Source organism: Hyperolius riggenbachi, chromosome 6 (genome assembly GCF_040937935.1).
Source record: "Hyperolius riggenbachi isolate aHypRig1 chromosome 6, aHypRig1.pri, whole genome shotgun sequence".
NCBI lineage: Eukaryota > Metazoa > Chordata > Amphibia > Anura > Hyperoliidae > Hyperolius > Hyperolius riggenbachi.
Genome location: NC_090651.1, coordinates 130,314,430 through 130,386,518, shown reverse-complemented (window position 1 = coordinate 130,386,518; position 72,089 = coordinate 130,314,430). Strand labels below are relative to the sequence as shown.

Below are 72,089 nucleotides of genomic sequence, written 5' to 3'. Positions count from 1 at the left end.
CCCTCTCTTTCAGCTTTTCTCTCCTCATTATTTCTTTGCATAAGTGCTCAGACACACTATAAAGGTCCATTCACACTATAAGGTAGTGAAAACGGGGATTAGTAGAGATGGTGGTGAAGGGGAGGACATAGGTAGGTGTGTGTGTGTGGGGGGGGGGGATTGTCCTTGAGGGAATTAAAGTGGCCATACATCTGTTGACTTGACAGCCGATCGACCAACCGTTTTGATATTAGCGAATCGGATACAAAATTTGGGGTGGAAATTGGTTTAATGTATCAATCTGAGATGTTGGGAAATCTCGGGCCAATGTGGTTGTCAGGTGCGATAATCACGGCGTGCGATAACCACGAATTATAGACAAGAAGGAAACCCCGGCCGTTGTCCCTCAAAATGTATTGTGCCCCCCTGATGCCTGTACTTTACCTGTCACACTGTTCACAGAGTGTCCTTGCTGTATTTCCTCATTGGCGCTCCACGTGATTACTGGCATATACGACATGGGGTGAGTGTGTGACATAATTTGGGCTGAGGCTGCCATGATAAAGGGCCTCTAGTCTGTGTTTCCCCCAAGGTAGAGTGACCAGATTTTTGTGGGTCCAACCTGGGACGGGGAGGGGGGGCGGCGCGCGCAGTGCGCCACGGCGAAAAATGGGGAGGACTGAGGAGCGCGCAGCGACGAAGACTAGGGGGGGCGTGGCCATGACATTGTATGGGCGGAGCTAACGTAATGATGTAACAGCAAGGCATAAGAAAGCAGTGTTTACGCCATGATGTGGACAATCGAGACTTTGCATCATGGGTGTGCAGAAACTGTGTGATGCTAATAGTATACCGTAACCACAAAGCAGCAAACATAGCCATCTATGACCATTAAATAATAAATGCAGTAACAGTTACCCCGGACACCAGAAAATAAACGCAATGGGCAACATGTCAGCACAAAATAAACGCAATGCGGGCAACATGTCAGTATAAAATAAATGCAATGCGGGCAACATGTCAGTACAAAATAAACGCAATGCGGGCAAACATGTCAGTACAAAATAAACGCAATGCGGGCAAACATGTCAGTACAAAATAAACGCAATGCGGGCAACGTGTGTGTGTGTGTGTGTGTGTGTGTGTGTGTGTGTGTGTGTGTGTGTGTGTGTGCGCGTGCGTGCGTGCATGCGTGCGTGCGTGTGTTTTTTCTGGTGAACCCATGCCGCAATACAGTGGTGTGAAAAACTATTTGCCCCCTTCCTGATTTCTTATTCTTTTGCATGTTTGTCACACTTAAATGTTACTGCTCATCAAAAACCGTTAACCATTAGTTAACCACTTGCCGACCGCGCACTCATACCGCGCGTCGGCAAAGTGGCAGCTGCAGGACCAGCGACGCAGTATTGCGTCGCCAGCTGCAGGCTGATTAATCAGGAAGCAGCCGCTCGCGCGAGCGGCTGCTTCCTGTCAATTCACGGCGGGGGGCTCCGTGAATAGCCTGCGGGCCGCCGATGGCGGCTCGCAGGCTAAATGTAAACACAAGCGGAAATAATCCGCTTTGTTTACATTGTACGGCGCTGCTGCGCAGCAGCGCCGTAAGGCAGATCGGCGATCCCCGGCCAATCAGCGGCCGGGGATCGCCACCATGTGACAGGGGACGTCCTGTCACTGGCTGCACAGGACGGATAGCGTCCTGTGCAGCCCTGATCTCCGGGGGGGAGCAGGTAGGAGAGGGAGGGGGGAATTTCGCCACGGAGGGGGGCTTTGAGGTGCCCCCCCCGCCAGCAACATGCAGGCAGGAGAGATCGGACCCCCCCAGCACATCATCCCCCTAGTGGGGAAAAAAGGGGGGTGATCTGATCTCTCTGCCTGCTACATGATCTGTGCTGGGGGCTGCAGAGCCCACCCAGCACAGATCACTCAACACAGCGCTGGTCCTTAAGGGGGGGTAAAGGGTGGGTCCTCAAGTGGTTAAAGATAACATAATTGAACACAAAATGCAGTTTTAAATGATGGTTTTTATTATTTAGTGAGGAAAAAAACTCAAAACCTACATGGCCCTGTGTGAAAAAGAAATTGCCCCCTGAACCTAATAACTGGTTGGGCCACCCTTAGCAGCAACAACTGCAATCAAGCGTTTGCGATAACTTGCAACAAGTCTTTTACAGCGCTCTGGAGGAATTTTGGCCCACTCATCTTTTTTGTAATTCAGCTTTATTTGAGGGTTTTCTAGCATGAACTGCCTTTTAAGGTCATGCCACAACATCTCAATAGGATTCAGGTCAGGGCTTTGACTAGGCCACTCCAAAGTCTTCATTTTGTTTTTCTTCAGCCATTCAGAGGTGGATTTGCTGGTGTCTTTTGGGTCATTGTCCTGCTGCAGCACCCAAGATCGCTTCAGCTTAAGTTGACGAACAGATGGCCGGACATTCTCCTTCAGGATTTTTTGGTAGACAGTAGAATTCATGGTTCCATCTATCACAGCAAGCCTTCCAGGTCCTGAAGCAGCAAAACAACCCCAGACCATCACACTACCACCACCATATTTTATTGTTGGTATGATGTTCTTTTGCTGAAATGCTGTGTTACTTCTACGACAGATTTAACAGGACACGCACCTTCCAAAAAGTTCAACTTTTGTCTCGGCGGTCCACAAGGTATTTTCCCACAAGTCTTGGCAATCATTGAGATGTTTTTTTTAGCAAAATTGAGATGAGCCTTAATGTTCTTTTTGCTTAATAGTGGTTTGCGCCTTGGATATCTGCCATGCAGGCCGTTTTCGCCCAGTCTCTTTCTTATGGTGGAGTTGTGAACACTGACCTTAAATGAGGCAAGTGAGGCCTGCAGTTCTTTACATGTTGTCCTGGGGCCTTTTGTGGCCCCTCGGATGAGTTTTCTCTGCGCTCTTGGGGTAATTTTGGTCGGCCAGCCACTCCTGGGAAGGTTCATCACTGTTCCATGTTTTTGCCATTTGTGGATAATGGCTCTCACTGTGGTTCGCTGGAGTCCCAAAGCTTTAGAAATGGCTTTATAACCTTTACCAGACTGATAGATCTCAATTACAGTACTTTTGTTCTCATTTGTTCCTGAATTTCTTTGGACCCTGGCATGATGTCTAGCTTTTGAGGTGCTTTTGGTCTACTTCTCTGTGTCAGATAGCTCCTATTTAAGTGATTTCTTGATTGAAACAGTTGTGGCAGTAATCAGGCCTGGGGGTGACTACAGAAATTGAACTCAGGTGGGATAAACCACAGTTATTTTTTAACAAGGGGGGCAATCACTTTTTCACACAGGGCCATGTAGGTTTTGAGTTTTTTTTCCTCACTAAATAATAAAAACCATCATTTAAAACTGCATTATGTGTTCAATTATGTTATCTTTGACTAATAGTTAACGGTTTTTGATGAGCAGAAACATTTAAGTGTGGCAAACATGCAAAAGAATAAGAAATCAGGAAGGGGGCAAATAGTTTTTCACACCACTGTAAGTGTATTTTCTGGTGAAACGCTGCTGCATTATGATTATTTTCGGGGGTCTTGGGGGTGGGGTCCACCTCAGGGGTGGTGTTCACCACGGGGGTGGGGGGTATGGGGGGCACAGGATTTCTCACCTGGAGTGACTAAATGGCTAGAGGTACCCCTGCCTCTATCCCCCCCATAGCCCGCGATGTCCCCTGGCATCCTCTTCGGTTCTTCCTTGGTCCCGCTGGTGGCTCCGGTAATTCGGCGACTTCGGCTGAAGTCACGCATGTGTGCCCTGGGTGTGCACCTGACATGTCATCACACTGGTCACCGTAAGCATCCTGTGCATGCATGGTTCAGTCTTTTGAAAACCATGCATGCGCAGGACACTTACGATGACCTGCGTGATGACGCAACAGGTGCATCATCATCAACAGATTACCACCAGTGGGACCAAGGAAGAGGATCTCATAGGCTACGGTGGGGGGAGGGAGTTGGGGGGCTGGAGGAAGCCTCCAGGTAAGTCCAGAATTTGTTTATTTTTTCTGCTCAAGGTCCCATTAAACCTCAGATGCTTAGGTGTGCTTCTGACTATTGAGGTCAAAGTAAACAACACCATGGTGAGATCAAGGACATCAAGATCAATGGCGTCCTTCAGAAAGTAGTTTGTAGCAGCTTATAAATCTGGTTAGGAATGAAAAAATGAATAAGAATTTTAAATCAGTTGTTACACTTTCCATAAAATAGTGTACAAATACCAACATGCCCAGATCTGACCATGCAAGCAAGTTCAAAGCCGAGAGAAGACCACAAGATGCTAGAAGAAGTCTCCAAAAACCATAAAATGTCATCATGACATGACATTCTACAGAATACTCTTGCTACTGTTGATGTGAAAGTGCATGGCTCTACAAGCACAAAGACAATGCATAAATGTGGGTTGCATGGGAGGTGAACATGGAGGAATTCTTTGCTCTCTACGAGAAACTTCAAAGCCACACTGAAGTTTGCCAGAAAAAACATAGACAAAAAAACAGGACTTCTGGAATAATGTTCTTTGGACAGAGGAGTCTAAAATTGAATTATTTGGACACCAGAACAGAATGTTTGCCCGACTTCTGGTGCAGCCAGGGCCAGGTTGAAACTCATGCACCTTTGCAGGCTATTATGGGATTGACTTATGATGACAGCAGATGGCCTTTAATCAGCATTGGAGGAGTGTGATGGAGATAGAGGGATTATGCCGCCTACACTATGCTGCGTGCACTACTGGCCTCTGCTGTTGCCTTCCACTAACAGTTATGGTGAGCAAGTCTATAGGACGCTAGTAACTGGTTAAACACTCGAATCCCTGGAATCTTCACAAAGATTCTAGATTCAAAAATTAACATCCTACCCTCCATTTCCACAAATTGAATCTGAATCCTGCAGCACAAACAACGATCGATGATGTGCACCTTGTTTCCTTGTTGTGGAGGGGAGAGGTTAACTTACCTTTTCAGAATCCACACATACCCCATATTCCTCCTCCAACTTGTACCATCTCATTGATCACAGACATAGCTGGCACCATGGAGACGGTAGGCCTAGGAGGAAGAAGATGAGCCATGTGTGGATCCCAGAGAGGTGAGTTACTTCTGTCCTCTCGTGCCACATTTACTTGGGGTGCCCTCTGGCTGCCTACACTGGGTGGGCTCTCTGGCTACTTATACTAGGAGACTCTTTGGATGCCTCTACTGGGGGGGGGGGGGGGGGTGCTCCCTGGCTACCTATACTGAGGGCACCCTCTCTGGCTACCTAAAACTGAGGGCTCCTCTGGCTACTGATACTGGGGGACACATCTGGCTACATGTACTGGGGCTTCCTCTGGCTGACTACCAACTACTGGGAATTAGTGCTGCTCGGATTCCCCTTTTCAAAATCCGGATCCGATTCAGATCCGGATACTCAGATATTTGGGTCAGATATCCGATTTCAAAATGTTCCTATCCGAATCTGAATCGGATATCCAACCCTAGTATCTGGGATATCCGGGCAAATTCAGATATCCGGATATCCGGATAGAAAAACCGGAAGTGGCCTTTAAATTGCTTTAAAAACGTTTTTTTTTTTAGGATATATAAGGCATGTAGCATCATTATTTTGTAAAGGGGAACATTAATTGATGATGTGGAGACTTAAAATCCCCCCCCCCCCCCCAAAAAAAGGCTGTCAATTAACATTAGGCCTAGGTTCCAGACAGCGGTCGTGCAGCCCACATTGTGTCCAACCGCACAACTGGGACATCACAGTTTACAGCCAAGACACCTCCAAAAAATTACTCAGCAATTGTAATCCAGCAGGAGCAGGGTAATGCAGCAGCAGCAGGTGTAATGTGTGCCAGGAGCATGCCATGACATGGCACATTGAAATTGGCACTTAGCACGTGTCACTTGTCACGTGTCACTTGTCACGTGGCACTTGGCACGTGGCACTTGGCACGTGTCACGTGGCACTTGGCAAGTGTCACGTGGCACTTGGCAAGTGCCATGTGACACTTGGCAAGTGTCATGTGCCAAGTGGCAAGTGACACGTGCCAAGTGGCAAGTGACACGTGCCAAGTGACACATGACAAGTGCCAACCTGGAACGCGAACTTCCGCAAAAGTTCGGTTCACGCAAACTTTTGCGAACCGCAATAGACTTCAATGGGGAGGCGAACTTTGAAAACTAAAAACATTTATGATGGCCAGAAAAGTGATGGAAAAGATGTTTCAAGGGGTCTAACACCTGGAGGGGGGCATGGCGGAGTGGGATACACTCCATACACAATCAATCGATTCCGGACTCAACCCTTGCGCGAATAATCTTCAGAATTTATTGTAATAATGTATGCGGTTATACAGCAGACAAAAAAGCACAACGTTTCGGGCTACATGCCCTTTCTCAAGTGCGTTGTGCTTTTTTGTCTGCTGTATAACCGCATACATTATTACAATAAATTCTGAAGATTATTCGCGCAAGGGTTGAGTCCGGAATCGATTGATTGTGTATGGACTGGATTATGATTGGAGGCTTGATGGACCTCCTACGATGATCTGTGACTCCCCGAGATTAACAGAGTGATTCCTGAGGTCTGTGGACAACCCCCGGAGTGGGATACACGCCAAAAGTCACGGGGAAAAATTTGACGCACAGCAGCGTTTTAAGGGCTGAAATCACATTGCATGCTAAATTGGAGGCCTAAAGTGCATTAAAACATCTTGCATATGTATACATCAATCCGGTAGTGTAATTAGTGTACTGCTTCACACTGACAGACTTAACTCACTGTGTAACGCACCGCAAACAGCTGTTTGTGTAGTGACGACCGTGCTGGACTGGTGCGCACCATGGCGAGAGTGCAGGTGATAGTGGTTTTTATTTTTATTCTTTTTTATTCTTGTTTATTCTTATCATTGACCCCTGTGGCTAGGGTCCAATTCGGTGCACTCCCTCCTTCCCCTGTATGTTTGTCAGCATGCAGACAGCTTATGCTGGTGTATGCGCATGGTGCACATGGACAGATAACGTTAGCTCCCTTGTGCGATTGGTAAGATGCACTGTCTTTCCCAGGAGAGGAAGTTAGGATGTGTGCTCCTAATCCATTGATAGGTTTGATGCAATGAATGTGTTTGCATGTCTGCACTATGCATGTTACAGGGCCAGAGTTAGGACACCTATGTTTACCTGGGTACTTCTACGCAGTATAGGTGACTAAGCATAAGAATGCATTCTTCTGTGAACTAAAACCCTGGCTTTTAATTTAGCTGTAGGGATAACAGTTGTGCCTGGATGAGTAAATCTGTGAATGCATTTGTTTGAACATTTGCATGTGAGAGTGCGAAGGGTTAATTGATTTTTGCTGTTTCTAGCCACACCCCCTTCAGCACCTCCCTTTCCCTAATAATTTATTTAATGTCCTAACTAGAGGCGATGTGCCTGGATATATGTATGTTTATTCTTATCATTGACCCCTGTGGCTAGGGTCCAATTCGGTGCACTCCCTCCTTCCCCTGTATGTTTGTCAGCATGCAGACAGCTTATGCTGGTGTATGCGCATGGTGCACATGGACAGATAACGTTAGCTCCCTTGTGCGATTGGTAAGATGCACTGTCTTTCCCAGGAGAGGAAGTTAGGACGTGTGCTCCTAATCCATTGATAGGTTTGATGCAATGAATGTGTTTGCATGTCTGCACTATGCATGTTACAGGGCCAGAGTTAGGACACCTATGTTTACCTGGGTACTTCTACGCAGTATAGGTGACTAAGCATAAGAATGCATTCTTCTGTGAACTAAAACCCTGGCTTTTAATTTAACTGTAGGGATAACAGTTGTGCCTGGATGAGTAAATCTGTGAATGCATTTGTTTGAACATTTGCATGTGAGAGTGCGAAGGGTTAATTGATTTTAACTTATACAATGTGTGGTTACACAGGTGCAGTGAAAAGGTTGCAGTGACTGCTGATACAACAATGTGCGTTAACACAGGTGCAGTAAACAAGTTGTAGTGACTGCTGGTACAACAATTTGCGGTTACACAGGTGCAGTGAACAGGTTACAGTGACTGCTGGTACAACAATGTGCGGTTACACTGGTGCAGTTAACAGGTATGCACGGACTGGTATATAAAACAGCGTGCGGTCACACAGGTGCAGTGAAAAGGTTGCAGTGACTGCTGGTACAACAATGTGCGGTTACAAAGGTGCAGTTAACAGGTATGCACGGACTGGTATGTAAAACTGTGTGGTCACACAGGTGCAGTGAACAGGTATGCAGTGACTGGTATTACAAATGTGCAGCTGTCACACACACAGGTACCTTGAACAGGTGCAGTGACTGGTATATAACACTGCGTGTGGTCACGTATGTAGGTGCACTTCACAGTTATGCAGGGAGTTGTATTACAAATGTGCAGCTGTCACACACACACACCGGTACGGTGAACAGGTAATCACTGAGATATAACACTGCATGCGGTCATGTATGTAGGTGCACTGCACAGGTATGCAGGGATTGGTGTTACAAATGTGCAGCTGTCACACACACACACCCCCAGGTACCGTGAACAGGTAGTCACTGAATGTGCTGGGCCTGAAAGTGGCACAGTAGGAATTAGCAAGGGGCCAAGGGCCAGCTGCGACTGACTGACAGGGCTGTATATGCAACACAAGTGTCAGTGGGCCACCCAAAAAAAAAATAGATCACAAGAACATTAGCTCTCAAGAGAGCTGTTGAGGGGTGCTTTTTAGCAATAAGAATCAGCAAAGAGCAAGTTAACAAGCCTAACAAGAGCCTAACTAAGCTTTCCCTATGTCTCTCTGCAGCAGCTCTCCCTTCTCTAATTACTGCAGGCACACGAGTGAGTGAAATGGATGACGCTGCCTGCCTTTTATAAGGGGGGGGGCTCCAGGAGGGAGTGTAACCTGATTGGCTACCATGTGCCTACTGACTGTGATGTAGAGGGTCAAAGTTGACCCTAATGATGTAGTACAGGGGGCGGGCGAACGTGAACCAGCAAAGTTTGCGCAAATCGGTTCGCGGTCAAACCGTTCGGGCCATCTCTAGTGGGAAATTGCATGGTGTATAACGGGCATAACACAGATGAAAGAATGTCTTATATAAAAGGATTTAAAAGATTCAACATTTGAGAGGTTCAAGAAAATCAAGAACTTTCTAGGTTTTAAATCCAGATTTGAGAAAATTCAGGATTCCACCCATCTCTTGTTTTCTCATATCCCCATGTCCTTTAGACAAATATTCAAGCCCCGCTGGAGAGAGCATGCCCAGATCCAAATCCAATCGCATTCCCTGCAACACAATATATGGAATCTGTCATAAGTATTTTGATATTGCGTCTGTGCTATTAAATTAATTTCTAGCAGACAATTGTAACTGTGATATACCAAAAAGTACCTTTATACACTATAGCGGTATCCCTTTATCAAAATATTATGCCTACAGTTATCAAGACATTTTCTAAACATTTGTTTAGCTTGCCACATTTTCTTTTACTAAGTCTTTATTGCATAATAAGACAGCACAACAGATAAACGTAACATGCAATCTTAGAAAATACAGAATGCACGTGTTCCATTAGTTTATTAGCAATAACTAACCTATCTTGCTATTAGAATGTATTTGTATTAGAGTGTATCTGTATTCAGAATCAGCCATCAACAATGTTGTTACAACACTGACACCTGCTGGTTATACACCAGTAACATACCTTAGGTTTACTGATGTTCATTTCATTAGCCTCATTATTATTACTGTTACCAGATGTAATGTGTACAAGTCTACTGTGTGCTACATATTTCGTTAGGGATTTAACTTGCCTGGGATTAATTGGTATTAATATGAGATCATTTAACAAAAATGACTTATGTTTTATCAGTAGATCACAGTAACCAGCACAACTGTCATCTTGTGTTTACTATTTACCTGCATCAGTGTTTTACTTCAGCTAACATCTGGAAATATGCCGGAAAAAGGGGACTAGATCCCAGAAAGCATGTATAATTTAACTCTATCAGTTAGCCATTAAAAGGTATTATTTTTTACAAACCGTTGTTTTTTCTACCGATATAATCAGTAGATCTTTAAATTCCTGGCGTTGGCCGCAGAAATTGATACCAAACAAACGTGTTTTCTTTTCAGATTTCGTAATCTGCAAACAATTGTTTTGTGCACCAGCTGGTGTCCTATATTTGCTTCCTCTACTAAATTTGCTGTATAATGTTTCTGCTTAAACCTCTTTTAACCACTTGCCGACCGCCCATAGCCAATTGGCGGCGGAAAAGTGGCACCCCCAGGACCGCGTAACGCCACCTGGGGGACTGAATTATCGGGGATACGGCATTAGGCTCCGCCCACCCACGACGTCAACCCACCAGCCAATTAGCAGCGCCAGCAGGTTGTTAACCCCTGATTTGCCGCAAAGCAAGCATATAATACGCTTAGTAATGTATACAAAGTGTATTATACAGGCTGCCTCCTGCCCTGGTGGTCCCAGTGATTGAGGGACCACCTAGTACACACACACAAACACTGATCCTGCCCCCCCGCCCCTTGATCGCCCACAGCACCCCTCAGACCCCCCCTTCCCCCTGATCACCCCTTCAGACCGCTGTTTGCACCCAATCACCCCCTTAATCACCCATCAATCACTCCCTGTCACTATCTGTCAGCGCTATTTTTTAGATTAGGTCCTAAACTGCCCCCTGGGGGCTCCTGATCACCCCCCCCAAACCCTCAGATCCTCTCCAGACCCCCTCCCCCTGTGTACTATATACATCTAACCTCCCCTGTAATCACCCACTGATCACCTGTCAATCACCCATCAATCACCCCCTGTCACTGCCACCCATCAGATCAGACCCTAATCTGCGCCTTGCGGGCACCCAATTACCTGCCCACAACCTCAGATCGCCCGCAGACCCGTCCTCAGATCCCCTCCAAAGTGCATTGTTTACATCTGCTCTCCCCTCTAATCACCCACTAGTCACCCATGAATCATCCCCTGTAACCACCATCCCTCAGATCAAACCCTAATCTGCCCCTTGCGGGCACCCAATTACCCGTCCACACCCTCAGATCACCCTCAGACCCCCTGATCACCTCGCCAGTGCATTGCTTGCATCTATTCTCCCCTCTAATCACACCTGATCACCTATCAATCACCCCATCACCACCTGTCACTGCTACCCATCAGATCAGATTCTAATCTGCCCCTTGCGGGCACCCCAACACCCGCTCAAACCCTTAGATTGCCCTCAGGACCCCCCCCCCCCCCCCCCCATCACCTCCCCAGTGCATTATTTACATCTGTTCTCCCCTCTAATTATTATTATTTAGTATTTATATAGCGCCAACATCTTCCGCAGCGCTGTACAGAGTATCTATTGTCTTGTCACTAAGGGTCCTTTTACACTTAATCAGTTGGTATGCGTTAGTGTGCGTTAGTACGCGTTGGTGCGCGTTTTTTCCATAGCAGTGCATTGGGAAGAAGATTTCAGTTAAAACGCGTTAAGTGTAAAAGTTTGAAAATCAGTTTTCTGTCAGTTATAACTGAGAGCAACTGATTAAGTGTAAAAGGACCCTAACTGTCCCTCTGAGGAGCTCACAATCTAGTCCCTACCATAGTCATATGTCTATGCATGTATCGTGTAGTGCATGTATCATAGCCTAGGGACAATTTAGGGGGAAGCCAATTAACTTATCTGTATGTTTTTGGGATGTGGGAGGAAACCGGAGTACCTGGAGGAAACCGACGCAGACACAGGGAGAACATACAAACTCCTTGCAGATGTTGACCTGGTCGGGATATGAACCGGGAACACAATGCTGCAAGGCGAGAGCACTAACCACTAGGCCACCGTGCTGCTCTAAACACCCACTGATCACCCATTAATCACCCCCTGTCACTGCTACCCATTATACCCATCAAATCAGACTCATCTGCTGCCCTCAGACCCCCCCCCCCCCTCCCGATCACCTCCCCAGTGCATTGCTTGCATCTATTCCCCCCTCTAATCACACTTTGAGACACCCATCAATCACCTCCTGTCACCACCTGTCACCCCCTAGCACACCTACCCATCAGATCAGGCCCTAATTTGCCCCGTGTGGGCTCCTGATCACTCGGCCAAACCCTCAGATCCCCCTCAGACCCCCTTCCGATCACCTCCCAAGTGCGTTGATTGCATCTATTCTCCCCTCTAATCACCCCCTGAGACACCCATCAATCACCTCCTGTCACCCCCTAGCACTCCTATCCATCAGATCAGGCCCTAATCTGCCCCCTGTGGGCTTCTGATCACCCGGCCAAACCCTCACCCGCCCCACCGCAGTCACAGAATTTATTTTTTCTGATCACTGCTGGTCTCCCATGATGGATGGGAGAAATATCTCTGTAAATGGACAATTGTGTATAAAAAAAATCAAAAAATTGTCATTTACAGAGATATTTCTCCCACCCAGCATGGGTATGTGTAAAATACACCCCAAAACACATTATACTACTTCCCCTGAGTACGGCGATACCACATGTGTGACACTTTTTTGCAGCCTAGGTGCGCTTAGAGGCCCAACGTCCTATGAGTAATAATAATAATAATAATAATAATTCGAACATTTATATAGCGCTTTTCTCCTGTTGGACTCAAAGCACTCAAGAGCTGCAGCTACTGGTACACGCTCTGGAGGCCACCCTGCAGTGTTACTTACTGAATAGGTACTGACCGTAGCCAAGATTTGAACCCTGGTCTCCCATGTCAAAGGCAGTGCCCTTAAAGAAAACCTGAACTGAAAATTAAAAGTCAAAATAAGAATACACAAGTCATACTTACCTTCCATGTAGTCTATTCTTCAGTGTCTTTCTTCTGTCCCGCGTCCTGTTTGTTCACTGTGATCAAGGGAATTTTCCGTCCTCCATTTTGAAAATGGCCATTACCCATAACAGCTATCTGGTCAGCACACAGGTAAACTGTAACATCGCCCACTTGAGCCATAGGGAAACATGGACATTACCTGGTACATCAGTTTTCCTCTCAGCTATAACTGACAGCAACTGATATTTTACTGACAGCAACTGATATATTTCAGATCTGACAAAATATTGTCAGAACTGGAAGGGATTTTTGTCAGAAGAAAATGGTGAGCTTTTGAGAGGAACTGATGGCAAGGTAACTATATAATGTTCATTTGAAGTTACCTCGTGTTTATTTTAAATATTTTTACTAAGTACAGGTTCTCTTTAACCAGTACTCTATTCAGCCACTGCTTAGAATTTCACAGGTCATTTTGAGGCATTTGGTTTCTAGACTATTCCTCACGGTTTAGGGCCCCTAAAATGCCAGGGCAGTATAGGAAACCAACAAGTGACCCCATTTTAGAAAGAAGACTCCCCAAGGTATTCCGTTAGGAGTATGGTGAGTTCATAAAAGATTTTATTTTTTGTCACAAGTTAGTGGAAAATGTCACTTTGTGAAAAAAAACAATAAAAATCAATTTCCGCTAACTTGTGACAAAAAATAAAATCTTCTATGAACTCACCATACTCCTAAAGAAATACCTTGGGGTGTCTTAAATGTGTGTTAGTATAATTAAGTGTTCTAAAATGGGGTCACTTGTGGGGTTCCTATACTGCCCTGGCATTTTAGGGGCCCTAAACAGTGAGGCGTAGTCTAGAAACCAAATGCCTCAAAATTATCTGTGATCTGTGAAATCCTAAAGGTACTCATAGGACGTTGGGCCCCTTAGTGCACCTAGGCTGCAAAAAAGTGTCACACATGTGGTATCACCATACTCAGGAGAAGTAGTATAATGTGTTTTGGGGTGTATTTTTACACATACCCATGCTGGGTGGGAGAAATATCTCTGTAAATGGACAATTGTGTGTAAAAAAATCAAAAAAATTTCCTTTACAGAGATATTTCTCCCACCCAGCATGGGTATGTGTAAAAGTACAACCCAAAACACATTATACTATTTCTCCTGAGTACGGCGGTACCACATGTCTGACACTTTTTTGCAGCCTAGGGGCTTGATTCACAAAGCGGTGCAAACTGTTTAGCACGGGTGTGCTAAACAGTTAGCACGTGAAGTGCTTTTCACTGACTTTTGCGCGCGGGCAAAGTGCCGCTATTCGCGCAATCGTGGAATTTTGCGCACGTAATTTGCTGCACTTTGCGCGAATCGCGGTAAATTGCGCGCGCAAAAGTCCGCGATCGCGCAAATTGCAGCACTTTGTCCACGAAAAGCACTTCACGTGCTAACTGTTTAGCACACCCATGCTAAACAGTCTGCACCGCTTTGTGAATCAAACCCTAGGTGCGCTAAGGGGCCCAAAGTCCTATGAGTACCTTTAGGCTGTACAGGGGTGCTTACAATTTAGCACCCCCCAAAATGCCAGGACAGTAAACACACCCCACAAATGACCCCATTTTGGAAAGTAGACATCCCAAAGTATTCAGAGCTCGGCATGGTGAGTCCGAGGCATATTTCATTTTTTTTTTTGTCACAAGTTAGCAGAAATGGAAACTTTTTTTTTTATTTTTTATTTTTGTCACAAAGTGTCATTTTCTGCTAACTTGTGACAAAAAATAAAATCTTCTATGAACTCACCATGCCTCTTAGTGAATACTTTGGGATGTCTTCTTTCCAAAATGGGGTCATTTGGGGGTATTTATACTATCCTGGAATTCTAGCACCTCATGAAACCTGACAGGTGCTCAGAAAAGTCAAAGATGCTTCAAAATGTGAAAATTCACTTTTTGCACCATAGTTTGTAAACGCTATAACTTTTACCCAAACCAATAAATATACATTTATTGGATTTTTTAATATCAAAGACATGTAGCACAATAAATTTGGACAAAAATGTATATAGAAATGTTACTTTATTTGAAAAATGTCAGCGTAGAAAGTTAAAAAAATCATTTTTTTTTACAAAATTCATGTCATTTTTGATGAATATAATAAAAAAATCACAGCAGCAATCAAATAGCACCAAAAGAAAGCTGTATTAGTGACAAGAAAAGGAGGTAAAATTCTTTTAGATAGTAGGTTGTATGGCCGAGCAATAAACCGTTAAAGCTGCAGTGGTCTGAATGGAAAAAAAATGTCTGGTCCTTAAAGAGGAACTCCAGTGAATATTTTACTGTTGGAAGGTGATGTAGCTGCTGCATGGTTTTTGGCAGTTGGAAACAGCTGTAAACCGCTATTTTCCACAATGCAACAAGGTTCACAGACAGGAAATTGCCAAAAGTTCAAACTTTTCTTGTAGGAGGGGTTTTTTGTGGGAGGGGTTTCACCACAATATCAGTCATACAGCCCTACCTGATGGTCTGTTTGTGAAAATGAATAGATTTCTTATGTAAAAGGGGGTATCAGCTACTGATTAAGATAGAGTTCAATTTTTGGTCGGAGTTTCTCTTTAAGGGGTTTTATGACTGCAGTCCTTAAAGGATACCACAACTGACATGTGGCATAATGAGTAGACATGGGTATGTACAGTGCCTAGCACACAAATAACTATGCTGTGTTCCTTTTTTTCTTTCTCTGCCTGAAAGAGGTAAATATCAGGTATGTAAGTGGCTGACTCAGTCCTGACTCGGACAGGAAGTGACTACAGTGTGACCTTCACTGATAAGAAATTCCAACTATAAAACACTTTCCTAGAAGAAAATGGCTTCTGAGAGCAAGAAATAGATAAAAAAGGGGGAAATTCTTATCAGTGAGGGTCACACTGTAGTCACTTCCTGTCTGAGTCAGGACTGAGTCAGCCACTTACATACCTGATATTTACCTCTTTCAGGCAGAGAAAGAAAAAAAGGAACACAGCATAGTTATTTGTGTGCTAGGCACTGTACATACCCATGTCTATCTCATTATGCCACATGTCAGTTGTGGTATCCTTTAAAGAGAATCTGTATTCTAAAATTCTTACAATAAAAAGCATACCATTCTATTCATTATGTTCTCCGGGGCCCCTCTGTGCTGTTTCTGCCACTCCCTGCTGCAATCCTGGCTAGTAATTGCCATTTTTAGGCAGTGTTTACAAACAAAAGACATGGCTTCTAACCAGAGTATGATAGACTGAGAACAGCTCACTGTGTGACTCATGCAGAGCTTGGAGAGGGTGTGTAAGGCTTCTGCCAATGACAAGTAGTGCTGCACATTCCACACATTCCAGCCTCAGCCCGACAGAGCCGACAGAGGTAACAAGATAAGATTTATTACAGAGACAGTGCAACCAGAAAAGGCTTCCGTATGCCAGAGCACATTAGAACAGGTATAGGAACTTACAGGATAGAAGAAATAAGGCTCAACATTTTGTTACAGAGTCTCTTTAAGTGGTTAAATCCCCTCTCGTTGCTCCATATAATCTTTATCAAGAGCACAATTCCACCTAATGCATTTTAAATTGGCTGAACGGCACATTCTTTGTGGTACGAACTGCAAAAAAAACAAATATCGACTGAAGTCAGTATCTTTAAAATATCTTAGTTTGCATCTGACCATTCTCTGGTCTGATCCAACACTTTTTAGATCTAAAAAAAGAGTATATGAACATTAGTAGTGAATATGGGGCTTAATGTTTTAGCATGAAGATATTTAATATATTTTTGCAGTTCCGATTCCATCCCTATCTATATAGAGAGGATACCGTCAATAAATAGTCATTGGAGGAGTAGGCTTATGCCAATGGAGTTGTACGATGACCATACGTATTGGTCTGCCGATCAACCTATGTACAGATTGGCAAAACTTGGAGCAAATTTTGTCCCCATAGCTGTACGATGCTGGTACAGGTACACATCATTTAAAAAAAAATGTTAAATAATTGGTTGTAAGTACAAAATATATTGATTTTGTGTCAGCTTCCAAAAATATCTAATTTCTAGGATGCCTAGGTCATGGGGTAAAAAACTGTACAAAGTCTGCTGATCACATGACATCTAACTGCTAAACAGTAACCAGCACAGCTGTCATCCTCGTGATTACTGTTTATCTACATCAGTGTTTTACCTCATCTGGAAATCTGCCTGAGGAAACTTTTGAAGGTAAATAATATTTATTAAATGGAAATACTTGCTTGAAACTGGGGTCTTGGGGAATTTAACAGCAAAAATAATATTTTGATTGTTAAATTCCCCAAGGCCACCTTTTTCTATCATCTACCTGTAGTGCCTGTAGTGTTTGACCTCTAGTTTTTATCACATGACACAGGCCACCAGTAAAGAAGAGACAGGAAGCAGAGCCCAGCGGTGGAGAGAATACGGGCAGCAAACAGGGGAGAGCTAACTACTCTGCACATTCCCGGGGGTGGGGTGGGGGATTGGGAGACCTGGGGTCTAGCAGGCAGTGCGTACAGATTTTAAATAGATTTCATTCTGAAGACTTTTAATAAATTGTTTGTCTTGTGTGGGGGTGTAACAAACTTATCTGGTGTGGTCTCTGGAGGCTGTTCTGATAGTGTGGAGCAGCTGGAGGAAGCTTCCTCTTCCTCTTTGGTCATTTGTATTCCCGGCTCCCCTGTAGACGTGAATCAGAATGTTCGCATCCCCGGCTCCCCTGTAGATGTGGGTCGGCATGTTGTTTCTGGCAGGACGCGCGCAGCTCAGAGCTGCCTTTATAGGCTGAGGAGGCGTGTCTGATGGGGTGTCAGCTGTGATGTCATCAGCTGACACCTTATTGCAGGAGGTGCTGTCAAATCTGGGGGCTGGGCTTTTGCTCTGCCTTTTGGGTATTTAAGGCCAGAGTATTCACTTGCTCGTTGGCCTTGATACTAATCAGAACGCTGGTTCTTGGTCCTCATCCTAGTGAGATAGTTGTTTGAGAGCTACATTCATATATTGCACATCAGTCCAATATGTATGTACTCCAGTCAGTTTAGAACTGTGTAATATATGTATGTATATATATATATATATATATATATATATATATATATATATATATAATTTATATTGTAATTATTGTATTTCTGTGTATAATCCGGCAAGTCCACCACTCTGATTAAAGTCTCATCCCTTTGTACCTCAGTCATCTGATACCCGTTATAGACCTCGGCTAGCTTAATGACTTTGTCTCTATCTCATCCTTGTCTGCGCCTCGTATATCTGATCCTATGTGTATGACGTCTGCCTGAATATTGATCTAGCACCTTGTACTGTAGTCATCTGATTACCTGTGTAACGATCTTAGCCCGTTTTTGACCTAGCTCTACATTAGTCCTTCTGTACCTCGCATTTCTGACTTTTCGTGTATGACCTGGGTTTGACCTGACCTCGATTTATTGTCTTTTCTGTGTGTATGTTAGACCCAGCATTACAGGGGGATTTGATCAGATAGATCCCTCTCTGATTAGTTAATGATCTGAGAGAGATAGATCTGTTGGGCCACACTGATCAATGTATGGCCAGCTTAAGAGTTTTGGCTGGAAATGAGAGATATATTTGATCTCCGATCTGGTTGTCAGAGTGAAACCTAGGCAGTGAAATCTACCAAAACTCTCAACTGGCTGTCAGAAGTTACTTAATCAGAGATTGGTAAGTACTTAGTATATATGAATACGGTATAAACTTGAGTATAAGCTGAGTTTTTGAGACCAAAGAAAGTGGTCGGCTTATACTCGAGTCAATGCCTGTTGCTGACCCCCCATCGGTGTATCAGTCACCGCAATGAAAGTAGTTAAGGTGTGGTGACACATTGTTAGGCACACGTTCTGCTCAACTCTGGTGAGGGGCAGCACAGTGGCACACTCTCCCATGTCTACGGGCACAGTATGACAATGCACTCAGTCAGCATAAACCAATATATGACTTTCTCCAACCAGCATACCTTCAGTTAATTATATCTTGACCATTTGAGCCACATGGACATGAATCTCACGTCCGCGGCTGCTGCTGCTACAGCCGCAGGGACGCCAAACTCATGTCCATACACTTTGCGGGGCTGTGCACGCGATCTTTCAGGCGGAAGCCAGCAATCAAGATGGTCCTGGAGACGGCGGGCATTGGTTGCAGGGGACAAAAGTTCCCTGAGCCAATCCATGCTTGTACAGCGAGAATGATCACTGTTTTTGTTCAAAAACAGTGATCATTCTCAGATGTAAGAGCGATCATGCCGTTGCGCTCCCTCCTGCTCGCTTGCTCTCGCCGCTGACCATTAGATTCATTCATCTCCTCTTTAGGTCCCCGTGATCGCCGGCATCAATTAGATGCATGTGTCACTTCCAAAGTAACGCAGTATTTGCATACTTATAGTACACTAATCAAAAGTAATGCGGAGGACATCTTGTGGCCAAATAGTAAAATTACACCTACGTACATGGGACTGAATTTTTTTTAATATGTATGTCAAGAGGGTATATTACTGTTAGATTATGGGTTTCTAAATGGTGATGGATTTGACAATCTTTCGTGATAGTGATCCTTTAACAGTTACACTTTTTGACATTAGAGTTTTACTTAAAAACTGCTGATACTTGAAGACACAGCAGTGATACTAACAGTTGTGTGCCAAAACAGCAGTAAACACACCCAGAAAGCATATTATTAAAAGCATAAGTGACATAAGAGATAGTTTAGGATCCTGCTTTGGTATGCGTGTTTTTAGAGGCTTTTCAATGCGGTCCCATTGTTTTAGGATTGCTTCTCGAGCTCCAGCCCATTTTCCTGGACCATTCAAACGGTATTGGTAAGAATTGCAGGTCCCAAACACAACTTTGAAGGCTAAAACTGGATCTGTGAGGAACAGCTTCCATATATGTGGCTTCACACCTATATCTGAACCAATGTCGTCTAGATATGTGATGTAATTTGTTCTTCGAAAATTGTTTTCTGCTGTCCCAAACCTTTATAAAAAAAGAAAAAAATTATCTCCTCACTCATGTAACTATCTTAGTTCAAGGAAATCTACATCAAATGGAAAAAAAGAGTTTCACTTACCTGGGGCTCAGGGGAGGACTGGGACCTTTTGGCCTGGAGGGAAAACACAAACTAGAGGCCCGGTTTCACGGCAGTCCCAGCCCAAATTACGTCACATGCGCCCCACGTGCTATATACCAGTAGTCACATGGTCATGCCAATGCAGAAATACAGCATGACAGGTAAAGTTATAAATGCACAGGCACCGTGGGGTACATAATAGATTTTGAGGGAAAACACCAGGGTTTCCATTGCGTACATAGTTTGTCATTATCGCACTTAACGAATACATCGACCCAAGATTTCCCAGCATTTCAGATTGATACATTCAACTACTTTCCACCCGAAATAAGTCAAATTGTTGATTGGGCATGCTTGTGGCGGCACAGATTTTCATCCGATTGGATAATTATCGAAGCAGTTGGTGGATCGGCCAGCCCTAAATCATTAAAGGAGGGGCAGCCTGGGGGGAAATCTCCCCCCTTACCCCCCTGGCCAGTCCTCCCCTGCTGGGGCTTCTACCAGCCCCATGCGCAGTACAAGATTTCAAAGTACTGCACCTACACAGGAAGCTCCTGGTGACGCAAGGATGCACGTGGCCAGGGCCACGCAGGTGCAGTGGCCATCAAGTGGCCAATCGGTGGAAACTGAAAGTAAGCCATGCCGGGGGACCAGAGGATTGTTCCAGGATGGCGCTGGCACAGGACGACTGCAGGGGGCTGGTAGAAGCCCCAGCTAAGTGAAACTTTTTTGTTTGTTTGATTTAGGTGCAGCTGGTTAGAGAGTCTGCTGAAAATGTATGGAGGTGTCACGGACGGTTGCGGGGCCGCAGGCGCGTCCTGGAACCGCCCGTGAAGAAAAAGCGATCGCACTCGATTCCCTGCATCGATTGCGCTTCAAATCGATACAATCTGGCTTGAGTGTGTAGTGGGAGCTGGAGTCCTTTTCTTAGCAGAGAGAGCACCATCCTAAAGGCTGGATGGCTCTTTTGATATGCTAATGAGCCTGGGCCCAGAGAGTCCCTGGCTTCAAGCTGTGCTGATGGCCCATCCATCAGGTATAAGGTGACACCTAGCTGATCTCACATTCAGATGTTAATTGAAGGAGCCAACAGGGCCTTTCAAAAAAAAGGAGATCCCAAGAGCAGACACAGCTGGACTCCAGTCAGGCTGACTCCAGCCTTAGCAGGAAGAAATGAATGTACTATATAATCTTTTGCCCATTTACAGAATACAATAAATAGGGTGGTTATGAGAGCGGTATCATTGGATCCGTAGGGTCATGCTGGATCTCTTGATACCAGTCGAGAGGGGCCCGGGGCCCCTACAACCCAGGTATGAATCTACCCAGGACCCTGATCTGCTGCACTAGCCATGTCGGATATCATATTAATCTGTATTTTCCTCCAAGTATGAAGCTGTTACCCCCCTAAATGTAACATGTATGGTTCAGGAGTTACAGCAATTCATAAGTTTAGCTCTAAAATCTCTCAGAGGGAATGAACTGTCATTTGCTGGTAGCTCAGAGGGGGCTGGCACTGCCACACCCCCAAACCAGCTTCATCAAAAGCACAGAGCCAGCAGGCGGGCTCAATTCCTCCCTTTACCATCTTCATGACACACGGCCACTATGAGGAACAAGTGGTGGCCATCTTGACAGAGCTGAAACAAAGGACATCCTCCATTTTGTTTGGATTTTAAATCTTGCTGAACTTTACTCTGAAACAAAGAACTCTAAGAACTTGAAACCGTTTTGCTTGAACTGATGATTTTCCCACAAAAAGGACATCTTTCCAGGAACTAAGTATTTTTCTCCCTTCTTTTATTTTCTATACTGGCTATTACCATCTTAATAATTGTGATTTTAATAATTGTCTGTATATATTAATTATTTATATTGTGTGAATAAAAGACTTCCTCCAAGTCATTCACTGTTCCGCTACCCTGCTTATCAGCACACACAGAACTGATCCCGGGTCTCTGAAGATACGCTACCGTTTGTTTGTTGTTGGCTAGACAGAATATCGTGTGTTTAACCGTTTTATTCGCAGGACTAGTCAGTTAGTGGGCTCCACGGTCCCATGATAACCGCGGTGGTGGCAGTTTACTCTGAACCAGTGGGTGAAGTTGTAATCACCCGTGTCTCACAGGCTCCCTTCTGAGTTGTCTGCGGCTAATTCTTAACGGTTCCTGCGCATTGACTGCGACCAGAGTTCGCACGATCTGTGCGCTGGCACCGTTTAGAAGGCTAAGTGCGGTCAGCCACTAGGGCTCCTGTGACAGTGTTAGGCAGCGGTTGGGATCTGTGTTGTGCTGAAAGTATCTAAGATAGCGCTAGCGCTATCAAGAAACGAACTAATTCGTTGGTGTAGCTGGAAGGCAATATATTTTTTATATATACAGAGAGACTGTGTAGCCAGTACCCCTCCCCAAAAGTTTTATTTTATTTGGCATGGAAATGTCCGGGAACTACCAGAACATGTGCCTAGCAGACCTGGAAAATCTTTGCGAAGAGAGGGGCATTGGCATCCTCCGCAAGAACAAACGGGACCTGATAGCAGACTTGTCCAGATGGGATGCCCAGCAACTGCGGGAGCCGGGAGTGTCCGCTGAAGTGGATACCAGCCCATCTGACAGTCTAGGGGAACCAGAGACTGAAGATCCTAGGCGTACAGAGGTTGAGCATCCTGCGGGCCCTGTTGCAACAGTTACGCCAGAGACTGTCAGTATGGACCCCAATCCCAGAGTTTCTGACAGTACTCGCCCGGAACTGGCCAGTACTGGACTGTCCATGGGTGCTGACCCGGTAATGCAGCAGGCATTACAAAAGCTGATGGAGACTGACCTGGACAAGTACCTGCAGTACATGGCGGAGCAAAAACGGGAGAAACGACAGCATGAGCTCAACATGGCAAAGGTTCAACAGGCCAGCCGGAGTTCACCGCCCAGCCTCCCTGCTGAAGGAGCTGCACCACCCGTAAGTGCAAAATTTAAATTTGCTAATATTGAAAAAGACACAGACATTGACTTGTTTTTGCGGTCTTTTGAAAAAGCGTGCCGTCAGTATCGTCTGTCCCAAGACCAGTGGGCCAGACATCTGACACGTTTGCTGCGCTACAAAGCGCTTGATGCCTTCGCAGAATTGCCTGCGGAGAAGGATAATGATTATGCTGCTATAAAAGACGCTATCATTACTAAGTACCAGCTGACGCCAGAAGCCTATCGGAAAAAGTTCAGGGCCTGGCAGAAAAAGTCTTCTGATTCGTACCGAGATGTGGCCAGCAGCTTGCTCACCACACTACGGCAGTGGACTCTAGGCCTCACCAAAGGGTCTTATGGCGTCCTGGAGGACTTGATAGTCCTCGAACAATTTCTGAACATTTGCCCTGCTGATGTACGCGAGTTTGTGCTAGAACGCAGGCCGGCTTCAGCCACTGTTGCTGCAGACCTTGCTGAGACTTTTGCAACTACCCGGGTGGCTGATACACGCAGAACTGTCCCATCCAGCTGGAGAGGAGGTCAGCCTAATACCTCGGCAGACCCTCCTGCCCCTGTGAGCCGTCCGCCACAGAGGCCACCCAGCGCAGCTGCTGCACCCAGGCCTGCAGCGCCTGGAGAGGTCACCTGTCACTACTGCCGCCAGCCCGGACACATGAAATTCGACTGTCCGGAGCGGAGACAGACACCACCAGCACCTGGATCATCTGCATCACCTGTACCTCACCCACAGCAGAGGCAACCCGCCAGCGAACCACAGCCTGGATCATCAGATTTTGTCCTGTTTGCACGCGGAAAGGAAATCCGCGACCGAACCGACCAGCAGCAACTTGTTAGAGTGAACGGCAAAGTTGTCACCGGATTTCGAGACACCGGAGCTGACATCACGTTAGTTCACTCACATCTTGTGCCAAAGGAGAGCATCAGCTCCAGCCGATCCCTTGCCCTTACTGGAGTAGAGGGAACCCTTTTTCACATAGCCCACGCGACAGTGAAGCTGGATTGGGGATTAGGGATCCACGAAAGGGTTGTTGGGGTTATGAAGGATCTCCCAGTCCCTGTGTTGCTGGGGACTGATTTGGGCAAGCTTGTGTCCTACTATGAACCTGCCACGACCGCCTTGTCGCTCACGGAAGGAGACGGACTCTCCACCCACCACCAGGTACTTTATACACTTGGGGGAGCACCAGGGGGAGGCGGGTTGAATGTGCCCAGTTCAAGGGTACCAGGTTCAATAGTGCCTGCTTCAAAGGCACCTGAGTTTGATGTACAGACTGTCTGCTGTGATGATGCTGTAACTGTACCTGAGTTTACTGTACAACCTGTCTGTAATGAAAAAATGTCTATACCTGTCAATGTCATTACTGCATGCAATGACGATTTGAGTAATGTCCGTCTGTGCCATTCTGACAGTGTACCTGTGCTAGCAGTACCGCGCAGCTGCACTGCTCAGAACCCGAGCTCAGAACAGGTGGAGGGGGTTCCGGCCTCCTCCCCCTCCTCTGACCGCAGGGATGAGACCTTTCAGCCGCTGGCCTCGTGTGACATGAGCCAATTGGCTGAAACTGACAGCGCCGTATTCTCAGCCGCACTACAAAGTGACCCAAGCCTGGAGGTGCTCAGGCAGCAAGCCGATGAGCCCCTCGCAGACGGGGCCGCTTTCAAGGTGTACTGGGAAGGTGGGAGACTGTACAGTGAGTCTGTACAGCCCCCTACAGGTAGATCCCACGTGAATACCAAATGGCTTGTGGTCCCGAGTGCGTTCAGGGGACATGTGCTGAAATCCGCACATGGTAATCCTCTGACAGGGCACTCGGGTGTCCGCAAGACACTTGCCGGTATTCGGAATCAGTTTTATTGGCCCCGAATGAACAGGGATGTAGCAAACTACTGCAGGGCATGTGCCGTCTGTCAGGAGCTGGGAAGGTCCAGGGATTCCCGCGGGGTTCCCTTAGGTCCACAGCCACTTAGCAGGGGAACCCTGCGTGGGCTGGCTGTTGACCTAACCAACCCACTGCCCGTTGTCAGCAGTCCCGGCAGACACCACGTCCGACTGCAGTGGCGCAAACGCCCTGTCCAGAACGGTCCATGTCGGGTCAACCCTGAGGGTAGCAGACCGCGACCAGTCCAGGGGAACCGAGCCCCGGGCTCCAATAGGTTTTCCCGCCGTACCGGCAACTCGAGGCCCGTCAGCCAGGTTAGCGGCGCCACCACACATCTTGCGGAGGTGTGGCTAAGCCGCAGACAAGGGGGAGGGCTGTCACGGACGGTTGCGGGGCCGCAGGCGCGTCCTGGAACCGCCCGTGAAGAAAAAGCGATCGCACTCGATTCCCTGCATCGATTGCGCTTCAAATCGATACAATCTGGCTTGAGTGTGTAGTGGGAGCTGGAGTCCTTTTCTTAGCAGAGAGAGCACCATCCTAAAGGCTGGATGGCTCTTTTGATATGCTAATGAGCCTGGGCCCAGAGAGTCCCTGGCTTCAAGCTGTGCTGATGGCCCATCCATCAGGTATAAGGTGACACCTAGCTGATCTCACATTCAGATGTTAATTGAAGGAGCCAACAGGGCCTTTCAAAAAAAAAGGAGATCCCAAGAGCAGACACAGCTGGACTCCAGTCAGGCTGACTCCAGCCTTAGCAGGAAGAAATGAATGTACTATATAATCTTTTGCCCATTTACAGAATACAATAAATAGGGTGGTTATGAGAGTGGTATCATTGGATCCGTAGGGTCATGCTGGATCTCTTGATACCAGTCGAGAGGGGCCCGGGGCCCCTACAACCCAGGTATGAATCTACCCAGGACCCTGATCTGCTGCACTAGCCATGTCGGATATCATATTAATCTGTATTTTCCTCCAAGTATGAAGCTGTTACCCCCCTAAATGTAACATGTATGGTTCAGGAGTTACAGCAATTCATAAGTTTAGCTCTAAAATCTCTCAGAGGGAATGAACTGTCATTTGCTGGTAGCTCAGAGGGGGCTGGCACTGCCACACCCCCAAACCAGCTTCATCAAAAGCACAGAGCCAGCAGGCGGGCTCAATTCCTCCCTTTACCATCTTCATGACACACGGCCACTATGAGGAACAAGTGGTGGCCATCTTGACAGAGCTGAAACAAAGGACATCCTCCATTTTGTTTGGATTTTAAATCTTGCTGAACTTTACTCTGAAACAAAGAACTCTAAGAACTTGAAACCGTTTTGCTTGAACTGATGATTTTCCCACAAAAAGGACATCTTTCCAGGAACTAAGTATTTTTCTCCCTTCTTTTATTTTCTATACTGGCTATTACCATCTTAATAATTGTGATTTTAATAATTGTCTGTATATATTAATTATTTATATTGTGTGAATAAAAGACTTCCTCCAAGTCATTCACTGTTCCGCTACCCTGCTTATCAGCACACACAGAACTGATCCCGGGTCTCTGAAGATACGCTACCGTTTGTTTGTTGTTGGCTAGACAGAATATCGTGTGTTTAACCGTTTTATTCGCAGGACTAGTCAGTTAGTGGGCTCCACGGTCCCATGATAACCGCGGTGGTGGCAGTTTACTCTGAACCAGTGGGTGAAGTTGTAATCACCCGTGTCTCACAGGCTCCCTTCTGAGTTGTCTGCGGCTAATTCTTAACGGTTCCTGCGCATTGACTGCGACCAGAGTTCGCACGATCTGTGCGCTGGCACCGTTTAGAAGGCTAAGTGCGGTCAGCCACTAGGGCTCCTGTGACAGGAGGTAAAACCTTTGAAGAACAATTTCAGGTATAAATTACAAATGGTATTCCTAGTCGGTACTTAAAAAATGTTTGAACATATTACATTGTAGAGTCACAGGGTAAGAGAGAATTTTGGCAACTAAACAGCTTTCTAGGAAAAATGAAAAAATAAAAATAAAAACACACCCCACAGATCAGTAAGGTACATCTCAGGGTTATGAAATCACGTTCACATTTTGATTGACATTGTACCTCCTTTCTTTTCATTGATATAGGAAGATTCCATTACTATATGGGGTAAAGCACAGCATTGTATAAAGCAGATGTATTTATATTTGAATTTTTAATGGTACATGTTGATGCAGATCAGTCTTTTTCAGTGATGATCAAAAATGCCAATATTCTTTTCCTGTTATTCTCGCAAAAATGTTCGCTTCGATAAGTGAAAATTTGCTAGAGTATTGTAGCTTTTTTTGTTTTTTTTGCCATATGGCTGCCAACAAAAATTTGCAGGATATGTTAGGGATAAAAACGCGAAAGTCGTCAGCCATTAGGTGAAAATGTTAGCATATTTCCATGATCAGCAAAGCGCTGAAATGTGCTCGAGTGTTAACCAGCGCTTAGTTCTGTATTAGGTAAGCAATTTGGTCGGCAAAGGTTTGCCTCAAGCTTGGCGCAGATCATCAGGAGAATTTTCTGTTGCATATAATCCTCTTTTAAAGATTGCTAAAACAGTATTTTATGCACAAAACAGTAGGCCTAATTTGACAGTGACAATGACACATGATCAAGAGGTTTTTTTTCTCTTTCTCTTTTTTTTTGGGGGGGGGGGGGGAGGGGGGTGCAATGTCTAAGGGGACAAACCCCAAATTGAAGGACAATCTCCTGCTGCCTCCTTAACACATTAGCAGCCACATATAGCAAAGTGATATGTGGCTGCTAATGTTTTAAGGCTAGTAAAGCTATACGTGGCTGCAGAGCTTATTTTTTACTTATTTATTTTTTTGCTGCTGGGGAAGTGTGCCTTATTTACCAGGGAGTGATCATATTTACCTGCTCTGGGCAGCTGGACGGTGTCTCAACTCCTCTGCTGGTAGCGTTACAATGCTGACATCCTCTCAGAGTTCCGATCACATTATATGACATGTGATCATACCACGGGGATGGTGTCAGTGGTGCAGCGCCGCCCAGTGGTGGAAGAGGGGTGATGGAGATGCGTGCACACCAGTCGCGAGAGCCTACATTTACTGTCGAGCTTTTGCTGCCCCTCGCCACAACTCCTGTTGCTGTAATTGACATTGACCCTCGGTAAAGCATATTTGAAGCTCCTGCCAGGGATACCCATTGGTGCTCTTCCTGGACCAATCAAAATCCTAATTGGTTTTCTGAGTTCTGTGCCAGCAGGGACGCGCAATCACGTCTCATGTACAGGAGCTGCCGGTGTTAAACCTACGCCGCATCAGGCTTAGGCAACCAAAAGTGTATTGTAGTTTTAACCTGCAGTGGTCCTTAAGTAGTTAACTTTCAGAATATGTTTATTTATACCTCTTAAAGAGACTCTGAAGTCTCCCTAAAATGAGGTTTTTATTTTAAAAACCTCATTACCATTAGAGTTCCTCTTAAAACGCTGCATCCCCCCGGCTGAAACCCCTTCGATCACCCCAAACTCATGGGGTACACGGCAGGCAAAATCCACGACTTTCTTGGTCGTGGATTTTGCTGCCGCCTCTATGCGCGTCAATCAGCGTGTATCTCCGCCTCTCCCCTGCCCCTCTCAGTGAAGGAAGACAGAGACTGACGGGGGAGAGGCGGCGAGCCATGCTGATCGACGCGCATAGAGGCATAGCTGCGCTGCCTCTTTGCGGAAGGAGCCCGCCGTGCACCCCTGTGAGTTTGGGGTGATCGAGGGGGTTTTCAGCCGCGGGGATGCGCTGTTTTAAGAGGGACTCTAATGGTAATGAGGTTTTTAAAATAAAAACCTCATTTTAGGGAGACTTCAGAGTCTCTTTAAAGTGTAAACAATGATTCTGTATATTCTACCAGGCAGAGCCCAGATATTCCATGGTCTTTAAAAATGACACAGACGGTCTAGGTTTTTAGACGTACCAAGGTTTAGAGGGCAAGAATCGGGAAAAAAAGAAAAATACTAAACCTGGTACATCTATAGTGCAGGGGTGTCTTATGGACCTTTTGCCCCCAAACTGTCTTTAGCCTAGCTACACTGCCAAGCTAAACTGACTACATTCCCAGCTACTCTCACAGATACACTGACTACACTGCCATCTTCACTAACTACACTCACAGCTACACTGACTACGCTGCCAGCTACACTGACTACGCGTGATGGGCCGAGCAGTTCGCCTGGCGAACCTCTCTGGGCCTCTTACTACTTCCGGGTCGCAATGACCCAGAGTAGTACGCCTGCGCTGCCCGGCGGAGCGCGTCCTAGATCACGCTCCTGTTGCCGGGCACTCTCTGCGCATGAGCGTGACGTCACTCATGACATCACGCATAGGCGCAGAGAGTGCCCGGCAACAGGAGCGCGATCTAGGACGCGCTCCGCCGGGCAGCGCAGGGGTACTACTCCGGGTCATTGCGACCCGGAAGTAGTAAGAGGCCCATGGATTTAGAGATGTTTGCCGGCGAACGGTTCGGGAACCGTTCGCCACATCTCTACTGACTACACTCACAGCTATACTGACTACGCTGCCAGCTACACTGACTACTCTCCCAGCTATTCTCATATCTACACTGACTACACTCACATCCGTCTACACAGACTACACTGCCTACACTCACAACTACACTGACTATGCCCCTATCTACACTGACTGCACTCCAATCTAAACTGACCGGACTTTCATTTAAACTCTCTACACTCCCAAAGAACAGTATGGCACAGTCCGCCGTCCATCTCACCCCTGTATCCATCTGATTCCGTCGCTACCTGTGTAGCTTCCGTACTTCTGGGTTCACTGGTGCCCTCTAGCTGTGCGCCATGCACAGCTAGAGGGCACCAGTGAACCCAGAAGGAAGGAGGCCACACAGGACAAGTGTATACAGTGGCAGAATCGGATGGATACAGAGACTGAAATGGACGGAGGAGATGGAACGCATCACTGGGTCAGTAAGAGCTTGTGTGCGGGGACATCTGGTCAGACCTTTCGGCATAAAAGACACGCTTACTTTTTTCCCCCAATTTTGGGCAAGAAAAAGTGCGTCATATATAAAAAAATATGGTATGTACACACACACGCCAACAAAATAAACAGCCAACTCGCATAAATACTGAGCGTGCAAGCGAAACCACAAACTGCAGAACATGTCCGCATTCAAAAACAACAAAGTTGTTCAAATGACTTGTACACACATGGCCAGCTTGCAAGATAGTTCGAGATAGGATGGATCTGGCAAACCACCTGTTATCAATTGGTCATCTTGTTTGCCGGCCGTACACATGCCCAACTGACCAAGTTTAGATGATTGTTAGGCAGATTTTTAGATGTGTGTACAAGCGGGACCGGGACAAGACAGAGGCGAGAGAGGCTCCAGCATCAGCTCGCAGTGTAGGAGGGGGCGCACAACTCACTCAGCTATCATTCCCCTATTGTGTTTGAAGCAGAGAGAAATAAGAAAAGAAGATACATGGCAGTGACTGCAAGCCAGATAACTAGATATTAAGGTGTTGGGGGCCCTGGGGCACCTCTTAGTCTAATAGCAGGCAGTGTGTGACGCCTGGAGTGAGAGGGAAGGAGGGGCACACTTTGGTGTCTCAGCCTTGGCTGCTGAAGGACCATGCCCCAGCTCTGTGTATAAGCATTTAGCGGCCAGCTAAGAGATAAAGCAAATAAACGATGTGAAGTAATGTTTGATGGCCAAAAGTTCCCTACCAGAAGGGTTACTAAAAGACAGATACCTGTAATAGTCCTAACTACCAGTAATTATAGCTGCTTCACTTTACCAAGAAACTTATGATGAGCATGGCCTAACAGTGCATGGATAAACAAACATTTCATTTGTTTATTCATTTTGGCTGTTGTGATTTAAATGTGTATAGAAACTTGTGTGATTTTGACAGAAATAAAAGAAAACAACAACATCCCAAAAAAAAAAATGGACCTGATGCACGAAGCAGCAGTAACATTTACAGCAGAGGGTAGAGCGCGTTGCCATGGCTACACATGTATTGCTATGGTAACGTGCAATACACGCATCAATGGTAATGCGTGCGTTACCCCAGTAAGGTGTGTCACGCTAATAGGGTGAGGCGTGCTGCCTCCTGCTGTAAGTACTAGTAAAACTACTGTGTTCTGCCTGCGCCTAGCAATTTTACTGCACCTTTGTGCATCAGGCCCTATGTCACATAGAATTCTTTGCATCTCACCATTTCTTTCTCCTGCTTTCATCTTTCACCATCTCTTTTTTTATCCCCGTTTCATCTGGAAGTTTGAGCAAACCTGAGGGATACAATATTATAAAGCACATTAGTGATTGTTTGGAATAAAGGATCCTGGATTAAGCATCTTTCCTTTATTTCCTTACCTTTGAACACTCTGGTGGCCCATCGACTCTGAAGTTCAGAAATAACCATGGTTGGTCCAACTGGAAGAATAAATGCAATGAAGGCTATAGTGGGTTTTTCAATACCCAAAGGAATGATTTTCTTGTATGAGGATCCTTTGCTGTCATCTTTTTTAAAAACGGATTCATCCAAGAAAGGGAACGTGTAATCATATCCAGTGCCAAGTATCACAACATCAAGGTTGTCCACTACAGAGCCATCCGAGAAATGGGCAGCTGTCTCAGTGAACCTTGTAACTCCAGGCTTGATGATGATTGAGCCTGATAGAACACGGCTTGGAAGCTCTTCATTTACCAAAGGCTCCTTCCACGCAATTCTAAGACAAAATATAACATGATTATCTAATTCTGAATTAACAGAAATATCTCTAATGTAAGATGATGAGCAGTAAGGAAAATACATAATTTAGAACTCTGAAGAATATAAATGTAAATTAAATGTGCATCCTACCTGAAGTGAAAATAAATAGAACTTTCCAGGAATCCTTGATTCTAAATTACATTTTAAGGGTTGGAAACCTAGCTCTGAAGTTTCAGCCAGGTATAACAGCTAGGAATGAGCAATCAGATTCAGAACTTAATTATAAACTGACGCTGACCGCAGCAGGGGGGAATAACTCACCCTTGTCACTTTCTCTGTGCGCTGCACTCCACGTCACATTCCAGCCCTAATATACTTCCTTCTTCTGACTATAAGGAGGAAGTACAGTATCTGAAAGCTTGGAGGCGATGTGGAGAGCAGTGCACAGAGGGTGCGTTAACCATGGTCCCCTTTAGTTTAAATTTTTTGTTCTGATTTAAATGCTTTGGAATGATGTTCCAAATGCGAAGGATCATCCCTAATAACATTGCAGTCACATGACGGCTGTTCATTCAGTTTCCCACAAAGAAATTGATGACTTACTAAACTTTTTATCACTTGTTATAAGGGTTTGAGTGGCGACAATTGTTCAACTATCAAGTAGCCAAGCGTCTGATGTAGTCCAGGGAGTACGAAAGCAGCACACAAAGTTTGACTACGATGTGGCCGAACTCCGGATATCGGCTGGGCAAGTGTTATTTTAAAAAAAACTACTAAAAAAAGATTTTTCAACAAGGTGTGTTTACTTCATTAAAATCTGATTTCATAGTGTGGGTGTTTTGTTATCTTTGTATTCTTCATAGTAATATGTAAGGGTTCATAAATCATCCCTTGTTGATATTATATAAGAGCATGCTTTACAGCCTTAACCAGGTATGGAGTCTTCCATCTGTTTTTAAGTAGAACGCAGAGAAGGATTAACATATAATGGGACCATAGGCAAGGTAGTAGATTTGGTGCCCTCTTGTGGTCCTTTTGGTAAGCTGAAGTGAAGAGAGGTCAAATAAGGTGACAGGTGAGCCCCTTGCTACCTATTAGGCCCCAAGCACTTGCCTAGGTTGCCTGGTGGGTTATACTGCTCTGATAGTAAGTATTTATGTATCAATTTATTGTTAAATGGGTCTTTGTGTACCCTAACCTTTTGGCCTCTGACGAAGCGAGGGGGCCAGCGAAACGGCTGTCAGGCCGCTTGTACACTCACGTTTTAATGTAACTACTGAAAAAAAATTGGATTGTGCATTACAACTGGTGCCATGCCTTTTTTGCATCTTCTATAAGCCATTGTTAAAAGGAGGTGAAATGTCAGCTAACTGTCGTATCTATCAGGGCAGCACGGTGGCGTAGTGGTTAGTGCTCTCGCCTTGCAACGCCACCCAGGTTTGAATTCCAGACAGGTCAACATCTGCAAGGAGTTTGTATGTTCCCCCCGTGTCCGTGTGGGTTTACTCCGGGTACTCTGGTTTCCTCCCACATCCCAAAAACATACAGATAGGTTAATTGGCTACCCCCAAATTGGCCCTAGACTACAATACATACATAGACTTAAGACTATGGTAGGTATTAGATTGTCCCTCTAAGGGACAGTTAGTGACAAGACAATATACTCTGTACAGCGCTGCAGAAGATGTTGGCGCTATATAAATACTAAATAATAATATCACGCTGGTGCGTGGTGAGATAGCATACAGGTAATATACAAACAATAGAATAATAGCGTAGTCAGGGTCAGGCTAAGGTCGTTCACCAGTCAGAGATATCAAGGTACAGAGAAGCTAGGCTAATTCGTAGTCAATAATCGAGCAGAGTCATACACATAGGTCAGATGTCAGTCGTATTGTAAGGATTAGGCAATAACGAAGTCAGGGACAGGCCGAGTCAGTAACGAATATCAGATGGCAGTGGTACAGAAGGACTAGACAGGAGCGAGGTCAAAAGGCAGGCAAAAGTCGGTACACAGATAATATACAATGAGATGTTACAATAATAATATTACTAGAATATATACGAAAATAGCAAAGACTGACTAACTGGAGTACATATATATTGTGCATCTACACAATATATCAATGTAGCTCAAAGTAGCTAGCTAGACCTAGAACCAGCGAACTGATTAGTATCAAGGCCAGTAAGCGACTGCAAGCTCTGGCCTTAAATACAGATTCCAATTCCCTAGAAACCACACCCATAGTGATGTCTGCTGACCTCAGCTAGATCATCCTCCTAAGCCTATAAGGCTTATCGGCAGTTGCGCGTGCGCTTTTAGTCGCACTGCGCACACCGGAACTCGCCGCCGGAGGAAAGCTGGGGATGCTGCCAGAGGATGTCTGCAGCGAAGTCCCGCCGCTCGCCTGGATCACACCGGAGATGCCGCGGGACCTGCCGCTGGAAGGTAAGAATGTTACAAATAAATTATTTTACACATGCCGTTGACTATGAAATAATATTTTATTAGTCCTCAACCCCCTAGCCTGTACCGAGAATGATACATGGAGGAATTCTATATTTTGTATAGTCATGTACATATAATTTCTTTGCTTTGTATTGTAAACCGGACTGTAATTTTTCAGACCATAGTATGAAAATGTTAGTTACTTTACCCCTCAGGCTGTATATTGTACAGTTCATGGTTGAAGTGATCATTCATGAATTGCTTTAACATCCATCTGGCCACAGCTGGTGGTACCAGGTTTGCAATCCAGTTCTTGAAACGACATAACAGAAACAGATCAAAAGGGTATCCTCCTTTCACAAGACGGGGAAGTACCCACACTCCTTCTCTGGTCGTAAGGTATACCTGCAGAATTTAACAAATAGTTTTTACCCTAGTTTAGTTTTTACTACGGTATATACAGCACATGCATGTAAAGAGGTCCTTAAATAGATTAAGAAGGACAAGAAAGAAATAGACACAGTACTATCAGGAAAGTAATTTTCCCTGACATACTCTGTCTCTGACACACTGGTCAGTGTACAGTAGACCAAATAAGGTTAACTTTTCATTGTACAGGTATCTAGCCACTGGCCTATGTGTTCTAGGATGTCCCACTAGTACGAGTAAATACAGATTTCTGACAACAGGGCTCCTGAGGATTTTGGTGGTGGGTATTGGTGATGGTGAGGACAGATAGTGAGTGGAGGCTGCTATCAGTGGCGTAGCAATAGGGGATGCAGAGGCTGCGACCGCAGTGGGGCCCTTATGCCAGAGGGGCCCTAAGAGGCCCTCCCTTAATGGCAGTATTAGCTCTTTATTGGTCCTGTGCTGGTAATGATCACAGATGCTACAACAATGATTCTGCAGATGCTTTAAAGAGTGGTAATCATTAACAAATTGTTCCCCATCCCTTGCTTACACCCCTCATACTGTGGATTCCCTTGGCAGGTTTTAGTGCACCATATTAATTTGTTATGTATAGAGTGGTTGAGGGTCCCAATGTTAAACTTTGCACTGGGGCCCAAAGCTCCTTAGCTATGCCACTGGCTTCTATCAAGATAGTGGAATTCTAGAAGAACAAAAGAAAAAAACTGGAAGACATACCCCCATGCCCCACCCAGCGGCGTAGCAATAGGGGTTGAGAGGTAGCCACTGCATCGGGGTCCTTTGGCCAGAGGGGCCCCGAAGGACCCTCCCTCAACTACAGTAATAGCTTCCTATTGGTTCTGTGCTCATCATAATCACTTCTACAGATACTTTGAATAGTGGTAATCATTAACAAACTGCTCCCCATACCCTTCTTGCACCTCTGACACTGTAATTGCCATTGGCAGGTTATGGTGCGTAGTATCAATTGTTATGTATAGAGTGCTTGGGGGGCCCCATGTAAAACTTGCACTGGGGCCCATAGTCACTGTCCACTCCAATATTATATAATGGTTAACCAGTAAAAAGAATACAGCTGTATTGCGGCTCTGTATTGGGATTTATGCAATTATATATTTTTCTTCACGACTGGCAATATCTTTATTAGAGACACGTTATATAACTCTTTTGCATTACTGGTACTTTGTCTTACACACTTTTGATTCACTCTGACAATTACTTCTATAATCATTTATTGCTCAGTTGCTGGTGCATTATTGGCCATGTATTGTGCTGGAGGGAAATATCAGGAAATATCACAGTTTTGCGTAACTTTAACCATTTGTGCCTTGTAATATACAGTATGTTTGATGTCTTATTTGATACAATGGCCATTTGATTAAACAAAGTACAATTTATTTTGAAACAATGTAGCGCACATTAGCGATCCTTCTTTGCTTTGGTTGTTTGCAAAAAGAACCTTTGTTAGCATGGGAGTCCAGTAGAGTTCTAATTTCCAGCTCTTACTGTATAGCAGTCAGCAATGGGGAAGAGGTGAATTACAAGGAAGGGCAAGATAGCCACATATCCTCTCAAAGCCTAACTGCTTTTCAAACATCCAAAAGAAGCTTGTGGCATTTTTTTATTATCTTTAACCACTTACAGGGAAGGTCCGAGGTGAATAAAAATCAAAAATCTACTTAACTGTTCCCCTCCGGTGTAGATGCTGACCTCAACAGGTGAGTGGCTCACGGAATTGCACTGAAGTCATCCGGACTGTACTGCGCAGATGCAAAACTACTGCGCACGCTGGAGCGCAGTAAGATGCCGACCTGGTGAGGTCGGCATCTGCACCGGAGGGGACCGAGAGCCACTGGAGCTGCAGCGAGGGCACAGGATGGCTGCCAGGGTCTGGAAGAAGCCCAAGGTAAGTCGAGTTTTGATTTTTATTCACCTCGGACCTTCCCTTTAAGTACCAGCGGTCTCTGCCCCTTAAAGCAGTATAAAACCCTGATATAATATTCAATAAAAACATGTTTTCCTACTTTTTATATGCCATACGGTTATCATAATTGCTTTTGTGCATAAGTATTAGTATTCATTTAGAAATTATACGTTCCCAAAGTACACTTTTTTTGCTCTGAAAGCTGACTTCGCATTTTATTTATAACTGCTTTATTCATGTTCTAACAAGCAGAAATGCTTTCTAAATTGTCTGACTTTGTTCAGGGGACCCAGCAGTGTAGGAGGTCCCACCCCTGTACCAAAGGGGTCGTAACAGTAAAAATCCAGCAAAGGACCGGCACCACAGTAGTGTATTATAGCTCAAATACTTTAATGAGACATCAAGAAAAGCAACGACAGACTGCTGTTTCGGCCTATCCCAGGCCTTTGTCAAGTTGCACCAAGTGATATATGTTACTTGGTGCAACTTGACAAAGGCCTGGGATAGGCCGAAACAGCAGTCTGTCGTTGCTTTTCTTGATGTCTCATTAAAGTATTTGAGCTATAATACACTACTGTGGTGCCGGTCCTTTGCTGGATTTATCACATGGTGACATTTTTACTGCTGGCAGGTGATGTCATGACCATGGACCTCAGTTTCCTGTGGGTGGGGTTTCACCACAATATCAGCCATATAGAGCCCCCTGATGATCCGTTTATGAAAAGGAATAGATTTATCATGTAAAAGGGGGTATCAGCTACTGATTGGGATCAAGTTCATTTTTGGTCACGAGTTCTCTTTCAGGCATCATGCTCATTTACAGAAAAAGATGTTAAAATTACTGTAAAAATAACAGATGCAAACTGATGTATACCTGTGATGCTCTTGTACACAGTTCAGTTGAAATATCAACTCCAGAATTTCCCATTCCTATAATTAACACTTTTTTACCATCATAGTCTTCTGGAGTCTTGTATTCACTGGAATGTAGAATTTTCCCCTTAAAAGTTTTAATACCTAGAAATAAAACAAAGGCTTTCAAAATGAAACACTGTGAAGTTTTAAATCCAAATGTATAGGGTTAAAGTGGTTTTAACAGAAAAACAAAAAAGTAATGATGATAAAAGTTTGTATATAGACATTATGCTTGCTTGGCTGTAAAGAAGTGTATATGAAGTTGTACTTTGCTGCTGAGCCTGTGGGTAAGTGCTTTTTTATGGGGATTCTGTTTATTTAATGCTATACGGTTTAATAATGAAATGAAGAAGCCCATTTGTGCTTTCCCACAAACTAGTAATATTGCTACAATTCATTCAAAAAAATAAACAATCAAGGGACAAGCTTATGCTTTCAGGAGTAAGATACCAGTCAGTCACAACTAAAACTTCCAGGCACAAGAACAGCGTCTTCCCTCAGACAGTAGCCGTGCTTGCTGCAGAACCACGCTAGATCTGCTAGGACTTGAAAGCATTACAGCATGGACTGAAAATGAACACTTCTCACTCTGTTTCCTGCCACTATAGCTTCCACACTGTCCTGGACCTTGACTTGTAATATACCGTATTTTTCGGACTATAAGACGCTCCGGACCATAAGACACACCTAGGTTTAGAGGACAAATATTGAGGAAAAAAAATATTCTAAACCTGGGTGCTTCCATGGTGCAGTGGCATCTTCTGGAGCTTCCCCCTTCCCCCAAGCTGTCTCTATCAGCTACACTGCCCACCTACTCCTCTAACCCCTGCTGCCCCTCCAGGTACAGTAACCCACACTGCTCCCAGCTGCACAAAACCCTGCTTCCTAAGTTAGAAAAAAAGATTACCCAGTGCTCACAATGTGGGACAACACCTGTATGCCTCTTTTGACTCTGTATGCTGACTGTGCAGCAATACATGGTTCTGCACCACCTAGTATGCCTATGCTGATTATAATATTATTTTGCTGGTGGTGACACTTTTATGCATAGCACATGGTTCTGGGGCTCTATGTTTATACTTATGCCCCTTTATAGCAAGGCACTGTGGTGTGTACAATCCAGGGGAGGACTGGCCCAGGGGGACGGGGGGCAATTGCCCCCCGGGCCGCCCGAATCTTAAGTAATTAGGGCCAGCCACTGCTATATGCAGCGGCCGCAGACATACCACTGGTGACAGGTTTGCAGTGGGGATGGCAACCTCGCGCGATATTTCCCGGCAAGTTGAAGTATCCAATCAGAGAAGTGGCTGAGGCGGCCGGCCGTGGTGTGCCCTTGTGCGTGGCTGCGCCTGCGGTGTATGTGAGCAGCACAAGGACACAAATAGCTTAGGTCCTCTCCGGCCTGGTGGGTTGACCCTGCTTGACTCCGCCCCCCACCTGGAGCCATTGCCGCCCGCAACGTGCTGCTGTGCCTGCGGTGTCATCGGAGTGAGCTGTCTCACTCTTCAGCTTTCTGTGCTGGGCGGGCTGGGGGCCTGGAGCTGTGACTACGAGTGGCTGGCTGGCTGTCCTGGCTGGAGGAGTCGGACACTCTGGGGGCTGGGAGTCGGAGATGCTACCTATAGCTGCTTGCTGCTGTGGAGGAGGAGGAGGTGTAGGACTGAGGAGACAGGAGGATAGAGGAGGTCGGGTCCAGGTTGCCGGAGGAGAAGGTGGTTTTTATAAATTTTGTTTCTGTACTTCTTCTCCCTTCTTGTCACTGAGTTACTTACACTTTGCTGCCTGCCTGCTACTGCTGTCAAATTCAATTCTCTGCCCAGGCCAGTGCCCTCTGAGTTTTTTTTGTGTGATAATCATCCCCATTCTGACCCTGGCCTGAGGGGGAACGTTTTTTCTTCTTATGGTGTGATTAGCGGCAGGGGAGGGGGGAGGCAGGCAGTTAGGCACTGTCAAACAGGTAGTTGGAGGGGGGGGGGTAGGTGTCAGACAAGTAGTTTGTATGGTGGGTGGGCAGGAGTGGGGTTAGGCATCAACAGGTAGGTAGGTTTGTGTGTGTGTGTGGGGGGGGGGGGTGTTTAAAGGAGTTATCAGGCATTTTTAATGAAATAAGTGCTACTTACCCGGGGCTTCCTCCAGCCCCACGCTCCCAGCATGTCCCTCGCCGCAGCTCTGCAGTCAGCCATTCGCTGCCGTTGCCTCCTAGTCCCCGGCGATGGCACCAGTCTGACCTGGATGTCGGCCTGTACTGCGCCTGTGCGAGCAGCACTGTCAATCACCACCACGTGGACCGGAGTGTGCTGCGCAGGTGCAGTAGTTCTGTGTCTGCACAGTACGCTCTGGTCCATGTGGCGGTGATTGACAGCACCACTCGCACAGGCACAGTCGGCCTGACGTCATCACCGGGGCTGGGAGGCAGCGGCAGCGAACAGCTGACTGCAGAGCTGCGGTGAGGGACATGCTGGGAGCTTGGAGCATTGACAAGCCCTGGGTAAGTAGCACTTATTTTCATAAAAAAAAAAAAAAAGCCTGATAATTCCTTTAAGGTTAGGCATCAGAAAGGTAGATTGTGCGGAGAAATGGGGTTAGGCATCTGTGTGTGTGTGTGTGTGTGTGTGTGTGTGTCTGTCTGTCTGTCTGTTATCACAATTTGAAGATTTGCACACAAGAAAGATATGGCTTTGGGCTGGGGATGCCGTGAAATGGGCCTCTAGTTTGTGTTGTCCCCCCAGGCCAAAAGGTCCCAGTCCTCCCCTGGTACAATCATCTATGAAAGGAATCTGCAGCACTCCACGAGGTAAACAAAGGGTTAAACAAGCACAGATCTCACTGCATCTGCCCAGGCTGCACTGCTCTCATAAATCATGCTCACAAGTCTGAGAGTTTCTAGCCAGTAAATCAAAGGAGGGAACCGGGCACTGTCTGATCTTGAAACTTTTGTAAGCAGCTAACACTAATTGTTCAGTGCTACTTCTGTGCCTGGCGCCCCTCCCCCTGACTTTACTGTGTCAAAGAGATTTGCATCAACAGACGTCACTGTGCCTCCTGCTCTAATGCCCCCACGTGAGAGCAGCTCTCAGAGCGATCTGTGTTTAACGCCAGCGATGTTGTAGCTGCCAGGCACGCATCCCGTCTCCATGGCAAAGCCCTTTTCTTCCACATTAGAGGATCGTTTTATGATGGGAGGGGCTTAGAAGTCCATACTTTAATCACACCCACTGCTGTTGTGAATGGCTGTACCCATTGCAGCTCTGTCTCTCCTCATGCCCCGCCTCCGTGATGTACCGACGCACTGATTGGACTGAGGCAAGCTGTGTGGGCACAGGGAGCCTTATGCTGGGGATACACGGTACGTTTCTGTACCGTGTATCAACCAGCTGATCCAGCCAGCTGATAATATTCAGCAGGCCCGATCATGCCGCTCGACCACAGCCCGCTCGATCCCTGCCGGCGGACAATGGCAAGGAATCAAGCGCTGATTAGGAAGCGCCGGTGCTCCAACACTCTAACCTACACTGTCGAACTAGCCTACATCCCATAGACTTTTACTATCCCCTCCCCTCCCCCAACCCTAACCCTAACCCTCCTGGTATACGTTTGATAGTGAATATAGGCTGATTCGACGTGTAGGGTATTATGTCGGAACACCGGCGGGAACGAGCGGTAATCGATCCACGCGCACGCGCGGACGAGCGGGGACGCGGCTGGGGTTGATCCGGCGGCTAATCGAGCCGCCGGTCGACCCATTTATCCCCAGCATTAGCCAATCTCAGCTGAGGGTTCTGCAGCGTGTCTCATCCCTCATAACAGGGAAAGGCACTCGTTTGCCTGAAGGGTCATGACTGACGTGGGAGAACACTTGCCGCACTATATATAGTTTTCACATTTGAATATGTAAACGTGATTACCTGGAAAGGTATCTAATGGTATTTGAGCATGCACATGTTGACCAGTGCAGACTAAAACTGCATCAAAAATGATTGTATTTCTTTCTCCTTTGCTTTCTGAAGTAATCGTCCACTGACCCCTAACAGCAAAGTCAGGATGCTTTTCCACTTGGCAAACCACTGTCTAAAGGCAAAACACAAGCAAGTATAAATAATCAGTGTTTAAGTTCACCATCTAGCATCTGTAGAATGCACATTGTAAAATACTGCTAGATGGCACAACAAATCAGAATCAGAATCAGAATCAGAATCCATTTATTCGCCGAGTATGCTGTAGGCATACCCGGAATTGGTTGTGGTACACATGGCAAGGCATTTAAACATTAGACATTCGGACATTAAAACATTCAAGACATTAAGACATTTGAGACAATCAATAGTTACGAGGGACAGCGCATTTCACTAATTCAAGAGACAGACATACATGCATTGGTGAGAATATATTCATATTGTACATGCCAGGCGCTGAGAGAAGTACTTTAGGCCTGGTTTAGGGTGACTCGGGAGCTGGGTGGTCCGTGAACCAAACTATAGGGGCCAGATGGACAAGTGTTAAGCAGGAGAACAGCTTGAGGAAAGAAGGTGTTCTTGCGCCTTGTGGTTCTGGTGTGGATTGTTCTGAAACGGCGGCCTAGTGGGAGTGGCTCAAAGAAGCGACTACCTGGGTGGGATGGATCTTGTGCGATCTTGCAGGCTCTTTCCCTCAATCTGGCGGTGTGGATGAGGTCAAGGGGGGGCAGGGGCGTGCCGATGACCTTTTCTGCCGCGCTTATTACTCTCTGTAGTTTATACCTGTCACTAGCTGTTGCCCCTGCATACCAGGCAATAATGGAGGAGCACAGGATGGACTCAATTGTGGCAGAGTAGAAACTGGTGAGCAGCTCCCGTGGGATGCCGAATTTCTTCAGCTGCCGCAGGAAAAATAGTCTTTGCTGGGCACTCTTCTGGGTTTTGGTGGTATTTTGCCCCCATCTGAGGTCGCTGGTTATGGTGGTGCCTAGAAACCGAACACACGGTACCCTGGTGACTTCGGTCTCCCCAATGCAGACTGGTGGGAGGGCATGAGGGAGTTTCCTGTAATCCACAATCAGTTCGACAGTCTTGGCTGCATTGAGGACAAGGTTGTTGTCTTTGCACCAGTTGCAGATCCTCTCTATCTCGCTGCGGTAGGCCTGCTCCTCCTTCTTGCTAATGAGGCCGATGATGGTTGTGTCATCCGCAAATTTGATGACCTTAACGGAGTCAGCATTTGAGACGCAGTTGTTGGTGTAGAGGGAGAACAAGAGTGGGGACAGGACACACCCCTGTGGTGCCCCTGTGTTGGTGGTTCTCACGCTGGAGGAGCAGTCCCCGAGCTTGACCCGTTGTGTCCTGTTTGAGAGGAAGTCCCCCACCCACCTGCAGAGGGATGGATCGATCCCGAGTTGTGTGAGGTTGCCGAGCAGAATGTCTGGCCGAATTGTGTTGAAGGCCGAGCTAAAGTCCAAGAACAGGAGCCTGGCGTAGGAGTCAGGGTTGTCGAGATGCTCCGTGATGTATGCCAGGCTGATATTGATGGCATCCTCGACTGACCTATTTGCTCTATATGCAAATTGATGGGGGTCGAGGAGGGCATTGGTGGAGCTCTTGAGGAAAGCAAGGACCAGTCGCTCAAAGACCTTCATGATGATGGGTGTGAGGGCTACAGGCCTGAAGTTATTGTGATCAGCATTTCCCGGTTTCTTGGGGACTGGGATGATTGTAGACTTTTTGAGACAGGGGGGGACCCTGCATTCCTTTAGGGACCTATTGTAGATTGAGGTGAGGATGGGAGCTAGCTGTGCCGCACAGGTTTTAAGGCAGCTCGATGACACGCCATCTGGGCCTGCAGCTTTCCTGTTGTTGAGTTTACGGAGTTGGCGCAGTACATCCCCCTCCTGGATTACCATAGGCGCTTCGTGCCCCTTGAGGAGGGGAGGAAGGGGGGGAATGTCTGTCGGTGTGGGGAGGTGTTCGAATCTGCAATAAAATTTGTTTAGTTCCTCAGCCAGTTGGATGCTAGGGGTCGCCTGGTGGTGGGCAGGTTTGAAGTTGGTGACTGCCCTGAGGCCTTTCCAAGCTTCCCGGGAGTTGTTGGACTGGAAACAGAGGCTTAGCTTGTTGGAGTAGGCTCTCTTTGCTGCTCTTAGTTCACGGTTCAGGGTGTTTCTGGCCTCCCTGAACTCAGCAGGAGTGCTGGACTTGTGTGCTTCCTCTTTGAGCTTTCTGAGCCGATGCAGCTTGCTGGTGAACCAGGGCTTATTGTTGGGGAAGGCCTTGAAGGTCTTAGTAGGGATGCACGACTCCTCACAGAAGCTGATGTAGGAGGTTACGTTCTCTGTCCATTCTTCCAAGGAGGGTGCCTCTAGGGCCAACCAGTCCGTGCAGTCCAAGCATGCCTGCAGTGACAGCTTCGCATCATCTGTCCACTTTTTTACAGTTTTGATGACAGGCTTGGTGGTTTCAAGGATCCTCCTGTAGGTGGGAATCAGATGAATTAGGCTGTGGTCGGAGTTACCCAGAGCAGCTCCCTGGATGGCCTTGTATGCGTTCTTTTGGACTGTGTAGCAGTGGTCCAGTGTGTTTTGATTCCTGGTGGGGCAGTGTAAGGAAACGCGGAAATGCCGCCGTCTCTCAAGGTGAGGCGGCTGTTTCCGCGTCCAGCATGGCGTCACAACGCGGAAAAAACGCTGCATGCCGCATAGGCAGTGCGGCGGAATCCGCATTGGGAACGGCGGAATCCGCATCAGAGGCGGCCCCCGCACTAGATACATTGCATGACAGTACTGGTGTGGCTGGGACTGATAGTCCACCAAGATTCAGACTTACACGCGCGCGAGCAGAGAGGCAGAGTTTAAATAGCAGTTAGAAGGGTGTCGGCTGACCAGCTGGGTCAGCTGACAAATTCCACTGCTCTCATTGGACCAGCAATTAGGGAGGTCCTGGAAAGGTCCTAGAGTATATATACTGCTGGTTGTTCACTTGCTCTTTGTCTGGCGTGCGATCACATACGTGGGAGCACCCAGATCCGTAGTCAGATCCTGAAGTGTGCCGGGACCAGCTGGAGCTGTAATCCTACACTTAGCTAGATATTTGATAGCTAAAGTACTAGTTTGATTGTGATTATATGTTATGACTTTTGCCTGCCTCGACTATCCTCCTGAACTCTGACCTTGTACCTCGATATTTCTGATACTCTGTTGCCGAACCTCGGCTCGTTCCTAGACTTTGTTTCTGCCTCCTGATTTTGTACCCCGATATATCTGATACCCCGCTGCCGAACCCTGCCTGTACGTTGACTCCGCCTTTGCCTACTGTATTTGTACTTTATCTGTCCGTGTGTGTACGACCTGGCTTGTCTGACCTCGAGAACCGACCTCACGATTGGAGGCGGTTCCCAGTCCTGTTAGTGACACTTCTTCCTGAGTGTCACTCTCGGACTTTCCTTCCTACTGTCAGTCTGACTCCTCCCGTCTTGGAGAGCTCAGGTCTGCGGAAGGAATCCGTGCAGTTCTCCTTGCTGCACTGAGGCCTAGGCCTCCTAGTGTTACTGTTACACCAAAACACTACACTCTACTCAGGCGAACAGAGGTTAGTTTGTATATCGGATTATCGGTGAGACTGCAGATCACTTATAATCTGGTATATATCTGTATTTCCAGCGATACTGCAGATCACCGGTAATCAGATACTCTCTGCGCCCACCGATCGTTACAGAACGCCAGACCCAAAAATGCAAATGGACGCACATACTGACCGTCTGGGCGCACTTGCCACTTTGGTGGAAAACATCAACCAAGTGCTGGGTAGCCACAAGACTATGATTGATGTCCTGTCAGGCTCTGTGCAAACCCTCCAGACGTCAGTTGATTCAGTGCGATCCTCTCCTAGTACTGACATACGTATGCCTGTACCTGATAAATTTTCCGGCCACAAGTCTGACTTCCGGAATTTCAGGAGTAGAGTGTTATCGTATTTCGAGTTGAGACCCCGATCCTCGGGGACTGAGACCCAACGGGTCACCTTTATTAAAACTTTGCTGTCTGGTGACTCCCAGTCATGGGCATACAACCTGCCTTCTACCGATACTGCTTTGACCTCGGTAGAGGAATTTTTTAAGGCCATGGCCGTAATCTACGACGACCCTGACCTTGCTGCATCCTCTGAGCGGAAGCTCAAACTTTTACGGCAAGGCAGGGGTCCAGTCGAGGATTACGCGGCCGAATTTCGTAGGTGGTCAGTTACGGCCAGGTTTGGCACTTATGCCCTGTTAGATTACTTCCTGTCTGGGTTGTCGGATGAGGTCTCCGACCTAATGTTAAGCCAACCCGAACCCAAAACAGTCGACGAGGCCATCTCATCGGCCATTCGAATCGACCGTAGGCTACGCCATCAGAGACAGACTAGGGGCAGTCATCGGCTTAGGCCGACCTCTTACACAGTGCCTCCCGCTGCACCCCTAGTAACTCCGTCTCCTTCTGTCTCATCATCTCCGGTCTTGCCTCCACCTGAGCCGATGCAGATCGGTCGGTCTAAGTTGACCCAAGTGGAGAGAAGACGGAGATTGTCGGAACAACTATGTTTATACTGTGGTGAAGGGGGGCATAGGGTACGAGACTGTCTCATTAAGCCTAATAAGGATAAGCCGGGAAACGCTACCGCCTAGGAGTGATAAGGGGTGACACCCTAGGCGCCCAGCTCGCACCCCTGAAAGAAAGACGATTGCTCCTCCCCTGTACGATTACATGGGGGGACAAATCTGAAGCCACAGAGGCCTTTATTGATTCAGGCTCCGCGGCTAACTTCATGAGTTCCGAATTTGCAGAGAAGTTGGACATTCCTCTCATCCCAGTAAAACCACCTATCCAGGTTACTGCCGTGGACGACTCCCCGTTACAAAGGGACCGTCCGCTCTCCCAGACACCAGAGGTGGAAGTCGTTACTGGGGTACTGCATAGGGAGAGTTTACGTTTTTTTGTGTTACATATGACCACCTCCACCATTGTCCTAGGTATGCCTTGGCTGCAGCTTCATTCGCCACAGATCAATTGGGCGACAGGACAATTAACCAGTTGGTCAGACTTCTGTTCCCAACAGTGCCTAGGAAAAGTGGTATTAGGTCAGACCAAGGTACATGTGGAGGGTGTTCCCGAGCAATACTCCGAGTTCTCGGATGTATTCTGTCCCAGGGCTGCTGATAGGTTACCTCCTCATCGCCCTTTCGATTGCCCCATCGATCTCCGTGCCGGTTGTATGCCCCCTAGGGGTCACCTGTATAATTTGTCTGGACCAGAGAAGGTGGCTATGCAGGAGTACATCCGTGACAATCTGGCCAAGGGGTTCATTCGCCCCTCCCGCTCGCCTGCAGGGGCCGGTTTCTTTTTTGTTAAGAAAAAAGACGGAGGTCTTCGACCTTGCATCGATTATCGGGGCCTAAATAAAATCACGGTGAAGAATCGTTATCCGTTGCCATTAATAGACGATTTATTCACGCAGGTCACAGACACTAAGATCTTTTCAAAATTGGATCTGAGGGGTGCATACAACCTGATCCGCATTAGAGAGGGCGATGAATGGAAGACGGCCTTCAACACACCCGATGGGCATTACGAGTACTTAGTGATGCCCTTCGGGTTGTGCAATGCGCCAGCCGTCTTCCAGGAATTGATTAACGAGGTATTCAGGGAGGTGTTGGGTAGGTTTGTGCTTGTATACCTTGACGATATACTAATTTACTCCAACAACCTCTCCGAGCACAGGGTCCATGTCAGATTTGTGCTAAACAAGTTGAGACAAAATCTGCTGTACGCCAAGTTGGAAAAATGTATTTTTGAAGTTACATCTGTCGCCTTTCTGGGGTACATAATCTCCACCTCGGGCCTGTCTATGGACCCTGCCAAGGTATCCGCTGTTCTGGAGTGGCCTCAGCCGGTGGGGTTAAAATCGTTGCAACGTTTTCTGGGTTTTGCAAACTATTATAGGAGGTTCATAAAGGGGTACTCCACCGTTATTGCACCTCTCACCAGTCTCACTAGGAAAGGGGCGGATACTACTCACTGGTCGCCTGAGGCCCTACAGGCATTTTCGACCTTGAAGGAGCTGTTCTGCACAGCACCCATACTAAGACACGTAGACACTTCCTTCCCTTTTATTGTTGAGGTAGACGCCTCAGAAGTCGGGGTGGGGGCTGTGCTGTCTCAACGTTCAGGCTTACAGGGTAGATTGCACCCATGTGCCTATTTTTCTCGGAGATTCTCTCCAGCAGAGAGAAACTACGATATAGGCAACAGGGAACTCTTAGCCATTAAACTAGCCTTTGAAGAATGGCGTCATTGGTTAGAAGGAGCGGAGCATACTATCACGGTTTTTACCGACCACAAGAATCTGGAATACATCGAGGGGGCTAAGAGGTTAAGCCCTCGTCAGGCTCGATGGTCCCTGTTTTTTTCAAGGTTCACATTCGTGATTACGTACACCCCGGGCAGTAAGAATACTAAGGCAGATGCGCTATCCAGGTGCTTTGAGCCGGAAACAGCACAGGCCTCCGTCCCTGAGACGATTGTTCCGCGAAAATTGGTGCTGGCTGCAATTGATACTTGGGAAGACTGGAAGGAGACGTTGAGCCCCTTCCAGCAGGACATCCCAGAAGGGAAGCCTGAAGGGGTCATGTTTATTCCCTTGCCCTTTCGTCTTCAGATCCTTGAAATGTTCCACGCACATAAAAATGCTGGACATCCTGGAGTTGCCAGAACACAGGATCTTGTAGCCAGGTGTGCCTGGTGGCCTTTCCTGTCTGTTGATTGCAGGGAATTTGTTAGGGAATGCGCAGTATGTGCTAAGAGTAAACCCTCCCGGCTGGCACCTGTCGGTACCTTACAGCCTTTGCCCGCCCCGAGTGAGCCATGGACCCACTTGTCCATGGATTTCGTGGGTGAGCTCCCCAGGTCTGAAGGCATGTCGGTCATTTGGGTGGTAGTCGACCGCTTCAGCAAGATGGCCCATTTCGTGCCCTTGAAAGGACTCCCCTCGGCTCAGGAATTGGCCGACCTGTTCATCATCCACATTTTCCGGCTGCATGGCATTCCGGAAAACATAGTGTCGGATAGGGGAGTCCAATTCATTTCTAGATTCTGGAGGGCATTTTGCCACCAAATGGGCATGAAGCTGTCTTTCTCGTCCGGCTACCACCCACAGACTAATGGCCAGACTGAAAGGATAAATCAGTCTCTAGAACAATTTTTGAGATGTTATGTTGCGGAGGCACAAGACGACTGGGTCAGATTTTTGCCCTTCGCAGAATTTGCTCAAAATAACTTGAGAAATTCCTCCTCCGGATTTTCGCCTTTTCAGGTGGTAACGGGGAGATCACCCAAGTTTTCCCCCTTGCCAGTTGCCTCCTCTCCGTTTCCAACCCTGGAAGCCTGGCACAGGGCATTTAAAGTCATCTGGGGGAAGGTGAAGAGTAATCTGGAAAGGGCATTCCAGAGTCAAAAGGGTCAGGCTGACAAAAGACGCTCATTGGAGTGGAAGTTCCAGCCAGGAGACTTGGTCTGGGTGTCCACACGTCACTTAACCCTGAGACAGCCCTCAGATAAACTGGGCCCCAGGTTTGTGGGTCCATTTTCAGTGGCCAAGAAGATCAACAACGTTACGTATTCCGTTGATCTTCCCGCCAGCATGCGTGGGGTAAAGTCCTTCCACGTATCCCTGCTTAAACCAGCAGTCCATGTGGGTCCCACTCCTCCTCCTCCTGTGGTGGTGGACGACCAACCTGAGTACGAGGTAGAAAAGATATTGGATTCACGCATGGTACAGAATTCGGTACAGTACCTCGTACATTGGAAAGGGTACGGCATTGAGGAGAGACAGTGGGTACCGGGTTCACGCATGCATGCAGACGAGCTAAGGAGGGAGTTTCATGCCTTACATCCCGAGAAACCTGGTAGGAGTTGTCCGGAGTCCACTCCTCGGGGGGGGGTACTGTAAGGAAACGCGGAAATGCCGCCGTCTCTCAAGGTGAGGCGGCTGTTTCCGCGTCCAGCATGGCGTCACAACGCGGAAAAAACGCTGCATGCCGCATAGGCAGTGCGGCGGAATCCGCATTGGGAACGGCGGAATCCGCATCAGAGGCGGCCCCCGCACTAGATACATTGCATGACAGTACTGGTGTGGCTGGGACTGATAGTCCACCAAGATTCAGACTTACACGCGCGCGAGCAGAGAGGCAGAGTTTAAATAGCAGTTAGAAGGGTGTCGGCTGACCAGCTGGGTCAGCTGACAAATTCCACTGCTCTCATTGGACCAGCAATTAGGGAGGTCCTGGAAAGGTCCTAGAGTATATATACTGCTGGTTGTTCACTTGCTCTTTGTCTGGCGTGCGATCACATACGTGGGAGCACCCAGATCCGTAGTCAGATCCTGAAGTGTGCCGGGACCAGCTGGAGCTGTAATCCTACACTTAGCTAGATATTTGATAGCTAAAGTACTAGTTTGATTGTGATTATATGTTATGACTTTTGCCTGCCTCGACTATCCTCCTGAACTCTGACCTTGTACCTCGATATTTCTGATACTCTGTTGCCGAACCTCGGCTCGTTCCTAGACTTTGTTTCTGCCTCCTGATTTTGTACCCCGATATATCTGATACCCCGCTGCCGAACCCTGCCTGTACGTTGACTCCGCCTTTGCCTACTGTATTTGTACTTTATCTGTCCGTGTGTGTACGACCTGGCTTGTCTGACCTCGAGAACCGACCTCACGATTGGAGGCGGTTCCCAGTCCTGTTAGTGACACTTCTTCCTGAGTGTCACTCTCGGACTTTCCTTCCTACTGTCAGTCTGACTCCTCCCGTCTTGGAGAGCTCAGGTCTGCGGAAGGAATCCGTGCAGTTCTCCTTGCTGCACTGAGGCCTAGGCCTCCTAGTGTTACTGTTACACCAAAACACTACACTCTACTCAGGCGAACAGAGGTTAGTTTGTATATCGGATTATCGGTGAGACTGCAGATCACTTATAATCTGGTATATATCTGTATTTCCGGCGATACTGCAGATCACCGGTAATCAGATACTCTCTGCACCCACCGATCGTTACAGGCAGGTGATATGTTGCTTGTACCGAGGTAGTTCCTGGCGAAGGTTAGCGCTGTTGAAGTCCCCCAGGATGATGATGAGAGCTTCAGGGAGAGCCGTTTCCCACTGCGAGATGCTGTCTGTGAGAGTCTGCAGGGCATTCTTGGTGTTTGCATCAGGGGGGATGTAGACCCCGATGAGAACAAGGGAGGGGAACTCCCTGGGTAGGTACCGCGGCCTGCAGTTGAGCGCTAGTAGCTCGACGTCGGGGGAGCAGGTCTTGCTGAGGACAGTATTGTTGGTGCACCAGGCAGTATTTATGTAAAAGCATATGCCTCCTCCTCGTTTTTTTCCGGAGAGGGCCTGGTCCCGATCTGCTCGGAAGATGACGTGACCTGGCACTTGCAGGGAGTTGTCGGGGATACTATCATTCAGCCAGGTTTCAGTAAAGCAGAGGACCGGGGTGTTCCTGCTGATCGAGGGCTTGCTGCCGAGTAGAAGGAGCAGCTCATCTATCTTGTTCGGGAGTGAGCGCACATTCGCCAGGAGGACAGCAGGGATGGGAGAGCGTAGGCCCCTCTTCTTGAGTCTCACTCGGGCACCTGCCCTCCTCCCCCTGTGGCGGCGTTTGTTCGTGTGCGCGGTATGCGGTTAGCTGCTTGATGTGGGCATTTACTTCCTCCCACAGGGGGGCCCCTTCTATGTTGTGGGCTAGGGGTTCCTAGTACAGGAGCTCCTCTCTAGATAAGGTGACAGTGTGCTGGGAGACTGGCTGAACTCTGCCCATGCCTTACTCAGTTGGTGCTCATTCAGGGCTGAGCAGGTGGCTGGGGCGGGATGGAGCAGGGCCGCATGCGAAAGAAAGGCAAGGCCGCAGAGTTCTGTCAGGGTGCAGGGAAGCATACAGAGCAGGCACATTAATACCCCAAGTGCTGAGTGGCATGGGAGAGTGTGAAAAGTACATAAAAAGCCAGCCGTGATGCAGGGTGCCAATTCAAGGTGCAGGAAAGCATGCAGGGCAAGCACATATAGCAAGCACAAACAGTACAGTAGCTCACCGATTCGTTTTGTAATCCACCATGTGGTCCTGGTCTTCCGAGTGCTGAAGGGGGGGGAGCTGAGCTGCTGGAGTGGTTGTCCTACCGCACTTCCTCTTGTCCTGTCCGGCAGCAGACATCGGCAGCACTGAGGGAGTAGGGCCAGTGCAAGGCACGGCTGCAGGAGAGGGGACCCTTGTTGTTGCCGGTAGCGGCCTCCGCGCAGGCCTAGGACCAGTGCTGGCAGGAGTGGGGACCCCCGTTGTGGCAGCAGCAGCAGAATCCAAGCGTGCCTCCTAGTATCCCGGCAGAGGAGCCCTCATTGTGGGTGTTCGAGGTAGTGTGCGGTAGCAGATGTGCTTCCCATCTGCGGGAGAAGGGAGGAGGAGGCCAGGCAGCCGCGTGCCACGTGGGGGGTCAGCTGGGAGTCCGCATGGACTGATGCGCGTGTCTCGGGGGCTCCGGCGTGCAGTGACCCGGAGCTTCACTTCCTGGAGGTCTCGTGACCCAGAGCTTTCTTGCTGCCTTGAGCGCAGTCGTGCGCTGCAGTCCCTGGCTTGTGGAGGGAGGGATGTGCAGGTCTGGGGACGGCTTGTGGAAGGAGGGATGTGCAGGTCTGGTCTGGAGACGGTGCCGCTGCTCTGGAGAGCGTGGAGCCCAGGAGCGGTAGCTTGCTGACAGGAGGAGGCGGCGGTTGTCCTGCGGGCTGGGTGCCGACCGAGTGGGAGGTTAGTGATGTAAGTCCTGGGCCGGGATTCAAGAGGCTCCGGGAGCCGCCGCTGTTGCAGAGGGTTCTTATCGTCTCCTGCCCGATGTTGCTAGTCTAAACTCCGTTAGCTAAAAACGAAAAGCTGAAACTACCACTGAACTGATACTAAAACTACCACTAATCTAATGAAAACTAAAGAAAAACTAAAGAAAAACTAAGAGAAAACTAAGAAAACTAAGAAAAGCCTAGGAGCCATGTGACCGAGGCACCTCTTACGGCGCCATCTTGGGCTATATCATGAAATAGTGATAAGCTTCATAAAGAAATAAACTGAAGAATGCCTTTCATTGTTTTACGACCGCTCCTTTTACTTTAACTAGCTGAAGACCTGGCATTGCTCAGATATGTATTTGGTGATTGTTGGGTCTGACCACTTTTTCTAACCTTGGCACACTGTCACTCAATAACCAAATTTGTGAGCTTTGGGGTCCTTTGTGAGCTTTGGGGAGTGAAAGCAGTTTAATTTTTTCCATTTAAATCAATAAAAAACAAATCTGATTGGCTGTTTGTGGCTCTGCCTCCTTTTCTGGATTTGAACCCCAGTCACCCAATGACCGACTGTACCAAGTTTGAGGCCTTTGCCATTAACAGTGTAAGAATGGCTGCAATTTAAATATTCCCCTTGAAAATCAATGAATTTTAATTGGATAGTGTAGGCTCCACCCACTTTCCTGAATATTAACCCCAGTCACCCAGTGATGAACTGTGCCAAGTTTGAGAAGCCTGCAATTAATAGTCTAAGAATGGCTGCAGTCCACATCTTCCCATTTAAAATGAACACCTGAAATTTGATTGACTGTTTTATACTGCGCACATTTTCACTGAACTTTGAACCTCGGTCACCAAGTGACCAACTGTGCCAAGTTTGGGGACTCTGGCTTTTTATTTTGAGAATGGCAGCCTTTTTCAATTTAAAATCTGATCGTCTGTTTATGGTTCCGCCCAGGTGCTCGGGGGGGGGGGAGGGGGGACCCCCAGAACATATTTTCCCAAATAGTAAGGGATCTGTATACCAAGTTTTTCAGAAATCAGTCAAGGAGTTTTTGAGTGATGGTGGCACATACGTACGTACGTACACACACACGTACGATTGTATACATATATAGATCAACCAACTTAAATTTGCTTTGCAGCAAAATGTTCAAAATTGCTCTAACAGTTTGACCATTATATAAATCAATAACTTTTTACAACATAAGAAAAACAGCTCAGAAAATGTGCTACAGTTTCTATAGCTCCGGATGTGCTAAAGATGGACTACTAGACTTTGGCTAAAATCGTAAAAAACCCATTTGAAAAGAGCTGGAATCAAGAACAATGAGTATAGAGAGATGGGAAGTAAAAGATTTACTGTTAAAATACCCCCAAAAGAAAAAGAAAATATGATAGACTTCCCAAGTGAAGTCTCCTCCAGTTCTCCAGGATCCACAATAAGTGCAGCCTGCATTACCTAGGCAACATAAGCATTGCTAGGGTAATGTGTGTTACACTACTTGCGTTGCACTTTAAGTAACAATGCCACTGTTACCTAGGTAACCGCAGTCATGCTAATTGCACAACACATGCCACCTTACCAGTGTACGTAACGGGTACAGAAGTTTAATGCAGTTGTATTTAAAAAAGAAATCAATAGTGTGTACAGCTTACCTTAAATTGAATGTATTTCACCAAATTGAATTTTTTAGTATATAACTTTATGTATTCAAAGTACTTGTGGTGAGGAAGGTAATTGGGAAAGTCTGCAGGCATGGGGAAGTCGCTGAAAGCCATGGTTTCTTTAGACACATTGGTTACCAACGATCTGTAGATACTAGCTCTACCGTCCTCGGCTTTATCCTGTATTATGGATACAATATTAGTTAGATTTTAGATACTAACTACAATACTACTTTTTGTTTTGTAAAATCTTTTTACATTCAAAGTAAAATTATTGAAATGAACTTACTGTGAATCTCCAAAGACCTCCAATGTCATCACTTCTTTCAAAACATGTTGGCTCAAGGCCTTCTTCCAAGCATGCTTTGATAGCTGCTAAACCACTAACTCCAGCTCCAATTACTGCTACTGTTTTAACCATTGTGCTACCTAGAAAAAGGACAGAAATATTATGGTTTGATCCATTAAAAAGGGTGCTGTGCTGTGTCACAGTGGTAAATCACAGGAGATTATTATTCATCTTTGTCAATGTCCTTGTTTAGAGGACCACTATCGTGAAAAAATTAAGCAGTTAAAATCTGACAGAACCAACAGGTTTTGGGCCAGCCCATCTCTTCCTGGGGGATTCTCTGTTTTTTTCTTTGTTTTTAACAGCATTTACTGAATAGCAGTATAACTGCCAAAATAGTAAGATACCAGCCAGCCTCCCTACTTACTTGCACACTATTTTAGAACTTAGACTTTGCAGCTGCTGTTCAGAAAATGCTGTTGAAAACAAAGAAAACTGAGAAACCCCCATGAGGAGATGGACTGGCCCAAAACCTGTCGGTTCTGTCAGATTTTAAATGCCTACTTTTTTCGCAATAGTGGTCCTTTAAATGAGGATATTTTACATTTGTTACATGAGTAAAATTTAGGAAGAGTGGCAGTTGATGCCAGGGAGATGAGCTGAGTTTCAACAGATCCTGGACATTCAGCGCTGACAGCTGTCTATGAAAGTGGGCAGCCAGTGTAAAGGGTGAATGTGCTGGTGGTCTGTCACATTGCATGAAGAAGTTGCCTCATGTGTATCAGTGGTGTTACCGGGTTGTGGGAGCTTCGTAACCTTTCATAATGGGGGTATGCTATGATCCTGTTTCAGTGTTTGTTTGAGAAATACTGAGGATGATTAAGGATGGAGCAGGAAGATGGCTAAAGTGATCAGTATTACAATTTGTGAGTATAGATACCTGTGAGAGTGGGCAGCAATTATAAAGGGCGAGCCTCCTCACATTACCTGCTTTTGATACTGCTAATAATTGTGGTAGGAGGCACTAACATTTTCTATAAGTGTTGTTGATGTTGCACTGTTTACGATGCGGCAAGCTTGCATATATAATTGAAAGTGTGTGCCAGGTTTAGGTCTGACACACACATCCAATTTTGATTGACTACTGATTGGTCAACTTTATCACCTTCAAGTAGTAGGAAAGCATACCTACACAATCTGTTCATAGTATTCACACTCTGATGGCCCTCATAAAACATGGAGGTGGTAAAATGGGTCAGTGTTTGGCCAATCAAAATGAAATGTGTGTACCAGGCTCAGAGCCTGGTACACACTTTAAATTATGTTTGGCCAAACACTGAACAATTGTACCATCTCCATGGGGGTTTACCCACGCAATCTGCTCATAGTCTTCAATATCTGTTGACCATCAACTGACCCTCCTGACCACATGGAGGTGGTAAAATCAGCGAATGGCTAATCATAATTGAAAGTGTGAATCAATCTTATGTCATTGCCCTCCTTAACCCCTTCACGCCACATGCTATTTTACCCCTCCTGCCAAGAGATATTTTTGCATTTCAACACTCCTCCGATTCATTTGGCTATAACTTTGTAACAGTTTATCACACCTACCTAAATGATCGATATCTTCGCACAAATTAGGCACGTGTAAGTGATTGTTTTTAGTCGTTACCTTATTTCATATGCAATTTAAAGGGAAAACCAAGAAAAAAAGAAAGGAAAAAAGACACTATTTCTGAAATTCAATCCTCTATGCCTCCTCAGTGTCATATCTAGAGTATTTATCCCTCAGTGCTGATTATTTACAGACCCCCCCCCCCCCCCCCCCCAAAGGACAGTCATGAATGCGGCGCACAAAGCTTGCCACAGCGAAGAATGGGTGTGGTCATGACATGCTGTGGGTGGAGCTAACTGTAATGTAACAGTGTAACGCAGTCTCTAAAGCAGAGCCCTAAGTTTCCTCCCAGAACGCAGTTAGGCAAAGTGAACAGGTAATTGGACAAAGTTCCCTGAACAGCTAAGAATGTAGTGTTTCCCCCATGATGGGGTGAAGACAGACAATAAATATGCAGAAACTGTGTGATGCTATCATTTCAATGTGTACCAATATCTCTGAGGAATGCCATGAAGAATAAGATAGTTCGAAAGGCAAAAGAGGTCAAACTAAGTACTAGCAAGACATTAATAAAGTGGCTAGCAAAATATATAACTTTTCCTGTCATTGTATTTCTCTAGGTTCATTTATTAGCATACCATTTAGCAATTATGAGCCCTCAAAATGCCAAATGCTGCAAAAATAACCACAAAGTAGCAAATGCAGCCACTGTGGCCATCAAATAATAAATGCAAAAAATGTTACCTCCAACACATGCAATTAGGCAAACATAACACAGTGTTCTCCCCAAATTTGTTTTCCAGCCAAGTGGCATGAAAAAGTGGCCGGGTGGGGCATGACAGGGGAATGCAAGGCTGGTGCAACTCTGCTTACAGCATAGGAGCAGGGTGAGGAGGCAAGCCCATGACCGCCGGGTGCTCACCAAAAGAGCCTGGGGAGAACACTGGCTACCTCCAACACATGAAATGCAGCAACTGTTACTTGAGTCCGAAACATGAAATGCAGCAAACATTATCTCCGACACATGAAATCCACAACTATCACCTCTGACACATGAAATGCAGCAAACGTCACCTCCCACACATGCAATGAGAGAAACATTACCACCGACACATGAAATGTAGCAAACGTAACCTCGAACACATGCAATGAGGCAAATGTTACCTCTGACATGTGAAATGCAGCAACTTCCAACACACACAAGGAGGCAAATGCTCTGATACATAAAAATTCTGCAAACATCACCTCCCACAAATGTTAAAATGCAGTAAATGTTACCTCCCACACATGTAATGCCGCAAACATGTGAAATGCGGAAAACGGTACCTCCGAAACATGTGAAATGCCCATTCATTACTCCATTAGAAATCTAGCAAATGTTACCTCAGACATAAATGCATCAAACATTCCCCCCACCGGGTGCTGGTGAGGTGGGTGCTGTATGCGCCTCTAAATTAATGATTCTTAATGCACTTTTTATGATGCTACTTACTTTTAGCACATTTTTAACACGCTTTACACAAACGGTAGTTTCAGGTGGAAATGATTGCGGATTTTAACATGTGGTTAACGCAATCAGCAATTTACTGACATATGTTTACCGAATTCAGTTACTCATCTTTACCATGACTCCACCCCCACAGCATACCTCGCTTCCCTTTTTGGATCCTCTGTGATTGGCTCGCCTCAAACAATGCTTTTCAACAAGTTGAGGCTACATTCACGGTGAGATGTGCGTTGTGTTCCCAATACAAACAGGAACACAACAAAATGGCGTACTCAGTTTAAAGTCTATGAAAAGACTTAGAAGATAAAATAAATATTTTAACCTATCAAACTTAAGAAAAGTATTAACGCTGCATGTATATTATATATCTGACAAAATGAAGATATTGAAGCAGATTATATTGATATACATTATGAAAATGCCTACCTTCGAAGTGCATAAAAACTTTTTGAGAAAAGTGCAGTGAGAAAAAAGTGAAAGAACAGTTTTTGTCATACAAAGAACATTTTTTATATATGTAAAAGATTCTGCTATCAAGAGAAATAAAGTTTTTTGTTTTTTTTTTATACTAGACAATTTAACAGACTTTGCGATGAAAGCAAAAGGTACTATATACAACTTTTTGAAAAAATCCTGTTTTAAAGATGTCGGAAGTATGCTTCTTTAAAAATAGAAGACTGCAGATACAAGGCAAGAGACAGCACACATTAATAAAATGTAACTAGAAAGCATTTTTCCCTTTTCCTCTCCTAGAAGAATTATAACTGCTGATTTAAGATTTATTTTAGTTGTTAAAAATACTACTACTATCCTATTATATACCGTATTTTCTGCTGTATAAGACACACTTTTTCTTCCCAAAAAATGGGAAGAAAAAGTCCCTGCGTCTTATACGGCCTAGGCAGGGAATCCCCGACTTCCGAACGCTCGCCGATATGAACCACAGCCACGTCAGGGATTCCCTGCCTGTGTGCCCGCTCTTTCCTGTGCCTTTGCTTCCCTCCTTCGTTCCCCGATACCTCCATCGTCTCCCTGCTTCCCTCCCCCGGGTGCCAGCTACCTCTCCGTGTCCCAGCCTCCATCCCCCGTGTCCCTTCTTCCTTTTTCTGTGTCCCCGCTATAGTTACCAGCTTGTGTAACTTTATAGCTGACATAGCTGACCTCTTCACCGGTCCCCGTTTAAATGTATAGCGAAAGTCTCTTAACTCTGCAGCAGCGCCCGCAGGGATTGCCGACCTCTTCACCGCTGCACTTCTTGTTCTAGTGACTGCAGTTTGAACTGACACGTCATTAGTACAAGCCAACACTAGAGTGAGAAGTGCAGCGGTGAAGAGATCAGCTATCCCTGTGGGCACTGCTGGAGAGGTAAGAGACTGCCGCTATACATTTAAATGGGGAGCGGTGAAGAATTCAGCTATCTGTCAGCTATACAGTTACACAAGCTGGTAACTGTAGCGGGGACACCGAGAAAGGAAGTGGGGACACGGGGGAGGAAAGCTGAGGCATGGAGAGGTGGCGAGGACACAGAGGAGATAGCGGGAAATGGGGGAGGGAAATGTGGACAAAGGGGAGGTAGCAGGGACACCAGGGAGGACAGTAGGGGACACCTAGGAACAGAAGGGGGACATGGGGACAGAAGGGGGGCACCTGAGAGGACAGAAAGGGACACTTGGAGAAAGAAGGGGGGACACCTGGGGACAGAAGAGGGTACACCTGGAGATGGTAGAGGACATCTGGGAGGGTGAAAGGGGACACCTGGGGACACCTGGGAACAGATGGGGACATCTGGGAGGACAGAAGGGGACACCTTGGGACAGAAGGGGACACAGGAGGATATCAACTGGGGGAGAACATCTACAAGACGCTCCTGGAACATGGACGCACCAGGTTTAGTATATTTTTTTGCCCTGCTTTTTGCCCTCTAAACCTAGGTGCGTCTTATATTCCGGAACGTCTTATACGGCAAAAAATATGGTAGACGTTAATAAGCAATTATACCATGAAGAAAAATAGAACAAGAATGCACTAGTGAAGATCCAAGTATTTTGTATTTTAAATTTGTTGTCATCAAATGCTAAAGGAGTAATAAAGACTCAGATCTAACAGCTGCAATGTTTAGACGTAATGGATTAATATAAAGAAGTAACCGTTAAACAAGAACATTTTTTTTCTACAACTTAGCCTCAAGGGAGGATTTCTATTTATCTTTAAGGCTAAATCCTATTAAGAGACTCTATTGCTTTGTGACTATATTATACTAAAAAGGTTTGACTAAACAAGAATTGAAAATGTTGCTACTGGAACTTAGAAGCCTCACAAGATAATCGTTTTTGTCTAACCAAAAGAAGACTACAAAGTTTCCAAACAAGTTTCCAAATGTGTAATGCCTGCTACGCCATGCAATTTCCCATCAGATGAACAGTTCTAACCAATCATTTCCGACAGGTCCCATCTGATTTCCAATGTTTTCTGATCAATTTTCTGATCCCTTCTATACAACATTGATCAGAAAAACGATCAGAAATCAAATCTCATGCGTTGGAAATAATCTATCTTACAGAAAATTGCCTGGTGTGCACCAGGCATTAAATCTACAAAAGTATCTGCTGTTTTGCATTTCGAATCACACAGGTTTGCTTTAAATGGATGCCAAACCAAAGCAAGCTATGGGTCTAATGCAGTCCATGTCTTATGCTACATATACACAATGAGATTTTCTGGCAGATTTACTGTCAGAATGATTATTTACAACATATCTGATCTGATTTCCGATTGTTTTTAATCGATTTTCCATAGCAGTGAAAGTCAAATTGTTCGGGAAAATGATCAGAAATTGATCGGAAATCAGATCAGACATGTTGGAAGTAATCTAACAGTAAATCTGCCAAAAGATCTCATCGTGTGTACCTAGCATTACAATTAAGCTCTTTCCACTTTGCATTTTTTCTGTTAAAACCCAAAGTCCAAAACTTAATAAAGCAAATTTTTCAATACAATCATGTAGATTAAAAAAGAAGAATTACCTTTTGAACTAAAGTTTTAGCTTCAAAAATCCCTTGTAAAGTCCTATTTACTCACAGCTCTACACCCATCCATACAGATGTAAGCAGTTTCCTTAGTCATCAGCAAACCTTCATCTTAAAATGATTTAATCCCGTCTTGGCTGCTTCCCATGAACAACAAGAAGTCTGTGTACTCAAGTAAAAGGTATAGTGCTGGAAAGTTGACAAACACTTCCACCCGCCCATTTCTTACATAAAGTGAGACAATAGCGTGGATGCAGGTAATAAGTGAAATTGTACATACAAGCTAGTATTACTGCTGTTGAAAACGTTTTAGGAACTAGGCTCCCCGTTGCTAGCACTGGTAAATTACCTCAAGTAGAAAAACATGAACAAAAAAACAGTATAGCTGCACTCAAAGAGATAAAACTTTATTGCAATAACTGCATTAACTGCATCCAAAGACAGAATTTACCATACATATAGGGTATGGTTTGTTTTGCATACATTAACCATAATCATGAAGAGACCCTGCATGAACAAACTTTTCAATTGCTAACTACATACATACTGTATCAGATGGCGCAACAAGATTAACCTCGCCAATTCAATATGCCTAGTAAGATGCATCTTAATCCAAAGAGCTCAAATTCAAACCCCCTGACCCTGAAGGGCATCAGTCCCACCCAGTTGAAACTGATGAACTGAAAATAAATCCACATGACGCAGCACATCCTGAGAAAGCCCCAAGTAAGCAGGGCGAAATGCACTGACATAGGCCGCAGCTGGTATGCAATCGGACAGGCGCTGAAAAAGTTGGAGGAGTGGCTTCACGTGGTGGCGGATGTTTGCTGAAAGGCCGAGGTCCCTGCTTTGAATCTTGGGTTTGGGACTTGAAGGTTATGTTCATGCAGGGTCTCTTCATTATTATGGTTAATGTATATACCACAAACCATATATTTGTGGTAACTGCTGTCTAGGATTAGAATTGTTGTATTTGGACTAACATTTATCTCTTTGAGTGCAGCTATGCTGTTTGTTTTTTTCATTTTTTTCTACAACACGTGAAATTCCGCCTGAACACCACATACTCGATTTAGGCCGGTTTCACATCAGAAACCAGTGTTTTCAGTGTGATTAGATGATTGCATTGCAACTCAAAAAACAAGCTTCTTTGATACCTGTGTTAATGAGCAATAATGCAATTCTTCTCAATAGGTTCTCCGCTGGTTTCTCTCTCTCAGGTACTTCCGCTCTTCTGATATTATTACCCTAGGCAATGGCCTTTGTGGCCTTTCCAGAAATTTGGCCCTGGTTCCCATTGCATCACATTAAACCAGGCACTGAGCACTAGTTCCTTGTCTGCACAGTATAGCTTTTTATTATTCATCATTATTGATTTGTCCTACAAGGCTTAAGGTGGCCATACATTGGTTGATTTTTCCCTTCAATATGTGGCAGATTCGATCATTTGATCGAATCTGCTAGAAATCAATGCTGCAAAGAATTCCTGATCAATTTTACATATGTCATATTTTGGCACAGGTGAGCCTTTTTACAAATATATAGGCATGAGAAAACACATTTTCAAACAAATAAAAATGTTTTTTGTGAAAATATGTTGGCAAGAGAAAACTCACTGTTGCCAAATGCATTGAAGTAAATGGGGACGAAGATACATAGTTTTGCACTGCTGAGAATAGGCACAAAAATATATGGTCATGAGTGTGAAAACACATTTTAACTTCAAGGGCAGTTTCGAAGCTAAATTGCACCCAGAGCGAGGGTGTAAAAATTGTGCCCCCATAGCCCCCCCGCCGGGGAGCCAGGTATACAGTAGGTGCCCGCAGTATAGGTAGCCAGGCAAGGTAGCCAGCTATAGGTCCCCCCAGTATAGGTAGCCAGGCATAGGTTCCCCTGTATTGGAAGCCAGTATAATTGCCCCTAGTATAGGTTAGCCAGGTAGGTGCTTCCAATATAGGTAGCCAGTATAGTTGCCCCCAGTATACGTTAGATAGGTAGGTGCCCCCAGTATAGGCTAGATAGGTAGGAGCCCCCAGTATAGGGCTAGCTCCCCCGTAAGGGCTAGCTCACAGAAGTCAGTTACATTTCAGAATAATTCTGCATGTCAACTCACTGCCCATACAATTCTATGGGCCTGTTCACGTGTACGAGAGGATTTGCCGCCGGGAGACTTGGGCACAGGATACAGCTGGTATGGCTTATCCTGCTGCTGCACAAGTTCCCGGGGACGTTAATTACTATTCCCCTTCTAGGTCAACGTGCAGGGCCAGATTTGTACTTTTTACTGCCCTAGGCCAACAGTCAACAACCGCCCCAGTCAGTGACATGACTATACATTCTATAGTGCTTCAGAAGATGTCAGCAATATATAAATACATAATAATATGGTAGGACATTAGACTATGATTATGGTATGTATTAGATTGTGAGCTCCTCTGAGAACATGATTATGTACTCCGTAAAGTGCTGCAGAACATGTCGGTGCTATTTAAATACATAATAATAATAATATGGTAGGACGTTAGACTATGGTAGGATTATATTGCGAGCTCCTCTGAAGACAGTCAGTGACATGATTATGTACTCTGTAAAGTGCTTCAGGAGATGTCACTGCTATATACTGTAAATACATAATAATAGTATGGCAGGACAATAGACTATGATTATGGTAGGGATTAAACTGTGAGCTCCTCTGAGGACAGTCAGTGACATCACTATGGACTCTGTAAAGTGCTGCAGAAGATGTCGTTGCTACAAAAATGCATAATGATTATACGATAAACAGACTATGGTAGGGATTAGATTGTGAGTTCCTGTGCGGACAGTTTAAAGTCAAAAAAGAGAGGGGAAAAGAATAGAGATGGGGAGGAGGGAAAAGCAAGGGAGAGACAGCACAAGATGGAATAGGAAAAGAGAGAGGGAGCAAGATGGGGATGAGGGGATGTGGAAAAATACAGAAATAGAGAATACATGGGACAAGAGGACAAGAGAGGGAGAGTGTGATCTGAAGGAAAGTAAAAGGCTGGAGCAGGAAAACAGACCTTTTACCTGTCACAGTGGAGTGACTGAAAATGGGCAATAACTCAGGCAGGCTTGTTTACTTAGAAGTGCTGACCTCTTTACTTTGATCTGTTTCTAATGACCCCTGCGTGTGCAGGGAGCTTCTGTATCATAGTGCTGTGCTTCAGGACCACTGACACGTCTGTACAATGTCAGCGATAGCCCTGCTTGTATCTCCATTACAATGTTCCCCTCACTTACTTCACTGCATACACAGAGCTTGCAGATCATTAGAAGCGTGATGGCTCACAGTGATGATGAAAGAGGCAGTGAGTGATTACTTCCTGAATTATACAGCTGCCGGTCGTTACAGGGCACCGCTCTCTCTTATCACTGTGAGCCTCGCTGTTGATGACCTGCAGCTTTCTGCATCCAGTGCAGTGAGCGGGGAGTTGTGTGTGAAGAAGGCCGAGTAGGTATTAATCCCTCTGATCATGCGGGCGGGCGGGCGGGCAGATGGACCAGCTTCGGTACTGAGGAGAGGATGCAATCAAAGCATTGCACACTGCACACAGGGCAGATATGAAGTAGCTGATTGGCTGTCAGCTGCAGGCCGCCCTAGCTTAAGCCCCGCCCTAGGCCCCAGCCTACCTGGCCTGCCCACAAATCCAGCCATGTCAACGTGGATGATGGGGAATGATGTAATTCGGCTTCCAGCTATTGCTGGAGGCCGAATTACAGTGTTTTAAAAGTAACTTAAGCTCTGTCTTCTGATGGCACCGAAGTTACTCACTGTACGTCGTTATAGCCGTAATTCCTATTATGGTCTATTGTGGCGTCGGCTGCGCCCAAATCTCCTGCGCTGGATTGCCAGTGTTCGATATTCACAGTACTGCATTGTAACTGATCATGTTATTCTAACTCGTTGCATGCAGGATTGTATTAAAATCTATGTCTAGTCTCCATTCCAGTTCACACTCAGTATAACGTGTGCATTATGCAACTGACCACTGTGAATCTAGCCTAAAAGAAGTCATAATGAATAGCGAGGATTTTAATGTTCTGATTATGGTATCGTGAATTTTGCATAATTTTCGTAATTACGATTATGATCTGAATGGAAAAATCTTAATCACAAAAATTTACTAAAATAAATTTAGCGTGATTATGACCATACACAACATTTTCTTAATTACAAGGTTTTTTTTAGAGGAATTTTTGTGTAAAACATGAAATTACAATTTCGTTTTACCCGGAATACCATGTTACCCATAATATATTTCGAAATGCTAAGTCACGGAATTACAAAATGAAACATGAAATAACAATTTAATCTGAAATTATGACACAAAATTACGAAGTTTCTGATAATAATGAATAAACGATTTTGTGTGTAATTACAAATCTTATGTTGTAATTACAAAATTGTGAAATTTCGGCTCATCATCACTAGTGAATTGAGCTAATTTACCAAAACCACAATTAAATCATAATATCACTGATGTACCAAAGCCTCAAGCCTCAATTTTACTTGCTGAGCTTCCAGCATGTTCTCTCATTTACACATGCTTTGCAGTACATAGCCCTCCATACATTTTACTCTATTTCTTCCCTATCTAAAGAATGACCTTTATCTGGTCTTTCTCCCGCACAATAATTTTAATACATTTAACAAGGTACGACAAAGCAGTTTTAATAATGTGGTTTCAAACTTGAAAAGCCAGATGCTTGCAAAGTAATACAGTGAGTGAAAGCCAGGGGTCGAGTGGTGCGTGGACGCGGGTGAACGGCGTCCACTTGACCAGGGTAGGGCCCTATTTGAGCCGACCTTATTAATTACCGTAACAGAAGCTATGACACCCAATTGGAGTTATAAGGCCACAGCTTTATTACAGTATTGACATTAAACATTAAATGAGCTGTGACAAGAAACACTGAAATAAAAGGGGGAGGGAAAACAAAACATATTACCATCACAAACATATTTCTATTAACAGATGGCGGGGCGCTTGAGCGCTCTGCAGGTCCCTTGACAATGCCCTCCCGTGCCGGCCACCAGCCTTCGGCTTACATTATCACATTATACATTATTGCATTATCCATTATTGCCATTATCCATTATCATTATCATATATATTCCATTATGGGATCCTCATTCGGCGCATTAATTGGTTATGCCAGCTCGGTGGGGAATACTTTCTCGATGTCCAAAGATACGGCATTGTCAAGGACCCGCCTTCAGCTGTGACGAAGTCTGTAGGGATACAACAAGTCTGCATTGTTATGTGGTGTTCCCAACACCCCCTCTTGTCGCTTGCTAGCGACAAGCCTGCGGCAACGGGAGGGTGGGTGGGAGAAGTTTGCTGTATCCACACGATCCCAAAAGGAAGGCTGCCTGGCCAGCCCCCTGGTCTTATAGTGTCCTGGCCCTGGCCAGGACACTCCACCTTTCTTTCACACCTGGCGACCCTATTGTTCTTGGACAGTCCAGCTCAGAGCCCACCCGGTCACGCCCCTTCTCGCCCTAGCTTCGCCCAGCTCTCAGGTTACTTGACCAGGGTAGGGCCCTATTTGAGCCGACCTTATTAATTACCGTAACAGAAGCTATGACACCCAATTGGAGTTATAAGGCCACAGCTTTATTACAGTATTGACATTAAACATTAAATGAGCTGTGACAAGAAACACTGAAATAAAAGGGGGAGGGAAAACAAAACATATTACCATCACAAACATATTTCTATTAACAGATGGCGGGGCGCTTGAGCGCTCTGCAGGTCCCTTGACAATGCCCTCCCGTGCCGGCCACCAGCCTTCGGCTTACATTATCACATTATACATTATTGCATTATCCATTATTGCCATTATCCATTATCATTATCATATATATTCCATTATGGGATCCTCATTCGGCGCATTAATTGGTTATGCCAGCTCGGTGGGGAATACTTTCTCGATGTCCAAAGATACGGCATTGTCAAGGACCCGCCACAGCATTCGTCCTTGCCTCAAGGACGAATGCCCGCCCACACGCAGAGCGCTGCCTCGAGAGCCTCTCTCAGGCCATATAATAAGAGACAACGAGATATCCTCCCGCTGTACCCCCCCCTCTACTTCTATTGGGGCCCACCAGTTCCCCCAACCTTAGCTCCATGGAAGGCTAATGCAAAAGCCGGTTGCAACAGGCGAACTTCGCGTTCACTGCGGCAATATACCTCCAGTGCGTCCAGTAGTTCAATCAGCAGTGCCAGCGTGATGGTGCCCTTGCTGTTTGAGTAGGCCGATTTGTATGGCATTATACCCCTCCCGAAAGCCATATGCTAGAAGGTCGGCCTGCTCCCTATTGGGGTACCTATCTAGCCCTGGGGCCATCGCCCCGACGCTAACTGGCGTGACCCCCTTTCCCAGTTCCTTGTTCTGTCTTGGTTCCTTGTGTGTTCTTGTTTCTTTTGAAACAATTAGCCCCTGGGTGCCCGCTGGCCCCGCAGACCGCGCAATCGTGCTTATATCTGCATGTGGTTTCCCACTCGCAGGTATCATTGTTGTATTTCCAGCATAAACCTTTTTTCTGCTGGGCCAGCGAGGCATCTGCCCCGCCGTCAGGCACTTGAAAGGGGGAGTTGTGGCCCCCCTTGTACTCGCTACCGTACTCCGGCTTGGCTGGGCTACTCAGCGACATCCATAGCATGATGTCCCTGTGTTCCCACGTTAAAGATGGCCTGACCGCCATCTTCTGCCGGAACTGCTCATCATATAGCAGCCAGGCCTTCCCTCCATATTTGTGATATGCTTCCCTGATGCCGTCTAAGTAACAAAACATTGCTGCGCACTGTTCTGGGGTCTTCTCACCCACTATGCTGGCGAAGATGTGAAACGCTCTCGACCAATTGGGGAATGTCCTGGGTATCAATCTATACATTCGCCTTAGGTCGTCTTCCTCCTTGCGGTGTTCTTTGCCCCTTTCCCACTTGTCTATGTTATAATTATCTAGGGGGAGCACCGTGAATATGTCAACGTACTGCCCTTTCCAAATTTTTTTCTTCGTTTCCTCTGATATGTGGAAACCTAAAGGGCCCGCAAAACAGACGTAGGTGCTGCTCTTGGCCGAATCGGCTAGCCGGGGTGACCGTTCGGACTTCTCGGTCGCTGCCACCTCTGGGGTTGCCGCGACCGGCGATTGAACGTTCCCAACCTCTGGGACCGAGCCGCTCACCTCCGCCTGTTTCGCGGGCCCCGCTTCTACTCCCCCGCCCCAGGCCCCCACCTGCTGAGTTGTATTGTTATTATTGCTCTAATGGCCTTTCGAATCTCCAGCAGCAAAGTCCGCTGGTCCCCATCCTGAGAAACACTTTTAGCAGTTGTAGCAACAGGCATTTAATTGGCAATCATTCCGTTAGTCTCACCTGCTTGGTTTTCCGCCTCCCGGAGTGTCGCTGATCCATCTCTTCCATGCGGTCCCTGAGCTATCTGCTCCCTGGAACCGTGGTGGGCGACCTGCGGAGGCAATAACAAAGAAGCGACTCCCTCCGCCCAGTTATACTGCTGCCGTGTGCCCCGCTGCTGCCGTCCTTCGCCGGTGTTGCTGGCCCTACTTTGTGACGGGTCCCCCCTTGCTTCCCAAGCGCCCTCCTGATATCCCTATACGCCCTCCTGCTGGCCCCGGTCTCGGTCCTGCTCTTCCTCCTGATCTCCTTCGCTCTCCCCCCCTTCCTCCGCCGGACTCACCTCCATGGCATGCTCTGGCCGTTGCTGTTGCCCTCTGGCCCCTTCCCATCTCCTGGGCCCCTGTGCTGTTCCTCGTCCCCTGCCCTGGCTCCTTGTGGCCCCCCTGCCCGCTGCTCTCTCCCCCCCGCTCTTGCAGCCCCCCCCTTGCGTTGCCCTGCGCCCCTCTGTCCTCCTGGGGCCCCCTGCCTGAGGCTCCTGCATCCCCCCATTGGCCCCCAGATCCGGGCTCTGTGGTGAGCCCTTTGCCTGTCCCTGCGCCTGTGGGCCTGGAGCTGCGCTGGGTCCCCCTCGGTGGCCATGGCTGTGCGGCCTGTGGGTGGGGGTGGACGCTTGTCGGCTGGCTGGGGATGGGGTGTGCGCGCGGTGTACTGTGAGGGCTGATGCAGGGTCGCTGGCCCCACCGATGCTGCGGCTTCCTCCCTGGCCGCGCTGACAGGGGCTCAGCTGTGCCCTGTCCCGGCGGCGGCCATTTTGCCGTGGGCTGGCAGAGCTCTGGCGGCGGCCATTTTTCTGGAGACCCGGGTGGCGGCCATCTTGGGTTGGGCGAAGGAGAGGAAGAGGGAGGGGTCGTGGGCCTGCAGCCTGTTGCTGCCCGGGTGTGCGAATCTGCTCGGCCGGGCCCCCCACTGCGATCCGGCCCCTCCCCGCCCGCCTATCGATCACTCCGCACTCCGCCGCCACTGCCTGTGACTGGGCCCTGCCGCCCCCCGCGCCGACCTCCGCCATGACGGGACCCTCCTCCCCCCGCCTCCTGTTCCTGGCCGGAGAGCCTGCGGGGCTAAAGCGAGCCGGAGGCCTCCTTCTCCTCGTGCTCTCCGGGCGCGGGGCCCCAGCCAGGTTAGTGAGCTGGGCCTGTAGCCACAGCCTCCCCTGGTCCCCTGGCATGGCCCGCACCCGGTCCCAAAGCTCCTGCATGGGGGCATCCATGGCTGTCCCTCCTTACTGCAGCTGCCTCGTGATGGGAAGGGTACCCGGGGTCTCGGTGTGCGCAGTGTGGGCTGGGGCTCAGGGGTGGGATGACTTGGACGAGGTGGCTGGGATATAGTAGCTGGGCTAAGTGGGCTGAGATGGCTGGCTGGCGAGGGCTACCTGAAGCTGCTGTAGCGCGCTGGGTGTGTGGTTTGGCCGGGCTGGGGTAGCCGGGATGAAAGGGATGGGATGGATGGATGGGACTCACAGGGGCCGCCTGACGCTGGGTGGGAGAGAGGCCTGGCGAGCCCAGGATCAGCTTAGTATGAGTTGGGGGGCTAGTTAAGCCCTGCAGGTCGCTGCCTGCAGTGGCTGGGGAGGAATTACTGGCTAAGGCCTAGTAAGAAAGGGAGGGGGATATTTGTATGTGCTGGATGGGTCGGGGCAATGTGGTGAGATCGCTGGGATGGGGTGGCTGAGATGGCTGGGATGAAATGGATGGGAAGGGATGGGCTGCGATGGAGGGGATGGGATGGATGGGCTGGCTGGCTGGCACTCAAAGGGCTACCTGGGGCTGGATGGGAGGGAGGCCTGGAGTGCCCAGCAGCAGTTTGTATGAGATGGGAGGTTAGTGAGACTCTGCAGTTCTGCTGAACTGCGGGTATCCGCCGGGAGGGGAGGCTGCTGTTTGTGGGCCTGATGCTGGGAGAAGGTTGGGGAGGGATTTCTGGCTAAGGGCCTAGTAAGAAAAATGTCTGCACTTACCCCAGCCTTTGCTCCAGCGAAGTTTGCTGTATCCACACGATCCCAAAAGGAAGGCTGCCTGGCCAGCCCCCTGGTCTTATAGTGTCCTGGCCCTGGCCAGGACACTCCACCTTTCTTTCACACCTGGCGACCCTATTGTTCTTGGACAGTCCAGCTCAGAGCCCACCCGGTCACGCCCCTTCTCGCCCTAGCTTCGCCCAGCTCTCAGGTTACTTACTATTTCCCTGGGGTGGACGCCGTTCACCCTGCCATGTTCGGAGGGGAGCAGCGCAGTGGAAAGAGAGCTGTGAGCAGCGGTGGAGAAGGGGGGCCATTTCCCCTCCCCTCACCTTAGGTGCTCTCTTTCCCTCGCTCTCCCCTCCTGAAGTAAAGTGCAGGCAGCCGGCAGCGGGCGGGACTTACCTCTCCTCGTTCCGGCGTCGGATCTGCGTGCAGCTGCTCTGGTCTGTATCAGACCAGACTTGCGGCACGCAGATCCGGAGATCCGACGACGAGGAGAGGTAAGTCCCGCCCGCTGCCGGCTGCGCGCATATTACTTCAGGAGGGGAGAGCGAGGAAAGGAGAGCACCCTAAGATGCTGCTCACAGCTCTCCTTCCACAGCGCTGCTCCCCTCCTGCTGGGGGACACCTATTCTGGGCACATATGCCCCTGGCTACATATGGGCACATATACCCCTGGCTACATATACTAGGCACATATACCCCTGCCTACATATACTAGGCACATATACCCCTGCCTACATATACTGGGCACATATACCCCTGGCTACATATGGGCACATATACCCCTGGCTACATATGGGCACATATACCCCTGCCTACATATACTGGGCATATATACCCCTGGCTACATATACTGGGCATATATACCCCTGGCTACATATACTGGGCACATATACCCCCTGGCTGCATATACTGGGCATATATACCCCTGGCTACATATACTGGGCATATATACCCCTGGCTACATATACTGGGCATATATACACCTGGCTACATATACTGGGCATATATACCCCTGGCTACATATACTGGGCATATATACCCCTGGCTACATATACTGGGCATATATACCCCCTGACTACATATACTGGGCATATATACCCCTGGCTACATATACTGGGCACATATACCCCCCTGACTACATATAGTGGGCACGTATACCCCTGGCTACATATACTGGGCACGTATACCCCTGGCTACATATACTGGGCATGTATACCCCTGGATACATATACTGGGCACGTATACCCCTGGCTACATATACTAGGGATATATACCCCTGGCTACATATACTAGGCACATATACCTCTGGCTACATATACTGGGGACTACTATACTCATGGCTACTTATACTGGGGACACCTATAGACCTGGCTACCTATGCTGGGGGTACCTATTTTGGGGGAACTGCTGTCAGATTATCTGCTGTTATGTATTTTGGGGAACAGCTGCCAGATTATGTGTATGTTAGAGGAACAGCTGCTGCCAGATTACATGTATTTTGGGGAACAGCTGCCAGATTATGTGTATGTTAGGGGAACGACTGCTGCCAGATTATGCGTATTTTGGGGAACTGCTGCCAGATTGTGTATGTTTGGGGGACCACTGCTGCCAGATTATATGTATTTTGGGTGTTACGTGTATTTTGGGTGATCCGCTGCCAGGTTTGGCGTATTTTGGGGAACTGCTTCCAAATTATGTGTATGTTGGGGGAACTGCTGCTGCCACACTGTCTATTTTGGGGGAACCACTTCCATATTATCTGTATTTTGGAGGAACTTCTACCAGATTATGTGTCTTTTTGGTGAAATGCTGTCAGGTTACATCTATTTTGGGGGGATACACTACGGCAGAGCTCAAACTTCCCTGGCAGACCTTTTACATCACTGCTAAGGTCATGTATATTTGGCCCCACCCATGACCACGCCCACATTATGCTTGGCCACGCCCACTTTTTGGCGCGCCGCGCGAGGTTTTCCGGGTGAGTCCACTCACTTCTTTTTCCAGGACTAGACCCCTGGTGAAAGCAATGTTGTCAGCTGATCTCTGGTCAAAGATCTCATAACAGCAATTAATATTACACCTCAAGGCATAGACACATGCCTTTGTGTGATGTGTGAAAAAATGTACCTGTCATGAATAGATGAAGAAATTCTCTAATACACAAAAACAACAATTTTACACAGGTCTCAGGTTCCTCCAGTTTTTACACAGGTCAGAGGGCGGTTCTCCTATGCACTCCTCATCCAGCCAGCCCATCCAGCTCTTTATGCTACCTCAGCGGTGATGTCAGCCTGGCTCTGTGCACTGGTGAGTGAAGGACAGGCACGCTGGGCTTGGGAGAGAACAGAGAGGTGATGGGCAGCCAGGGAAGGGAAGCAGCTAAGAATGCAGTGATGACGAGCCCACTTGTGGTGTGCTTTGCTCAGTGAACACCCATTTGTGATAAGATTTGTGGGTTCGTGAACATATAAACCAGAGAACACTCACTCCACAACCTAATAAGCCCACCCATCAGGCTTGCCCTGGCAAACAGCACTGT

The 72,089-nt window shown here is 46.8% G+C and overlaps 1 protein-coding gene across 1 annotated transcript; it reads right to left on the bottom strand.

Moving 5' to 3' along the window:
• Positions 1-19,307: 19,307 nt before the first annotated feature.
• LOC137521108 (dimethylaniline monooxygenase [N-oxide-forming] 2-like) lies at positions 19,308-63,258 on the bottom strand. Its single transcript, XM_068239912.1, has 9 exons — positions 63,194-63,258; positions 53,995-54,134; positions 53,697-53,885; positions 41,117-41,279; positions 37,171-37,313; positions 34,152-34,348; positions 31,155-31,510; positions 30,997-31,069; positions 19,308-19,825 (listed from the first exon to the last, which is right to left on the bottom strand). Exons 2-9 carry the CDS (start codon positions 54,124-54,126, stop codon positions 19,477-19,479), a joined length of 1,602 nt encoding a protein of 533 aa, XP_068096013.1. The 5' UTR covers positions 54,127-54,134; positions 63,194-63,258; the 3' UTR covers positions 19,308-19,476.
• Positions 63,259-72,089: the final 8,831 nt, after the last annotated feature.

Bases quoted from the DNA above. Each gene is read 5' to 3' on its own strand.
- LOC137521108 (XM_068239912.1), bottom strand. From the start codon at position 54,126: ATGGTTAAAACAGTAGCAGTAATTGGAGCTGGAGTTAGTGGTTTAGCA. The intron at 53,886-53,994 runs GTAAGTTCATTT...TCCATAATACAG, and splicing joins GAGGTCTTTGGAGATTCACA to GATAAAGCCGAGGACGGTAG. The intron at 31,070-31,154 runs GTAAGGAAATAA...TGTATCCCTCAG, and splicing joins GGCCACCAGAGTGTTCAAAG to GTTTGCTCAAACTTCCAGAT.